Source organism: Coregonus lavaretus (genome assembly GCF_964263955.1).
Source record: "Coregonus lavaretus genome assembly, chromosome: 13".
Classification (NCBI taxonomy): domain Eukaryota; kingdom Metazoa; phylum Chordata; class Actinopteri; order Salmoniformes; family Salmonidae; genus Coregonus; species Coregonus lavaretus.
Genome location: NC_140000.1, coordinates 15,464,926 through 15,533,530, shown reverse-complemented (window position 1 = coordinate 15,533,530; position 68,605 = coordinate 15,464,926). Strand labels below are relative to the sequence as shown.

At 43.1% G+C, this 68,605-nt stretch overlaps 6 protein-coding genes across 11 annotated transcripts; 1 reads left to right on the top strand and 5 right to left on the bottom strand.

Annotated features, from left to right (window-relative positions):
• Positions 1–1,345: 1,345 nt before the first annotated feature.
• On the bottom strand, positions 1,346–2,936 carry LOC311140745 (popeye domain-containing protein 3-like; the record flags this gene model as incomplete). The annotated part of the gene is made up of 3 exons (XM_084175956.1): positions 1,346–1,675; positions 2,236–2,344; positions 2,434–2,936. 3 exons carry the CDS (start codon positions 2,934–2,936, stop codon positions 1,346–1,348), a joined length of 942 nt encoding a protein of 313 aa, XP_084032082.1.
• Positions 2,937–17,622: 14,686 nt separating this feature from the next.
• Positions 17,623–25,705, bottom strand: LOC311139770 (syntaxin-12-like). Of its 3 annotated transcripts, none has more exons than XM_084174718.1 (10): positions 25,623–25,705; positions 24,510–24,664; positions 23,919–23,988; positions 23,646–23,739; positions 20,336–20,473; positions 20,110–20,153; positions 19,843–19,954; positions 19,296–19,368; positions 19,052–19,134; positions 17,623–18,466 (listed from the first exon to the last, which is right to left on the bottom strand). In XM_084174718.1, the coding sequence occupies exons 2-10, from the start codon at positions 24,607–24,609 to the stop codon at positions 18,374–18,376; spliced, it is 807 nt and encodes a 268-aa protein (XP_084030844.1). In that variant the 5' UTR covers positions 24,610–24,664; positions 25,623–25,705; the 3' UTR covers positions 17,623–18,373. The 3 variants fall into 3 exon arrangements, with proteins under 3 accessions (XP_084030844.1, XP_084030842.1, XP_084030843.1); XM_084174716.1 differs by having other exon boundaries at positions 17,624–18,466; positions 20,110–20,156; XM_084174717.1 differs by having other exon boundaries at positions 17,624–18,466; positions 20,110–20,156; positions 24,510–24,646.
• Positions 25,706–28,391: 2,686 nt separating this feature from the next.
• On the bottom strand, positions 28,392–31,652 carry LOC311139647 (tRNA selenocysteine 1-associated protein 1-like). Its single transcript, XM_084174558.1, has 7 exons — positions 31,530–31,652; positions 31,033–31,130; positions 30,754–30,853; positions 30,479–30,531; positions 30,056–30,212; positions 29,858–29,891; positions 28,392–29,641 (listed from the first exon to the last, which is right to left on the bottom strand). The coding sequence occupies exons 1-7, from the start codon at positions 31,551–31,553 to the stop codon at positions 29,496–29,498; spliced, it is 612 nt and encodes a 203-aa protein (XP_084030684.1). The 5' UTR covers positions 31,554–31,652; the 3' UTR covers positions 28,392–29,495.
• Positions 31,653–31,910: 258 nt separating this feature from the next.
• On the top strand, positions 31,911–39,313 carry LOC311139598 (solute carrier family 25 member 32-like). 2 transcript variants are annotated; one of them, XR_014614097.1, is made up of 8 exons: positions 31,916–32,369; positions 32,630–32,780; positions 34,393–34,478; positions 35,052–35,206; positions 37,401–37,514; positions 37,759–37,904; positions 38,189–38,389; positions 38,664–39,313. XR_014614097.1 is itself a non-coding variant. In XM_084174507.1 (7 exons), exons 1-7 carry the CDS (start codon positions 32,177–32,179, stop codon positions 38,310–38,312), a joined length of 969 nt encoding a protein of 322 aa, XP_084030633.1. In that variant the 5' UTR covers positions 31,911–32,176; the 3' UTR covers positions 38,313–39,308. The 2 variants fall into 2 exon arrangements, 1 of the variants encoding a protein (XP_084030633.1); XM_084174507.1 differs by having other exon boundaries at positions 31,911–32,369; positions 38,189–39,308.
• Positions 39,314–39,421: 108 nt separating this feature from the next.
• Positions 39,422–45,565, bottom strand: LOC311139516 (collagen triple helix repeat-containing protein 1-like; the record flags this gene model as incomplete). Of its 2 annotated transcripts, XM_084174404.1 has the most annotated exons (5): positions 39,422–39,919; positions 40,424–40,640; positions 40,947–41,165; positions 44,536–44,619; positions 45,384–45,494. In XM_084174404.1, the coding sequence occupies 5 exons, from the start codon at positions 45,492–45,494 to the stop codon at positions 39,777–39,779; spliced, it is 774 nt and encodes a 257-aa protein (XP_084030530.1). In that variant the 3' UTR covers positions 39,422–39,776. The 2 variants fall into 2 exon arrangements, with proteins under 2 accessions (XP_084030530.1, XP_084030529.1); XM_084174403.1 differs by lacking the exon at positions 44,536–44,619 and having other exon boundaries at positions 39,423–39,919; positions 45,384–45,565.
• Positions 45,566–46,538: 973 nt separating this feature from the next.
• LOC311139474 (frizzled-6-like) lies at positions 46,539–61,509 on the bottom strand. 2 transcript variants are annotated; one of them, XM_084174356.1, is made up of 8 exons: positions 61,378–61,509; positions 59,295–59,697; positions 53,803–53,999; positions 53,097–53,505; positions 50,640–51,242; positions 49,344–49,492; positions 48,674–49,126; positions 46,539–48,555 (listed from the first exon to the last, which is right to left on the bottom strand). In XM_084174356.1, exons 2-8 carry the CDS (start codon positions 59,478–59,480, stop codon positions 48,399–48,401), a joined length of 2,154 nt encoding a protein of 717 aa, XP_084030482.1. In that variant the 5' UTR covers positions 59,481–59,697; positions 61,378–61,509; the 3' UTR covers positions 46,539–48,398. The 2 variants fall into 2 exon arrangements, with proteins under 2 accessions (XP_084030482.1, XP_084030483.1); XM_084174357.1 differs by having other exon boundaries at positions 47,479–48,555; positions 59,295–59,606; positions 61,378–61,505.
• Between the last annotated feature and the right edge of the window lie 7,096 nt (positions 61,510–68,605).

The following is a 68,605-nucleotide window of genomic DNA, read 5'->3' as shown; positions in this document are numbered from 1 at the left end:
ATCATAGAGCACTGGAGTGACATTGAAGGGTTTCACTTTAATGTTGCAGCAACACAAACACATGTGTGGGAAAATACCAAACTCCAGTGGGTTTAGAGCAGATCAGCCGACCAGCGCTCAACAATATTTGATTGCCAGTCCCTCAGATGCAGATTAAGAAATGGAAATGGAAAAAGTGCTAAATGAGTCGGCTACACTACGCTGCTTGCAGAAAATTAGCGGGACCTACCGGTAGACGTCTTAAGAAATAGCCTAATATGTTTGAGCGTTAACTTTCCTTTCACCACTCAGTCAGAGTAAAATAACAGAGAATGGGAGATGTAACTTACCAATCTGACAACAATCGATCAAACGCGTCGCTGGACAGAATAAGGAGAAGAAACAATGGACAAGTATTGAGGAGCTATAAATGTAGGTCCTCACGAGCTGGGGGGCTGCACAATGTGAGTCGCGCATTCCAGCGAGCTGACAGGCATTGACTAAAATGGGCAAGAGGCGAGGGGACAGCAGTCAACACTACCCCGCCGCTGCGCACCTGCAAAGTCCGGGCACGCCAACAGGGGGTGGTAAAACTTCCCTTTTTGAAAACTGAAAATATAGCCTTGCAGCCAGCAACTCCTCGAAAATAATATTATGAAGCCAGTCGAGTGAATCGTGTTATGTGTTTCGAGATTTTGGTTAACCTAATTGAACAGTGGTCCTTCACCCTCCAGAGGTGACATGAGCTGCGTAATGAGGTTGACAAGAGCGGATATGCATGAGATCAGTAACAAGGTCAGCGCCAGGATCAGAGCGAGAAGGTGATTGACACTCACCTGTAGGCTGCTCTACACAAATGCACGCTCCCCGAAGAAAATGTTGTAGGCCAAATGAAAGTTATTCGACATACAAAACGTATAGGGCTACATTGCATTGTTAATTCTTTTTTATTAAACACAAATATTGACAAAAACTCTGTCAGACAATTGAATATACAGTCTCAATTTAAGACAGGCAGGTAGTAAAGTGCACTATAAAACATAAACAGGAATCAGGGGTAACATTTCACTGGTATTTTGATGCAGAGAAAATCTCCTCTCTCACTCTCTCTCTCACACACACATCTCTCTCCTCTCTCACTCTCTCTCTCTCTTTCTCTCAATCTCACATCTCTCTCACACACACGCCTATTGCATGATATCTGGCAAACCAAGTGGAGGGTTACTTCATGTGCTACAATGTAGTCTTTGTTGATGCGTAAATTACATAGCTTATGCCCTATCCATAGCCTAAGCACTTGAGGATAACAAAGAGACAAAAACAACATACATTAATGAAAAACAAACATTCAAAAGTTCCGTTCCAGTCACGAGTCAGTCTCTTCTGGTGCTGTTATAGTTATAGGGACACGGGCACGGTGGCCATGGTCATATTGCGCCGGGACTCGTAGGAACGCATCTGTCCGGTCTAATTCAGGCAACGGAGGCACGTGACAGTAGGTGGGTAACCGGAGATCATATCGGAACCCGCGGCTGTCGAACGCCTTGTCGTTGAGAGAGTACAGCTTGTCCGCGATGTCATTCCGCACCACGAGCGCAAAGACCTTGGCGATGTAGCGGTGCTTGGCGAAGAGTAGGTACAGTTTCTTACGTCTCCATGAAACGTACCTACAGCCATTATCTGCACGCAGGGTCACCTGGGGAAAGAAAACACTAATGCTTATACACTGAGTATACCAAACATTAAGAACACCTTCTTAATATTGAGTTGCACTCCCACAGGGATGCTGGCCAATGTTGATTCCAATGCTTCCCACAGTTGTGTTAAGTTGTCTGGATGTCCTTTGGGTGGTGGACCATTTTTGATACACACGGGAAACTGTTGCATGTGAAAAACCCAGCAGCTTGCAGTTCTTGACACAACCCGGTGCGCCTGGCACCTACTACCAACCCCAGTTCAAAGGCACTCAATATTTTGTCTTGCCCATTCACCCTCTGAATGGCACACTACACAGTCCATGTCTCAATTGTCTCAAGGCTTAAAAATCCTTCTTTAACCGGTCTCCTCCCCTTCACATACACTGATTGAAGTTTAACAAGTGACATCAATAAGGGATCATACAGTAGCTTTCACCTGGATTCACCTGGTCAGTCTATGTCATGGAAAGAGCAAAGACTTCTTAATGTTTTGTATACTCAGTGTATATGCCAGACACATTAGCCAAAATTAGCTTTATTCGATCAGTTTACTATTTACCTGGAAAACTCCCTCCTCTGACGGCCGGAGAGAGTCCCATTCAGGTGAATCGAGAAACTGGAAAGGATAGATGTCATGTAAAAACTCTCCATTTACTGTCACACGAATTCTGTAAGAAAAAGTGTGACATTAGGCTATCTTATATGACATAACATCAAATACAGTTGGATCAAATGTACAAGTGAAGTTGAAATGCACCGGCCGGACAGAAGAACGGACAGCTTATCAATAGCAGTCTTGCCCTCCATGGCATAACAGTGGTCTTTCTCTATGGTGTGGATGTCCCCTTCACAACAGGCGACTATCTTGCCGAAGTGGGTGAGCGACACCCCCAGCTTTTTGAACAGGTAGCTGTACAGATCTTGAAACTCCTTTTCGAAAGTAACGTTCCTCAGCCGGTAGGCGACATGCACAACTTGAACCGCACATACCCCAAAAAGAGCGAAATTCCACAAAAAGGTATCGGTGGTGCACGCGTCAGACCATGACCAAATGGTTGTGCAGAAGAAACCGAGCGTCAGAAAGGTAAACAAGTAGAGGAGCCCATAGAACCCGCTCCCTCCCATGAACCCCAAAACAAGGAAGATACTGGCGAGGTGGAAGATGGCACCCTCGGATCCCCCCTTCCATTCTTCGCATAACGGGTGCACGACAGCCGCCGTCAAGTTTTCAGGAGGTGGGAAAAATTCTGGCGCCTCCATTGTCACGCGTGGGGAGCACGTCACTTTTCCGAAAACTGAGAGGTGGTAAGAGAAAACGAATAAGTGAAACGTCACCGAGACTTCTACCCTAAAATGTAATCGCCCTAAGTTTTGATTATATCACCTCTTAAAATATGACCCGGGTTCGGGACTGGGTGGCGCAGTAGCCTACTGCTCCCCTTGGTCCTGACGTCCTACCGTTTAAAGCTCAGTCGTGCTCAACCAAACCATCTCTTATAATTGCACATGACGTCTAGGATATATCCAATAATTGAAAAGGGATATTGAGATGTATGGACGGATATCAAATTACCCATTCATCAAATTACATCCTAAGCAAATTACATTACACAACACCACCAAGTAGGGCTAGCATGTCTACCTTTCAATGCAAATCTCTGATAATTCTCAAACTCACTAAACATATACTGTGACTATGGTGTTATGAATTTTCCTGATCAAGAGAAGATTGTGATGATGAATGATAAGCTTCCAAGGTCTCTGACAGAAGGTGGTCTCCAACAACTCACTAGGGCTGTAACACTTCCACTACTTGTTTCTTGTTTTCCTATAGGTGTCAAGGTGAGTAGGGTGGACCCTGAAGGATGAAACAGCTCAAATCCAATGAGAGGTTGTGTGTGTGTATGTGTGTGTGTGTGTGTGCATTCATGTGTGTCTTTTCCACTCCTTCATCTCTCTGTTTTCAGACCAGGACATCATAAATCACAGTGGTAGACTAGTAGTAAGGAGGCAGGGAGGGAGGGAGCAGTGATCTATCTGGGCTAAAATAACCCACTGCAGTTTCCCCTGGTGAGCTGCTGCCTACCTGACCAGACAGTCAAGGTGACATTGAGAATCTCAGAGCTGCAGAGGACTGAAAACTCAGTGAAATATTTAGGACATTTTGCAATCACATGCAGAGATCCCCTGGGTCCAAATCATTCAGTGTGTCAGACAGACAGAGCTAGATACATCCTCTGTATTTGTGTGAGTGCTCTCTGTGTTTGTATGAGTGCTTTCTCTCTCTCTCTCTCTCTCTCTCTCTCTCTCTCTCTCTCTCTCTCTCTCTCTCTCTCTCTCTCTCTCTCTCTCTCTCTCTCTCTCTCTCTCTCTCTCTCTCTCTCTCTCTCTCTCTCTCTCTCTCTCTCTCTCTCTCTCTCTCTCTCTCTCTCTCTCTCTCTCTCCTCTCTCTCCTCTCTCTCTCTCTCTCTCTCTCTCTCTCTCTCTCTCTCTCTCTCTCTCTCTCTCTCTCTCTCTCTCTCTCTCTCTCTCTCTCTCTCTCTCTCTCTCTCTCTCTCGCACTCTCTCTCGCACTCTCTCTCTCTCACTCAGTCCCCCCTCTCTCTCTCAGAGGAATTCTTGCCCTCTTTTCAAACTGAAGGTTACCACAGTGGTCTATGGGAGATGGGAAACAGTAAGAGACAGTTTGAAGGTATGTAGTGGTGGAATCGGACCCTGGCTTCAGCTGTTGTGAGTGACTAACTTGATGCTAGGAGTGGTGATCCCCCTTCCTGCACTCCAGTCTAAGGTTAACATTGTGGTTGCACCATGGGCTGCCCAGAACGCTAAACATACACTCTCACCAACACACTACCCTGGTTATCAAATTCAATCTCAGTATAAAAGAGGTGCCACTCATTTTAGGCTTTGGTACTCAATTACATTTTACAGTACCAATGTTCATACTTTAGAGCAAATATTCTAGCAGTGTTTATCCCCCGGGGCACACTCCAGTCTGATATTAATATAACCGGTACTTAAGCAGTACAACATTAGAAGTGCTGGTGTGCACCGGACCAATTCAAGCACTGTGTGTACGTGAGTGTGAGACTATTTAAACACAGGGAGAATGTGATGTAGATTGTGCCAGCTACCAGCAGCCTGCCAGCTATACAAAGACAATCAGAAACCCAACCCATCTATAAATAGGACTACACCCTCCACACCCTAGTGTGTGTGTGTGTGTGTGTGTGTTCAGGTTTGACAAATGGTGGACCTTCTCCCTCATTAATTTAGAGAGGGAGGGTCTTAATTGGGCCATGGCATTAGACAACCTTGGCAGAGAGAGGCGAGAGAAGTATCTATCCCTTAGGTCTTCATCTGTCCAAGAGAGAGAGAAAGAGAGAAAGAGAGAGAGAGACAGGCAGAGACAGATAGAAAGAGAGAGAGATAGAGAGAGACAGGCAGTCAGAGACAGAGACAGAGACAGAGAGAAGGGGAGGGAAGTGAGAGGGAGCAGGTGGGTGGGTATGAAAAATCCCAATAAATATGAGCATGTAGGGATATCTGGATGTCTGGTACTAGCTTTGGTTAGGAGAAAGTATGTCAGACAAATACACACACAGACACACGCAGACACAGAGACAAACGCACACACACACACAACACTGGTGAACTCAAACCGAGGCGTAATGAATCTCTTTCAGAGAATTCTCAGCACTGTCATTACTGTTATTTTTAGAGTCTCCCCAGATAGAGGCCCTGGACCTTGGATTGACTGATGAAACCACACACACACACACTCTACACCGACTCTAATGACTCTACTCATGCAAAGATACACTGATGTACTTTGTCACACACACACACACACACACACACACACACACACACACACACACACACACACACACACACCATGATAGATCAGATAAGTCCGACAAGGGACAGGCTTGTGATAGTGTCCCATTACTCTCCATTAGATGCAGCCATTACAGTTTTTCTCAATTGCTAAAACACAATTTCTGAAACCTTGCTCCATTTTCTGAAAACATTCAACACAAAACCTCCTCTTCAAGCACTATTTACAAAACCTCTGACTCCTCTCGCAAAATGAAACATTCGCCTCAAAACAGTTTTACCTGTGTTCAAAATCAAACACTACTCTCAAATCATAAACAAAGTGATCAAAATGATATACACTCTCAAGCAGTCAGTAAACAATACACCGAAAAATAGAAAACACATTGTTCAAAACATACAGTTCTCAGGGAGAATTTTCTTTTGATGAACGAAAACATGTTCTATCATAGTAGCTCAAAATTGATCAGAAATTACTACTCTGCTTTGCTCTTTGCAATTTTGTTTTTTGTTCTTCCTCCTCCTTGTACCCCTATTTTTACAGTACTGTACCCTGCATCTCACAAACTTGTCCTTTGTCTCTGTGATACTGTAATTCTTGTTCTTTGTTGATATGAACCTGCAACCAGTCAAAATCTATTGAGCAGTCAGTACTGTTAACAAATGGAAAGCACAATGTTCAGAGCCATACAATTTGTCCATTGTACAGTATACAGCCTACAATGCACTGTACTACAGTATACAATACTAAAAGGGACAAAAATCAAAGGAGTAAACATGTGATCAATGCGCTTCTTCTTGGGCTGGGTCAGGCCAGAGCACTTTGTCGACATCACAAGCAATATTGTCCCTCCTGAGGCAATGGGGAAAGAATATAGTGTGCCGTATCCAGCACTGACATGATTCCTCACCTATATCACCACAGGCTAAATCCATGGCTTGCAGCAGAGTTACTCTAGTGTAGGGTTGTCTATCATATACTTTCCATCTCCTCAATCGGATTCAGGAAAAGCGAGTATGGAGGGAGGTACAAGTTCATAAACTGCCCATTGATGTTAAACCATTCCCTTACCTGAGCAGCTCGGTGGAAACGGACATTGTCCCACACTATCACATAGGTGGGAATGGGATTCTCATTTAGCTCTTGAACCTGCTGCTCAAATAAAATATCTCTTAGATTGGCAATACATCTTAGAAGGTGTTGGGTGTTATATGGCCCGAGTGTAACATGGTGATGTAGAACACCATGGTTGCTGATAGCAGCACAGATTGTGACATTGCCACCTCGTTGACCAGGGACTTCAACAATGGCCCTCTGTCCAATCATGTGTCGGCCTCTCCTTCTCCTCTTTGTTAGATTGAAGCCTGCTTCATCGACAAAGATGAACTCATGGGGTCTGTCCAAGGATTCCAAGTCAAATATTGTCTGTGTAGAAATACAATATACTGTATGTAGGATTTTGTAAGTCGTACAGAGACAGTGCTATACTGTAGAGTACAATTAGGCCTACCGTATGCACTTCTGATTCACATACATTGTATGTACTGAAGAGTAATGTCATTCACATAGTATGTGTTAGTACTGTAGACAATCTGGATTACAGTAAATGTTTCTGAATGTACACTTACTTGCACATACTGAGCTCGCAGTTCTTTCACCCTTGGTGAGTTGCGCTCTAAAGGTACTCTGTATACTTGTTTCATTCGCATCCTGTTACGATGGAGGACACGGTCAATTGTGGAAATGCTCACACTGTTGATTCCCTTGAAGTCGTATTGCATTATCTTGAAGGACCATGCCAACTATAACGGCCTCTTGCTCCCGAGTGAATATAGCTGTCCTTCCACCTGTATGTGACAGCCTTGCAATTCTACAAAAAGTAGTTGTGCAGTTACAAAACATATTCATGCAGTACAATACATACAGTGATTAACTTTACAAATGTCTATTGAAACAGCTGCATATAGTGTAGTACAGTAAATTTGCAATTACAAAAATACAGTAGTATACTGTACCTGTTCTCTTCTCTGAATGTCCTTACTATGGTGGACACAGAAAATCGGCTCAAATTGGGTTGCACATTACAGTTTTTTTTGATTGCTTAAGCACGATTTTCAAAACAGGGCCCGTGTTTTCAAAACACTACACACAATTAGCACAACCACACACCCAATTAGCAAAACACTACAGATCCTTTGCAAAATTAAACACTCTTGTAAAAACTATACACTTCTTTTTAAAAACCACACTTTGTTACCATATGAAACACACACGTTTCACATTACTATACTCTGTTTGCACGAGTTACACTCTGCTGTGATAAACCTAAAACACTTTTAGCACTTCTACTTCCCTATGATTAGAGTAGGCTACTCTCAACAAAGTACAAATATAATGTAAATTCACCAAACACTACACAAGACCAATGTTGCAGACTGAAGAAACTCATTTATTTCTCAACACGCCCAAAATGTTGACATGGAGATTCATAATACTGTAACCAAACGTCACTTTACGTATTGTAAGTTCAAAAAAAATATTTAAAAAATAACTAGACATTGTCTCTTCGCCTAGCTGGATCTGGCCAGAGAATTTCATCAACATCGCAGGCAATGTTGTCATTAGCAAGACACCTTGGAAAGAAACGTCTTGAATGACGAATCCATCCTTGCATTGCTGCTACCTCCATCTGGTCACAGGCCTCCTCCATGGCTTGGATGAGGGGTACCTCAGCCTGGAGACGGAGATCATATACCTTCCACTGCCATGCCGAGAAAAACTCTTCTATAGGGTTGAGGAATGGAGAGTATGGTGGAAGATATAGGACGGTGAAATGTGGATGTTGCTGAAACCAGTTCTGAACCAGAGCAGAGCGGTGGAAAGACACATTGTCCCAGACAACAATGTATTGCATATGATCGATTTGATTTGCTGCTGTTATGTTGTGCAATTGGTCCAAGAATGTAAGTATGAGTGCTGTGTTGTAAGGGCCCATATGGGCATGGCGGTGGAGGACCCCATTCTGTGTAATGGCTGCACAGTGTTATATTACCCCCACGTTGCCCTGGGACATTGACTATAGCCCTGTGGCCAATGATGTTTCTTCCCCTCCTTCGTGTTCTCGTCAGGTTGAACCCAGCCTCATCTACGTAAATGAACTCATGCTGGATCTCCTCTCCATCCATTCGTAAAACTCTCTGAAAAACAGTGTCAGGCAAAATTGTGTAGTTCAGTGTAGATCTAGTATACATATTACAGTACAGTAAAAGATTATGAGACAGTATGCAAGATCACACTGCTAAAGTGAATACATACCTCTGCATAATCATGCCGCAGTCGTTTCACCCTTTCGGAATTGCGCTCGAAAGGCACTCGATAAATTTGCTTCATTTGAATATGTTTTTTTTTTAGGATGCGTGCCAGTGTTGATGTTGAGACCTGATGGATATCGTTGAAAATGGCGTGGTTATTGACAATGTTAGCTTGGAGCTGCTTGAGTGTTATAGACTCTTATCTCCCTCAATAACTTTAAGCATCAGTTGTCAGAGCACCTTACCGATCACTGCACCTGTACACAGCCCATCTGAAATTAGCCCACCCAACTACCTCATCCCTATATTGTTATTTATTTTGCTCTTTTACACCCCAGTATCTCTATTTGCACATAATCTCTTGCACATCTAGCATTCCAGTGTTAATACTATTGTAATTATTCTGCACTATAGCCTATTTACTGCCTTACCTCCATAACTTGCTACATTTGCACACACTGTATATATATTTTCTGTTGTATTTCTGACTTTATGTTTTTTTACCCCATATGTAACTCTGTGTTGTTGTTTTTTTTGTTATTGCACTACTATGCTTTATCTTGGCCAGGTCGCAGTTGTAAATGAGAACCTGTTCTCAACTGGCTTACCTGGTTAAATAAAGGTGAAATAAAAAAATAAAAATAAAAAATAGCATTGTTGGCCAAAACCATGTTTACTATCTCCCTCTCTTGCTGTTCTGTGAACATAGGATGCCTTCCCTCTTGTCGTCCCTGACCCTCAATCCTATGTAGAAAAAAAAACAGTATACAATAGTACAGTAATTTCACAGGAAAAGGTAACAGAAGTGCTGATAGTGCATAGAATATAGTACTGTAAGCAGTTACTGAAACCGTGCAGATGTTTTTGATATGATGATATTTTTACAATACCTATTTTCCAGTCGAAATGTTCTCATCACACTTGCCACTGTATATCGGCTTAGATTTGGCTGTACTCGCAGTCCAGCCTCCCTCAGCGTCAGGCCGTGGTTGACAATGTGGTCAACCAGTGTTGCGCGGATCTCATTTGTCAGATTCGGTCCTCTTTGAGCACCTTCTTGTCTTCCTCTTCCTCTTCCTCTTCCTCCCCTTCCTCCTCCTCCTCCTCCTCCTCCTCCTCCTCCTCGTTCTCCTCCTCGTTCTCCTCGTTCTCCTCGTTCTCCTCGTTCTCCTCCTCGTTCTCCTCGTCCTCCTCGTCCTCCTCGTTCTCCTCGTTCTCCTCGTCCTCCTCCTCGTTCTCCTCGTTCTCCTCGTCCTCCTCCTCGTTCTCCTCGTTCTCCTCGTCGTCCTCCTCCTCCTCCTCGTCTTACTCTTTCTCTGACTCTTTCCATTGTGCTTGAAGACCGATGAACTCACCTGCTGCTTTTTATAGTGCTTATACACCTGATTGGTGTGTCTACAATTAAGCAAACGAGTGTTTGCACACCTGATGACTGTGTTGAACCAATTGGTTGGACGGTGTGGTAATTTGACAGTCAGTGCTTTGGTATTGCAAGGACGTGACTTCATGATAGATTTTTGTGTGTAATGTATGTTAAGTGTGTTTAGTGTTTTGCAAATCACTGTGTGTAGAGTTTTGCAACAAGTGTAAGGTTGACAATGTGCTTATAGTTGTGCAAATATGGGCTGATGTTTTGCTTCTTGAGTGTAAGGTTTTGCTAATAGTGTACTACTTTTAATTTTAGTGTGTAAGCAATCCAAAAAAACTGTAAGTCCTGCTTCCCTCATTGTCAGTCCATGGACAAGAACATGGTCTATCAGATATTTCCACTCTTTGTCCTCTTCCTTTTCGTCCTCCTCTTCCTCTTTCTTGCCCTCCTCCTCCTCTTCCTCCTCGTCGCCCACCTCGCATACGCACTCGTCCTCTCACATTGTTTCTTCTTTCCATTCTCAGACTTTCTCCTTCCCACCTTCAACAACCTGTTTTCTCGCTGAACTGGCTTATATTGGTTGTGTCGCATCATTTGAAACAGGTTAAATCAATTTTGAGTGGTTGTGTTCAATCAATGACATGTGTTCTCTATTTGTATTTGACTGTTGCCACTTGTGTTTACCAGTATGGATGACATGTGCATTAGAGTGCAGAATGTGTTTTGAGAATGAGAATGTGTTTAGAGTTTTGCTGAAAAGTCTAAGTGAGATCTGCAAATTGTGTTTTACCATGTGAAATGGTTTAAGGTATTGACAACAGACTGCATAATTAGCTAAATGAGTCCAGGCAACTGAGAACGTTGTTCAGCCAATGGGTTTTAGTGTTTAAGCAATTGAGAAAAACTGTAACTACAAGCCCATAACCATTAACCACACACTATCATACATACCACACTTACTCTGCTGTGTCCCTTCCTTCATCTGGGAGTCTGGACGATGAACACAATTATTTCGTCATTAACTGATAGGCGAGACGGATATTTGCTTTGATTGACCCCTGCTTCCACGGAAGAGGTGAGAGGTGAGAGGGGAGGGATGTAAGGTGTAAGGTGAGGGGTGGGGGTGGGTGTGGGGGTGGGAGGCAGATCAGAGGAAGAAAGTGGTGTGGGTTTGTTTGTCTCTGAAAGCCTTATTTTGCAACGAGGCTATAACAGTATTGGTTTACAATTATATTATGGCACATTTTCTATGAAGGAAGAGAATATTGTGTCTAATTTAAATCATGAACACACACAATAGCACACGCACTCTACACACACGTACATGTGGTCCTCTGTAGCTCAGCTGTTAGAGCACGGCGCTTGTAATGCCAAGGTAGTGGGTTCGATCCCCGGGACCACCCATACACATAAATGTATGCACGCATGGCTGTAAGTTGCTTTGGATAAAAGCGTCTGCTAAATGGCATATTATTATTATTACATTGTAATATTGTTGTAAGGTGGTATTATACATTTTGTATTGTAGATATGTAGTGGTGTAATAATGTTATATGATGTACTGTTTCATCTTTTGTTTTATGTGTGATATAAGTGCCTTAATGTGTTTGGACCCCAGGAAGAGTAGCTGCTGCCTTGGCTAATGGGGATCCCTAATAAATACAAATACTAATGAAGTCATGTAACTACAGGTACCACCAAAATATTGATAGGCTACCAGAGCCAATATTTAACAGGAGGACTGAGATTGTCCTGGGAGTGGAACTAGAGACATTTAATTTGTTATTACCTAAAAAAGAGCCATTTATTAGCCTACTTTGATTTCCTGTTGCAGAGAGAATCTGTTGCATCTCGTAGTGGAGAAGAGAAAACAGGCCATCCTCCTTGTCTTCATCCTGTACGTGTCCATCAGAGCAGCAGATCAGCCTCGCCGATATGTGTCTGGGTCTATAGAACACACACACACACACACATACATACATACATACATACATACATACACACACACACACTACAGGGAAAATGAAAAGGGGACAGGAGAAAAGCGGACTGGCCTCTGATAAAAGAGAATATGGAAAACGAAGTGCCTCTTTTCATTCCTCTCGTATAATGAGAGAGACTCAGACGGGGAATTCTTATCTGGCCTTTTCTCTCTCTGTGCTCCAGAGACGTTCATTTGTTCATTCTTTCTGACGAACAAGAGACTCTTCCGTTTTTTTGGACTTGGATGAAGAAAAGAGAAAAGGTGAGTGGTGTCTTCGAGTATGGCTCCTGTCAAAACTCAGAGTATGGCTCCTACACTCTTAGAAAAAAAGGAGCTACCTAGGATCTAAAAGGGTTATTCCGCTGTCCCCATAGTAGAACCCTTTGAAGAACCCTTTTTGGTTCCAGGTAGAACCCTTTTGGGTTCTACAAAATGGTTCTACATGGAACCAAAAAGGGTTCTCCCTGGAACCTAAAAGGGTTCTCCTATGGGGACAGCCAAAGAACCCTTGTGTAACCTTTTTTTTTTAAAGAGTGTATAAACACACACACAGACAAACACACGCGCACACACACACACTTTCCAGAGTTCAAAGGTCCAGTCACACACATCACTCTGAATATGTCCCCAACATAAAGTACTGGCATTAAAAACACCCCAACTAGCTTCACAGAGTAGGTAGCTAGCTAGAGCCATTAGTTCTGCTTTGCTGCAAGTCTCAGTAAACTCTGCATCTCTCCCACACACACACTCCGTCATAATATGAACACATGTCCAGGAGCAGAGGAGAGAGTCTTCATTTCCTTGTCTTCTTCATTAGTCAGTGTACCTGAAGGTCCCACTCCAGTAATCAGGAAGCTGCTTGCATAGTCACAGCTAGGAGGACCAGGAGGTGTGTGTGTCTATTACAAGAGGACTGACTCACTGGCTCTCTCTCCATTGTCTAAAAGTCTGTCCTCTCCTCGCCTCCTCTCCTTCATTGCACTGATTTGAAAGACCTGACCAGGTGAAAGCCAGCCTAATGATAAGCTTCCACCATATTGTTTACACCTAGCAAGTCTTTCCCAATCAGTATAGATGAAGGGGAGGAGAAGAGGGGAGGGCGGTTTGATAAGCCATTGAGTCATTGTGCCAAAGTGGCCGGTGAAGGAGACAGAGACTGTGGGAGGAATGACAGATAGATAACTTCTTGGTGATGAGGACCACTCATGGCACCTCAACAGCAACACAGCTATCTCCTCCACTGTCTCCACGACAACCACTAGCTACCATCTCAACAGTTGTTGTGACTCGTGGGATGGATGTAACCGGGAGGATCTGGCTGTTTTAATAAAGGGTTGAAAAATAACCACTAGAGCGTAGCTGTGCCATACAGCACCAGGGAATGGAAGAGACCTTAGGGAAGGAGGTCCCCCTAAGTTGGTAAAGTCTGAGCCTAGGAGTTTAGGCACTCTGAAAACATTCAGGGAGCAGATGGAGGAGAGGAGAAGGGCTATCTGAGGTATGTCGAAAGTTTGACCCAAGACTGGAATCTGAGGTGCTCCCTGATGAACCTGTAATAATTGAACAAGCACAGTTAGTAAACGTGTTAATAATAGCCATGGCGGAAGGGAACATAGCTGGGAGTGGCTCCCCATCAGGGAACTGAACCCCTGTCTCCTGCGTGTAGGAAGGGGCTCAGTTTTGGGTGGGTGCAAGAATTGCTGACAGAATGGGGTAAAATAGGCCACCCTCCGAGTCAGTATTAAAACGTTCTGTAGCAGTTTCACTTCCTGTTGAAGGAATAAAATGTGATATAAGCCAAGTGTTGTGGGTGAGGGATGCACTAGAGAGGATAGGAGCCAAGGGGCAAGATGTCGGGTAACCTCACCAACAACAATGAGGGCAATTTCACAGAGAACGAGACAAACCTGAATGAGTCATGGGTGAGTGGGGTAGACTATACCTTACGTACCCTATTATGGTTGGGATACTGTGTACAGGGCTCATGAAGGAGGGTTGGGTAATTAGGATCATTATTTTACTAGGAGGAACCATCAAACTAGGAGGGTGGATATGGTTGGGAGCGCCCTGGAGGTACTAATGCAGTTGGTTTATGGTTTACCTATTGGGGAGATGCCCTATGGAACAAGGCAAGGACAAGTACTGCAAATGAGTCTTGTTGGTGTGGCAAGCTGTGGACGTAGGATTAGAATGGTATGGTACCCTTAGGCCACTAGAAGCACTGATAGTAGTGTACTTAGGAATATATCTGGTGGTGTGTGTGAACATGGGCAGCAAGAATGTGCAGAAACAAGGCAGGTTGGGTACAGTACGTAAGAATGGGGTGTGCTGCAAACAGGAGTGTGTCTGTGGTGACAGATACTACAGGGCCACGTGTAAGATCTCAGGGTGGCTGCTGGTGTTGGGATTGTTCACAGCATTAGACTGGATTGTATAAAAAAATAAACGGACTGACTATGCTGTGTTTAGTAATGTACGGTATCCTCTTTACAGAGCGAGCAAGTCATAGCTCCAACTTTGATCGGGGTGGGGGCCACAAACATTCTGAACTCATCATGAGGGGCCACAGTTGCTTGTGGTTTTATTTGTATGCTAACGATGGCTGTTTGTTTCTGTAGGCCCACTGTGGAACATGCGGGATTGCCCATGTAAGATGCCATTACCTATAGTTGACCCCGGAGGCACCACTATGTACCAACTGTGTGGAGAGGTCTAAAGCGATAGAAGAGGTCAGGGCGATGGCTATGGATTTTCAGGGACCAGTTACCGGAGGTAGATGTGGAAAGGTACAAAAAGCTTGAGGTACAGAGCACACCTCGCTGGTGGGCTCACAAGGAGTGGGGTGTGCCCGAGAGAGCTCGAGGGAGAATATATCCATGAGGTGATGGTGAAGTCGTGGGGAAAGCCGGGTGGGGGCAGAACCTGAACCATTCACCTGGCCAATGGAAAGGTTATCTACCAGGAGCGAGAGTTAATCCATGGAGGGGGTGTTGTGACCAGTGGGATGGATGTAACTCTCACTCCTGCTGAGATACAGTTGATTCTAGGGCGAAGGGAGCATGAGGCCAGAAAAATTTTGATTCGTAGTGGGGGGAGGAAAAACAGTAAGGGGAGAGCTGGGCAGCGTCGCAGTCAGCCGAGGACTGCAGAGTAAACATGGTCATTGCCAACATCAGCACCTTCGCTGCCGACACCAGCATCCATGGGTGGAACTTGGGGAAGAACCAGAAAGGGAGGTCGAAGAAAGGGCAATGGAACATTAACTTCCTCCAACCCCCTCCTTTGACGTCCTTCTGGAGGTCGACAAGTGCAACGAAAAATGGGGCTTGGGGGTGGGTGAGTCCAATATGGACCAGATGTAACCAGTTTTGAGGTAGGAGTTAAGGGGCATGCCACTATAGAAGTCATTGTTTGAGGGATAGAACCCCTTCTCTTTTGGTATATTTTGGTTTTGGAGGAATAGGATTGGGTTCCTCGAGGTTGAGAGTTAGGGCACTTACAGGGTATTAGAATCATTGTAAAGGGCTTTGCTTGAATAAAAACAGGCAGTGGATTTCTCTGACTGGGGAGCCACTGGCCGAAATAGAACCAGAGGGTTTCCTCTTTTTATTACTCTGTGGGTCCATGCTTGGGGTGTCTAATATGTGTTAGGCGGGAAGGCTAACTCTGACATGGTAACTATACCTCTCGTCTCATGGAACAGTAGTTCCATTACAGGGAGTAACTCCAGGATCACAGGTGAAGGGTTTGTGGCGTACACCTGTAGGTGTAAAAATAATTTAAATAATAAAATCAAATACAATGCAAATAGTCCGGGTAGCCATTTGATTAGATGTTCAGGAGTCTTATGGCTTGGGGGTAGAAGCTGTTAAGAAGCCTTTTGGACCTAGACTTGGCGCTCCAGTACCGCTTGCCGTGCGGTAGCAGAGAGAACAGTCTATGACTAGGGTGGCTGGAGTCTTTGACAATTTTGAGGGCCTTCCTCTGACACCGCCTGGTATAGAGGTCCTGGATGGCAGGAAGCTTGGCCCCAGTAATGTACTGGGACGTACACACTACCCTCTGTAGTGTCTTGCGGTCGGAGGCCGAGCAGTTGCCATACCAGGCAGTGATGCAACCAGTCAGGATGCTCTCGATGGTGCAGCTGTAGAACTTTTTGAGGATCTGAGGACCATTGCCAAATATTTTCAGTCTCCTTAGGGGGAATAGGCTTTGTCGTGCCCTCTTCACGACTGTCTTGATGTGTTTGGACCATAATAGTTTGTTGGTGATGTGGACACCAAGGAACTTGAAGCGCTCAACCTTCTCCACTACAGCCCCGTCAATGAGAATGGGAGTGTGCTCGTCATTATTTTCCTGTAGTCCACAATCATCTCCTTTGTCTTGATCACATTGAGGGAGAGGTTGTTATCCTGGCACCTGTTTAAAGGTCTTACTCACATCGGCTACGGAGAGCGTGATCACACAGTCGTCCGAAACAGCTGATGCTCTCATGCATGCTTTATTGTTGCTTGCCTCGAAGCGAGCATAGAAGTAATTTAGCTCGTCTTATAGGCTTGTGTCACTGGGCAGCTCGCGGCTGTGCTTCCCTTTGTAGTCTGTAATAGTTTGCAGGCCCTGCCACATCTGATGAGCGTCGGAGCCGGTGTAGTACGATTCAATCTTAGTCCTGTATTGACGGTTTGTCGGTTTGATGGTTCATCGGAGGGCATAGCGGGATTTCTTATAAGCGTCCGGGTTAGAGTCCCTCTGCTTGAAAGCGGAAGCTCTACCCTTTAGCTCCAGTGCGGATGTTGCCTGTAATCCATGGCTTCTGGTATGTACGTACGGTCACTGTGGAGACGACGTCATCGATGCATCTATTGATGAAGCCAGTGACTGATGTGTTGTACTCCTCAATGCCATCGGAAGAATCCCGGAACATATTCCAGTCTGTGCTAGCAAAACAGTCCAATAGCTTAGCATCTGCGTCATCATAACAGTTGTCGAGTGGAGAAAGTATCTCATAGTTCTAGGAGAGCCTGGTGAACTATTGGTCGCCCTATCCCCTGGGTTAGTTGTCTCGCTGAGTGGTTTTTAATACAGGTTTCCCCCACCCTGGCGGCCGCTGATTGAAAGGCTGGTGCCGCAGCTGGAATCAGCAGGGCACTCGGATCGGGACAAGAGCTGGAAAGGCAACACCTGTAGGTAATAGGCCTGAAGCAGGGGTAAACTAGGCTAGCTCACTAATCACAAGGGAGAGGTGTGAGTCGGGCAAGACACAGTCTCCACAATAACTGTCATCACCGCTTCAAATCACCATGACAGTCCCATGGAAAATGCTCTCTAACCTTGTGCATATTTAGCAGGACAGGGTCTTATAAACATATAGTAAACATGTTTTATTAAGGTACCAATATGTTAAGCAACCTACCACCCATCATCAACACTACTGCAAAATTGCAAGACTACTACACGCTTTAGTATATCTTGACTTGTTTAATAGCTAAATAAAAGCATGGTAGACTACATGGCGCTTGTGCACATTATACAGTCACCTCATAATACTTGCATAACATCGCCATCTTGTGGAAATACATAGGCCTGTGTGACACAGTCGGGACTCTATGCACAGTTGATTTTATTAATGAAAGTCAGCATAATAATAATAATAATAATAATAATAATAATAATAATAATAATAATAATACAAACATTTTGTGTGCTATCAAAGGAATCCTCCATATTTCAACTACATAATCTCCTTGTGATAATACTATGGACTATAAGACATCTGGAAGAGAATCAGACATTCACAACATGAAGAATAAGGAGGCAGAAAATAAACCATATCAAACCGTACCCATGGAATTTATATACATATAAACTTGTGCAACATTGCATTAGATCAGACATATTCTAACACAGTAATGTATGTAATGATGACAGAGATCATTTGCATTTCTGACATGAAAGTAAATGCAGGACTGTGTTAGAACAGTTAGTATTTAATATATACAGATGGGGAAGAGAATTTATACAATCTATTCCTTACGCCTCTGTCTATATCTTTCTCGAAAGCACGCACGCACACACACCCGCTCCCCCCCACACACACATTCACTCACTCAGACGTTCCATTGGAAGCCATTCTAGGTTGTCAGTTCGATGTGCCATTAAAATCCTTCCCTCTGTGCTCTTCCTGTCCTCTCATTTGATGGCCTGCCAGATGATGATAGCCAGGACGGTGACCACCAGAGATACCACCATGCCCAGGATACACATCCTCTTACGGGACTTCCTCTACAGGTGGAGGGAGCACAAAAAGGCAGTGATTGGTGATTTGAAATAATAATTTGTTCTTAACTGACTCGCCTGGTTAAATGAAGGACCCTGATCATCGACAGAGCATTCGGACTTATCTACAAATCAAACACGGCCCATGTTGTGATGGTGTTGTGTTGATACCTGGTAGCAGGGCTGACACAATAATCATATAATTGTGTAACCGACAATTATGGACAATAACCATGAACAAAAAAAAAATATTGTCATAATCGTCTTAATACATTCATTTTAGGAGGGGGGATTCAATTTTATTTTCAAGTAGAAATAGTTTACCCAATAGCAGTTTTTCATTATTAAATGAAGAGGGTAAAGTTATTTTACGAGCATAACGGCACGTTTGGAAGGAAAAGCATCATTTCCAAAAGTTTTAAGCAGTCAAAACCATTCGTTTTTTAGACAGGGGTGTCACCAAAGCTTGTTGTATTCATTAGGTATGCCGTAGCTAATTTTCAAAGATGCATTATAAGCTCAAAACATTTTTCTACAAAAATGACAATTATGACAATAATGGTGGTCATTCCATAATCGTCACAGCGCTACCTGGTAGTAGGCGGCCCTTTGGAGCTGTCCGGTTCCTCTGTCTACATGGACCTCTGCACTCTCCACGTTAGCCTCAATGCTGTCTGTCAAACAGAGAGGAGAGGAGACACACTGAAGGGCAGGGTCACAGGAGCCAGGACTGATACAGTATCAGATGGAATTCTAAACCATCACAGACAGTAACCTTCTGAACCAGCATGTTATCAAACCAGAGAGGGGGAAAATCCATTTCACGTCTACTAACCGATCATCTCTCCCTGGTCGTGGATCATCACTGCCAGGTCCTTAAAGATCTGGTTTACATCCATGATGTCAGACTGGAGGGAGAGGAGAAAGGGAGAAAATCACCACAACGTTAGTTAGGCTGAAGTCCAAATCGTACCCTAGCCCCTAGCCCCTAGCCCAGTCCTGTCAGATCTACAGGAGTGTGGCTATACTCAGGAATAGGGGCTGTTGGGCTGTACTAGGGACAGTGGAGGCTGGTGGGAAACGCTCTAGGAGGACGGGCTCTGTGTAATGGCTGGAATGGAATAAATGGAACGGTATCAAACATGTGGTTTTTATATCTTTGACATGTTTGATACCGTTCCATTATGTCCATTCCAGACACAGAGCCAGTCCTCCTATAGCTCCTCCCACCAGCCTCCACTGACTAGAGAGGAAGGGCTAAGGATTGATTTGGAGTTCAACAGTATGCTAAATTACTAAAATGTAAATGTAATGAGGCTCTGTGATTCCTGTATGGAATGTGAGTGGAGCTGGTAGCTGGTAGCTGGTAGCTGGGTGAATACCTCTAGCTGCCTGATGTTGGTCTCTCTCTCCTTGATGACCTCCAGGTCCTCCTCTGTGACCTCTGGCTCCTCCAGCTGCTGGGTCTGACTCTGACTCCAGTCATCATCATCTCTGCACACACACAGCAAACACACACATGCACAAGCGCACGGACACACACATACAAACACACACCTTTGTTACAACTTAATTAATGTGTCATTACGTTTTTTTTTTATGATTCGAACAGAATATTTGATAGGACTCTACCTCCACTGTGTACCTACTTTTCAAATGTCACAAGTTGTTCATCAACGTTCCCCTCATCTCCCTGCTGAAATAAAAACAAACCCATCATTGAAACGCTCTCATTCACATTTCATTACACTAATCAGTCATCATACTGTAATATGACAATGAAACTGTGTTTTATTTTGCCTATCTAATAATACTATTGGTGAGTGACTATGACAGACGGCTAAATCTAGGCCAATGAGAACGCAGGGTGTTTACTGTGAGGCGGGACCCGGCCCGGGCCCTGGCCACTGATTCCCTCTCCTTCTCGGCCGCCCGTCGCTGGACTGCCTGGAAGTTGTTGAGCGCTGCAGAGAAGTCATTCATCAGTCGGTCCTTCTGGATCTTCTGCTGTCTCTGGAAGGATCAATCACACAATACTGTAAAGTAGATTAGAGTAGAGTAGAGTAGAGTAGAGTAGAGTAAAGTAGAGTAGAATAGAGTAAAGTAGAGTAGAGCAGAGCAGAGTAGTGCAGAGCAGAATAGAATAGATTCAGTAGAATATACTTGTCACGGATTCTGCCGAGGCTGCTCCTCCTCCTTGTTCGGGCAGGCTTCGGCGTTCGTCGTCCCCGGAGTACTAGCTGCCACCGTTGAATGTTTCTATGTTTGATTGCTTTTGTGTGTCTATTACACCTGTGTCCGTTTGTGTCTGATTACGTGTTCTATAAGTTGCCTGTTTAGTATTGGTTAGGTTGTGTGTTGTTTTTCGCCTGTCCGTAGTGCTGCGTGTTTGTCTCTGTTTTGTTGTTTTATTGTATTACGCATAGTTGCGTAATTGCTCGCCTCTGTTTTGTTTTGAGGCCGATATTTGTTTCTTTGCCTTGTGATTTCACAAGTAAACTTTGTTGGACTAAGCTTCGGTGTCCTGCGCCTGACTCCCACACCACATACACCTCAGCCTTGACAGAACAACACACCAGTATGGAGTCAGCAGGAGCAGTGGTGGCACCCAAGTCGCTGGAGGATCGGATCAGCGACCAAGACACCATGATCCGGCAACTTGGGGCCGCCATGAACGAGGTGTCCAACACTCTGCGCCGGTTGGTTACGGGAGAGGTGCCCACGCCTTCTCACACCATCCCATCACCAACGGCCAGTCCTCCCCTCTCAGCACCGGAACCCAGTGGCATTCGGCTCTCGCTCCCGAGGGCATATGATGGTTCCTCCTGCAGGTGGAACTCTACCTGGCCACCATACACCCAGCGCCCTCGGGATACGAGAGCGTCTCCGCCCTCATCTCCTGTCTATCCGGCAAGGCATTGGAGTGGGCCAACGCCGATTGGAGGGGAATAGACGCCGCTACCATCACCTACGCGGAGTTCTCCCGCCGCTTCAGGGCTGTCTTCGATCATCCACCTGAGGGGAAGGCGGCGGGGGAACGTCTGTTCCACCTCCGACAGGGGAAGAGGAGCGCACAGGAGTTCGCCCTGGAGTTCCGGACTCTAGCGGCGGATGCGGGGTGGAATGAGAGGGCCCTCATCGACCATTACCGGTGTAGCCTATGAGAGGACGTTCGTCGTGAGCTGGCCTGCAGGGACACCAACCTATCCTTCGACCAGTTGGTGGACATCTCCATCCGTCTCGACACCCTGCTGGCTACCCGCGGACGTCCCGAGTGGGGGTCGTCCATTCCACCCTCCAGCACCTCCGAGCCGATTCCCATGGAGCTCGGAGGTGCTGGCACTAGAGAGAGGAGGAGAGAGAACCCGAGGGGGGCCATCCCCTGCACCAACTGTGGCCGTGGAGGACACACCGCGGCCAGGTGCTGGGGAGGGTCTCCTGGGAGAGGGGACAACAGGTCACGCACTGGGGAGTCATTTCAGGTGAGTAGGCGCCCCACTTACCCAGAGCTCTCTGTTGGTCACATGTGTATACCTGTGAGATTTCCACAGGTGGCACCTCATTCCCAGCATAAGGCGCTAGTAGATTCAGGCGCAGCTGGGAATTTTGTTGATCGTGCATTTTGTTATAGGTTAGGAATTCCCCTTCGGCCGGTAGAAGCCCCCTTTCCTGTTCATGCCCTAGACAGCCGGCCGTTGGGGTCGGGGTGGATCAGAGAAGTCACAGCACCACTTAAGATGACGACGCAGGGGGGTCATGAGGAGATCATTCAGTTTTATCTGATTGACTCTCCTGCGTATCCCGTGGTGCTGGGGCTTCCCTGGTTAAGCGCCCATGATCCTACCATTGCGTGGCAACAGAGGGCTCTTATGGAGTGATCTGCCCAGTGTGTAGGGAGATGTCTAGGTGTTTCCTTAGGGGCGACCTCGGTAGAGAGTCCGAACCAAGTGCCCGCAATGCGCAGTCCCCCCGAATATGAGGATTTAGCACTTGTGTTCAGCAAAACGAGGGAAACACGGCTACCACCTCATAGACAGGGGGATTGTGCGATAGATCTCCAAACAGGAGCGGCACTTCCGCGGAGCCGTGTGTATCCCCTGTCTCAAGAGGAGACAGCGGCTATGGAGACTTACATAGCCGAGTCCTTGGCACAGGGATACATACGGTCCTCCACTTCCCCGGTTTCCTCGAGTTTCTTCTTTGTGAAGAAGAAGGACGGGGGTTTGCGCCCGTGTATTGATTACCGTAGTCTCAATCAGATCACGGTTAAGTACAGTTACCCTCTTCCACTGATTGCGACTATGACAGAATCATTACGCGGAGCGCGGTTCTTCCAGTATCTCGTGGAGTGGGAGGGGTACGGTCCGGAGGAACGGTGCTGGGTGCCTAGGAGGGACATCCTAGATCCATCCCTCCTGACTGAGTTCCACCGTGGGCATCCCACGCGCCCGGGTCCGCGTCCTCCTGGCCGTCCCCGAGGCCGGGGTCGGCGCACGGCTGGAGCCGCGCGTCAAGGGGGGGGTACTGTCACGGATTCTGCCGAGGCTGCTCCTCCTCCTTGTTCGGGCAGGCTTCGGCGTTCGTCGTCCCCGGAGTACTAGCTGCCACCGTTGAATGTTTCTATGTTTGATTGCTTTTGTCTGTCTATTACACCTGTGTCCGTTTGTGTCTGATTACGTGTTCTATAAGTTGCCTGTTTAGTATTGGTTAGGTTGTGTGTTGTTTTTCGCCTGTCCGTAGTGCTGCGTGTTTGTCTCTGTTTTGTTGTTTTATTGTATTACGCATAGTTGCGTAATTGCTCGCTTCTGTTTTGTTTTGAGGCCGATATTTGTTTCTTTGCCTTGTGATTTCACAAGTAAACTTTGTTGGACTAAGCTTCGGTGTCCTGCGCCTGACTCCCACACCACATACACCTCAGCCTTGACAATACTGTATGGTGAGATGTCCTCAGCAGAGTTATATATGATTTACACATTTGGTTTGTTAGATAAGATGATATACTGTATCAGGAAACAGAACACGAGATTATCGACATACGGTTAGTTGGTTTGAAAATGTTAGGACATTGATGTAGCCTGGTCCCAGATATGCTTACACAAACAGATCTGGGACAAGTCCATAGATGTGGAACTCTTCCATAGAACTATAAAAATATACAGTATCTATGCATAGAACTCCCACTCACCTGTTCTGAGGGAGGGAGAGGCAGGGAGCCCAGCTCTTTCAGGTGTATGTTGGTCTCTTTGGCCAGCTGGTTGGTGTAGTGCTGTACCTGTTGGCTGTGAGTAGCAAACACACACACACACACACACACACATACAGTACGTATATATTTAATTAGTGATGCTCTTGTTGTCCCCATTAGTGGTGGAAAAGGCTAAGTGTTGAAGCAGTCACTTAGTGTCAGTAGTTACTTAGTTACTGAGCAGTAGTCAGCAGTAGTGTCAGTAGTACTCACAGTCTGTCCTGCAGCTCTGGGGTCTCTTGTCTCGTCCCCATCTGGTACAGCATGTTTTTGATCTGCCCAGCTGTATAGCAAAACAAAAACTGTGAGGTGAGCTGAACTAAGAGAAGGGGGATCTGAGAAAGCAGGATAGAACAAAACTTCTCTCTCTTTATCCCAATGGATAGAACAAAACTTCTCTCTCTATATCTCTCTTTTTAAATATAAAATAAAATCAAATGTATCCCTCTTTCTCTCTCTCTCTCTAAATAGAGCACTATACATTATACTATAGGCCTACTCAGGCTGTTCGTGTCTCAGAAGTTCCTCTTTTTGACTTCAGACATCTCTGCCTAATATTAGTTCATTCAAGAGAGGAGATCAGAAGTAGGTGGAAGACACAAATAGACCCAAAACATCAAGCCTCCAAGACTTATTTGTGATACTCAATTGTCCAAAGTGTGGGTGTCTGGTGTTAGGATAGGTTATAGAATAGAATATGCCTACTTTAATATACCATATAGGGAAATGTGCATTGCAACAAGGTGTAACTCGCAGCAGTAGAACACTGGGTTCTGTCACTGTCTTGTTCATTTCACCACTCACTGTTCTGTGTGATTTTCTGGATGTTGACACTGCATGTCTGGGTGAGGTTGCTGAAGTCTCGTGGCTGCGAGTGGTAGCTGTCGGTTCTCCCGTATGACATCCTTGCTCCTGGCGTCTGTCACACTCGGTAGTGGGGACTGAAATGTTGGACACGCCTGCCATACAGTCACATATAGCAGCCTCATATATTCAAACAAGCACCATTATCAGATTGCATATAATATCATCACTTGAAGCTACATAAGACTAAGTAATGATTGAAAGACATAAATAGTTGTGGTTTATCCTCCATCCGACCACATGGGCGGGCTATAATATATCGACTATTTACAGTGCACAATGCCGCATAGGCTAGGCCACATTTCGTCATGAGCGCAGGTTGTTTACAACAGGAGAGCAGGTTCGGCAGGCACACGAGCCGAATGTAGGCTGGCTATCCATTTGCACATAACAAAAATACCAGGCTATTTGGCGCGGTACTTCATTATAATGGCCCAAATAACAGTAGCTTACTGTCGCAAAAAAACATTCCAGAAATTATATTTAGCGGGGCAACCATGACCAAGATCACATAGGTCACATAGTTTCTAATTTCAACTGATTATTAATTAGACAATTCTGTGAGCTGCTTATTTCATGATAGAACATGAATGACAACTTAAGAATAGCCTCGGTCAAACACTATTATTCAACCATAGCATCTGAAATCTCGGCTACAAGCTATAAAGTGACAGCGACAAGCCTGTATAACATGAACCATTTTTTATGTAGCGCCCTCAGTCAGTCTGACATGCTCATATAGGCTATTGGGTTTAATGGGTTGTATAGCCTATAGGCCACTGGGCTAATTAAAATCGAAAGCAATTAAACGTAATTTAAAAAACAGCTACACTTTGCATCGGGTTAGAAACAATTGTAACCAGTTCCATATTATGTGTTGAACGAGTAGATACAATGTAGCCTATCCAATTGAATCACTGACAGTTATAGCCACTGGCAGTCGCATCGTAGCCTACTTTCTGGGTGGTTTTACCAGTGTAGACAATCAAGATAAATCTGTTTTCTACTTACATCTGTAAAATGATTGATTAAATATTATGATAAAATCCTTACTTTTCAATGGGATTGCAGTATAATGCGTTGTTTCCAGTTTCTGTCCCGTATCGAAGACCGAGCACATAATGCGACGTCACACGTTTGCGGTTGGTCACAATAATTCAGCGTGCGCATGTGATTGTGTCAAAGTCGCTACTCTGCTCATATTCTGAGCCAGCAGACAAAAACTCATACGCAGAAACTAAATATTAGATCTATTCTACATAAGTAAAATAGCCACTTCGGGTCAAGTGTATCCCTATCTAAAAGTAACCCATTTTATGAATTCTGATTTGTTTATGTTAGGTTATAGGCTACTTTCTCTGTTGATAATGAGATCTCTGATATGAGGGTTGGATATGATTGGAGTGCAGCTGTCTACAGGTTCATTATTATCAAGCCCCTATGAACAACATCCGTCACTCAGTCCTAAAATCTAGGTCAACATAACTAACGATAGAATAACTAAGCCTTTTGGTTTAATAGAGGCCAGCAGTAGTAGGCTGACCTGTGCCTGTCCCATGACTTTCACACTGCTTCTTATAATGGATCCCAAAGGCTGCTGCACTGAGCTACACTCACATGACCAGCCGGTGTCAGGCTCATTAGTAGGGCAACAGATTGAGTGGGTAGGATGTTGCAACGTGGTCTCAGAGCATTTCGTATTATTCTGTATGTAAATCCGAGATACTCCATTTAGTACAGTAGTCAGCAACCTTTTCTGAGTCAAGATCACTTTCTGAGTCAAAATGCAAGCCGAGATCTACCGCATATTTATTTTAAATCATGAATTAAATAACATAAGCCTATAAAACATTAACCAATTAAAAACAGTTATGTAGCAATGAGGTTTGTGCAGTAGGCTATAGGCCCAATACAATATCACTGCGTATTGGATATGCTCGAATTGCCCTACCAATGTTGTTCTTCTCAGACCATAAAAAAAAAACAAGTATATGATCACACTGGTAATGGATAATTTGTTGTATTACTTGTGAAGCACTGCTAAGTGAGCATAATACACTGCTCAAAAAAATAAAGGGAACACTTAAACAACACAATGTAACTCCAAGTCAATCACTCTTCTGTGAAATCAAACTGTCCACTTAGGAAGCAACGCTGATTGACAATACATTTCACATGCTGTTGTGCAAATGGAATAGACAACAGGTGGAAATTATAGGCAATTAGCAAGACACCCCCAATAAAGAAGTGGTTCTGCAGGTGGTGACCACAGACCACTTCTCAGTCCCTATGCTTCCTGGCTGATGTTTTGGTCACTTTTGAATGCTGGCGGTGCTTTCACTCTAGTGGTAGCATGAGACGGAGTCTACAACCAGGATGGCACATCAATGCGAGCTGTGGCAAGAAGGTTTGCTGTGTCTGTCAGCGTAGTGTCCAGAGCATGGAGGCGCTACCAGGAGACAGGCCAGTACATCAGGAGACGTGGAGGAGGCCATAGGAGGGCAACAACCCAGCAGCAGGACCGCTACCTCCGCCTTTGTGCAAGGAGGAACAGGAGGAGTACTGCCAGAGCCCTGCAAAATGACCTCCAGCAGGCCACAAATGTGCATATGTCTGCTAAAACGGTCAGAAACAGACTCCATGAGGGTGGTATGAGGGCCCGACGTCCACAGGTGGGGGTTGTGCTTACAGCCCAACACCGTGCAGGACGTTTGGCATTTGCCAGAGAACACCAAGATTGGCAAATTCGCCACTGGCGCCCTGTGCTCTTCACAGATGAAAGCAGGTTCACACTGAGCACATGTGACAGACGTGACAGAGTCTGGAGACGCCGTGGAGAACGTTCTGCTGTCTGCAACATCCTCCAGCATGACCGGTTTGGCGGTGGATCAGTCATGGTGTGGGGTGGCATTTCTTTGGGGGGCCGCACAGCCCTCCATGTGCTCGCCAGAGGTAGCCTGACTGCCATTAGGTACCGAGATGAGATCCTCAGACCCCTTGTGAGACCATATGCTGGTGCGGTTGGCCCATATGCTAGACCTCATGTGGCTGGAGTGTGTCAGCAGTTCCTGCAAGAGGAAGGCATTGATGCTATGGACTGGCCCGCCCGTTCCCCAGACCTGAATCCAATTGAGCACATCTGGGACATCATGTCTCGCTCCATCCACCAACGCCACGTTGCACCACAGACTGTCCAGGAGTTGGCGGATGCTTTAGTCCAGGTCTGGGAGGAGATCCCTCAGGAGACCATCCGCCACCTCAGCAGGAGCATGCCCAGGCGTTGTAGGGAGGTCATACAGGCATGTGGAGGCCACACACACTACTGAGCCTCATTTTGACTTGTTTTAAGGACATTACATCGAAGTTGGATCAGCCTGTAGTGTGGTTTTCCACTTTAATTTTGAGGGGGACTCCAAATCCAGACCTCCATGGGTTGATACATTTGATTTCCATTGATAATTTTTGTGTGATTTTGTTGTCAGCACATTCAACTATGTAAAGAAAAAAGTATTTAATAAGATTATTTCATTCATTCAGATCTAGGATGTGTTGTTTAAGTGTTCCCTTTATTTTTTTGAGCAGTGTATATATATTTTACTGGACTGATGACCTACATCTGATGGTCAGTCTGAGGGGTGGGAGGGAGCAGCGGTGAGGCTGCCTCTCACCTGACTCATCGTCCCTCCGCCCTCCTTCTGTCTGCTGAGAAAAGGGGACAGTCTTCCAGCTGATGGCAAAACTCAAGTCGCACCAATTCATGTTATTACTCCTACATCCAGAGAAAGTGAAATACTCCAAATATTCCAAATATCGCACAATTAATTAAATGTATCAAAATTAGCTTTTAATACATGTCGGTCTCTGAGCATCAATGTCACATGTATTTATTTTCAAAAGCAAGACATATGAACACTAGTGATGTGAGCTTGTAGATACTGATATTCTTTGCTGCAGTCAGCATGTGGTCTTGGAGCTATTAACACTGAACCAGCTGATCTGATACTGTATTTCTACTACAGTAATATGAGGTGACCTGTAGACTAACCTTAAAGAATACCATCATATCCTGCTAAACAGGACATCCCATTTGACATTGATGAAACAGTTACACTTTATAATAACTCTCATGAATAAGCATTCATAACCTCTAAGTATTTCATTATATGAAAAAATGTAAAAGCATTAATAATTTATGAAGCATTTATAATTTATTATTCATGTAAGTTATTATAAAGTGTTACTGATTAATTGAGAATGAACACACACCTCCACATTTTCTTCTGTTGACGAATATTTACACAAAGCAGAATCAACAACCCTGCCTGTCCCACAGCTTTCAAATTATAACATGGAGGAGAAAGGTTTAAAACACCTACTACACAGTCTTCCACTCCACAATAAGAAGCAAGTGACCCTAGATAGATAATCAATAGGTTGAATAGGGTGTCGAATAGGGATTATATTTCAATATTATTCTATTTTCCAGTGTGGACAATAAATATGAAAAAGGAAGCTATGTGAGGGAGGGAAAGACAGAGGCTAATACTAGCACCGCGGTCCTTGAAGATATGATTACAAAGACATCAAGCACCGAAACAAGCCTGTTCATTGGGCAATTGGAACCAAACCGGTGTCCAATAACCCAAAAGAAATGAGTGGGGGTGAGTGATAAAAATAATAATTCAATTCAAACATGAGGGGGGCATCCTTTCAGTCACTGGAGCTGGGTTCACACGAATCACACGAATCATACACTGTGGTCTGTTCGCAAGAGTACGAGACACTGAAGACCAGCTACACTTGGCAGGCAGGACGAGATGCCTTTACCCTTTGAACCTTCACACTGGGCTGTTCCAAACAATCCACATCGAGAGGTTGAGAGTCCGACTGTTGCTGTCTTGTCGACCAGGGAGTCTGCTAGCTCTACTATGCCTTGGATGGTGCAGCGGCAGTAGTAGGACCAGGAGGCTCCAGGGCAGGCCAGTGGCAGTCTATGAGGGCATCATACAGCTCCTCACTCTCCTCCATGTACTGCCTGTTGGCTGCCACCACATCCAGTGCCACCATGGGGTCTGCAGGAGGCACACACAAGGCACACAGTAAGATCACACAGTCAGGCACACAGACAAAGGGGCACAGCACGAGAGCCATACATATCAGACAGACTGGACAGTTTGTAGGCTATACTCCAGGCCTGGGTTCAATACATTATGTCAAATAGTGTCAAATATTTAAGCTGCTTTTTTGTATCATGAAGCTAGAGAAATGAAAGAAAACTGAGCACTCACACTCCAGTCCATCATCTTCAGTCTCCCCATAACCCTAAAAGAAAGAGACAGGTCTTTACTCACAATAGCCATGCCATAACCCTGAGAACCATAGTTATTAACCTCTAACATCACATATTCAGTGGTCATTAGAATGGGTACAACTTATGTATAATTAAAGAGCAATACAGTGTGTGTGCGGGACACACACACACACACCTGGTTGCTATAGTCATAGTGGTTGTAGTTGTAACCTCCGTAGCTGCCTGTGTTCTGGTCATAGCCCCAGTTGGAGTAGTGGTCAGGGTACTGTTGGTAGTACTGGTTGTTGTTGTACGAGTACGCCTGATTGTACCTGTTGTCTGAGTAACCACCCCTGTTTTTGACAGAGAAAGAAAATCTTTATGAATAAACATAATATTTATAAAAAATCTATATGCTATTAATAATGAATAATGAATGAAAAGTGTAGATTATTTGGGATATTTCCTACATCCATGATGGGAGAGAACAACTTGAACATACCAAACTAATGGAGTAAAAGTGTCTTCCTTCATCTACACACAACTACCTTCACTACTGTATGAAGGGAGGCTCTGTTAGTCCCTGGACAGAGTAAGTTCAGTGGCATGCAGTACGTACCTGTTCTCTCCTTGTCTTCCGTACGTGGCACGGTTTAGTTTGAACCTCTTCGGCTGTAGAGAAGAGAGTGTTTTGTTCAGAATGGATTATTCCAGACATTATTTATCTCTAATAAAGTTAATGGGTATATCAAGAGTTCACCATATGCCCTATACATATCCAATCCTCTCAGAGTGCCTGAGATAGGGGTAGGAGGTAGGGGCTATGAGTCGATTCGGGATTGGGAAAAAATGTGGAATCATTGAGTGCTGTGTGTGTGTGTGGTGGCACTGTACCGGTGTGGCTCCAGGGAGAGGCTTCCCGTTTACTTTCCTGAGACACCGCTCAGCAGTGGCCTCGTCCGCCAGCTCAACAAAGCAATAGCCTGCCGCACCCCTACACAAGGTGGAGAAGGTCCAAAACACATGCATGTACGTGTCGTGTTTGTGCAATTTCTTCTGTTGGTGAATAGTGATAGTAATATACAGTAGCTACTAGACATCCCCAAAGACAAAAAACAGTCATTATCACTCATAACCCTTCTATTGCATTAGCCTAATGTTCTCCTGTCTTACCAGTTCATTTTGTTCCGGATGATTCTCACCCCCACCACAAGCTCTCCCATGGTGGCAAATGCACGAGAGATGAACTTCTCATCCATATAAGGCTCTAACTACAGGGGATGAGAGAAAAACACTAACTTGAACAGAAAACCTCTACTCTAGCTTGCTACTGTAAGTTACCTACACTCTGTAACTTAGTGTAGCTACATTCAACTGGACATATTCTCAAACTTTCCGGGACACTGACTTAGTGTGGTCTTTCAGACCTGGAAATGACAGGCTTCACTAGACTAGAGGCTCTTTGGGGCTTGTCAGTGAGCAAGAACTAGCTAACGTTTGCCAAATAATGAAAATGCCTGAGGGTGCATCTATTAGCTAACGAGCAAGTTGGTAGCACTGAGAGGTGGTAACACTAGCTATCCTAAAGTGGGAGTAACACAAGAGCTAGGATATGCTAATGATAGTTTTCTATGCATGCAAAGTTGTTAAAGTAACATATCAGGACTTACATTACCCATCCATAAGCAACTCATTTTGTTTACAATTTCAGTTCACCGACGTAAACACAGCTTCATAACATACGCTGCGGTTATTGCAAATCTGGCTCGCAGACTGCCATGGTGGTCGGGGGTGTGCCTTTTACTGTTGCATTGTGGGATAGTAAAGTCCTCCAAATTGCGTCACATTTCCTAAAGTATTGGTGCTTTTGGTGCGTTCAAGACAACTGGGAACTCGGAAAAAACAACGTCAAATGATGGATGCCCGAGTTCCCGACTTGAAAGACAGTTCAAAATATTTTTCAAAGTCGAAGCTCGTTTTTTCAGAGTTCCCAGTTGTCTTGAACGCATTGAAGTCGGAAGTCTGAGATTTCCGAGTTCCGAGATGCAGTTGTTTTGAACTCGGCATATCTGCTTCGAACGAGTCATTGGAAAGGTCGTGCCAGACAGAAATGTAGCTTGTACCGCATGACAAAAACGTGGGTCACTAAAACGTCTTAAAATATGATGTGGTTACTTCAAGTATGTGCCTTTTGGATTCTGGGATTATATTTTAACAGGAGCACGATACCGTGCGCGTTCTGTTGAAAAATATCTGAATAATCAAGTAGCTGACGTTAACTTAATTCTAGCTAAATTCACAGAATAGCAAGGTAAACATGAGTCCTGCTACTTCAAATAAAGAGACAGCTGCAACAGGACCTGGAAGTGGCACACCTTTCTCCATAACTGGACATATCCAGCAAGTCTACAGCCATGTCAAAATAGAGAATTTGGTTGCAGGACTCGGTGGAGGAGTCGTGTCAACACTGGTGCTGCACCCTCTTGACCTAGTCAAAATCAGGTTTGCAGGTAAAGTTATGTATGTCAATGTGTGGCTCTAAAACTCTTACAGTAGCTACAAGGTGTTTATTTGTCCAGCCTAAAAGGGACTGGCAGCAGCTAGCTAATTTCTGCCTTTGACAGGTGTAAGATTGGGAACCTGCAAATGATGCAATCGGCACATGGTAATAACATAGTAGCTAGCTACATGGCTTTAACTTAAATGGACAGTTGATGTTCTGTTGACTCTGACAGTGTATGTTTTCCCCTGCCTTGTCATTTTCCTGCAGTGAGTGATGGACTGGACCTGAGACCTAAATATAATGGCATTATCCATTGTTTGAGAAATGTGTGGCAGCAGGAGGGGGTCCGAGGACTCTACCAAGGAGTCACCCCCAACATCTGGGGTGCTGGGGCATCATGGGGCCTCTACTTCTTCTTGTAAGTATAACCAGAAGACGTAAAACCGTTCTACTTTCTCTGGGATAATATCTTTACAATATGACACTGGATGACATGACAGCATGCATGCATCAGCCGACATTTATTGGAATTTCCAGGTACTTCCGCCCAGGAAAACTGGCGACAAAAAAATTAAGAAAGTCTTGTCTTATCATCAGGTGAATGGTAAAGGCAAGTAGGAGTAATCAACATTTGAAAATGAATAGATTTGGTAGACGGTTTCATTATTTTCACCTACCCACAGTTCATTGGAAGAGGGAGTGTAAACTCTTAACATTATTAGCTCGAAAGGTACAGTATCTCGGCTGCGTAGAGAGAATTTTGCTGTTGTAAAGCACATTTTCTGCAACTCTACAGATTTATCTATTGAGCTGACAGAAAATGTTACTGTTTTGAAGCTAATTTCCAGCAATTCTATACAGTTTGGCATGGAGCTGAGAGACAATTCTGCAGTTTTAAAGCTAATTTCCAGCAATTCTATGCATTTTGCCATGGCTAATGCTGTGTTCCTCTGCTCAGACATTATAACAAAATGCAAATAGTCTGGGTAGCCATTTGATTAGATGTTCTGGAGTCTTATGGCTTGGGGGTAGAAGCTGTTTAGAAGCCTCTTGGACCTAGACTTGGAGCTCCGGTACCACTTGCCGTGCAGTAGCAGAGAGAACAGTCTATGACTAGGGTGGCTGGAGTCTTTGACCATTTTTAGGGCCTTCCTCTGACACCGCCTGGTATAGAGGTCCTGGATGGCAGGAAGCTTGGCCCCAGTGATGTACTGGGCCGTACGCACTACCCTCTGTAGTGCCTTGCGGTCGGAGGCCGAGCAGTTGCCATACCAGGCATTGATGCAACCAGTCAGGATGCTCTCGATGGTCCAGCTGTAGAACCTTTTGAGGATCTGAGGACCCATGCCAAATCTTTTCAGTCTCCTTAGGGGGAATAGGTTTTGTCGTGCCCTCTTCACGACTGTCTTGGTGTGCTTGGACCATGTTAGTTTGTTGGTGATGTGGACACCAAGGAACTTGAAGCTCTCAACCTGCTCCACTACAGCCCCGTCGATGAGAATGGGGGCGTGCTCGGTCCTCTTCTTTTTCCTGTAGTCCACAATCATCTCCTCCATATTAAAGGGGTAGTTCGAGATTTTGGCAATGAAGCCATTTATCTACTTCTCCAGAGTCGGAAGAACAGGAACAGCTAGCATGCTAACTGTTCCTGTAGACTTCAAGTCATTGCACTAACGCTAGTTGGCATGGGCTTGTGAAACTACCTCTAACTTCCTTCATTCTGGACACAGAGACATAAACATTGTATCCACAATGGTATTCTGTTGCAGCTAGCGTTATTCCTAAAATAATTATTTTTCACGTTAAAAAACCCTCCCAAAAATTGCCCCCAAAAATTGCCGGACCCACTGCAGCCCAGTTTGAAAACCCCTGGTCTATCCAATCAACTATGAACTCATCACTTAACATGACTGTTGATAATATTTCTACATTGTACTCTAGCACTTTTAAATAGCAATGGTAGCGTCAGGATTTGTCTATTGAAGTGTCCAATGAATTTTCTGTTCTGTCTGTGTTAACTTCCCCCACAGTTACAATGCCATTAAGGCGTACACTAAGGAAAGCCGTCAGTCTGAACTGAGTGCCACAGAACACCTGCTGTCAGCCGCCCAAGCAGGTTAGTACTGCCTCTGTCTAGACCCCAGGGACACACACACTGGTGGTGGCGTGTGGTCAATACCACAACTTCGAAGGTCAACACTGTTTGATCAAACAGTTAACATCACACATCTAAATAAACATATCATAGACTGCTCCACAAGTCCAGACTTTGATTAGTTGAATCAGGCGTGTGACTGACTAGTTGGAACAAAATATTTGACTCCTCTGACTAAGGCAAAATTACATATGTATACAGTTATTGGTCAATTTGCTGAACTTTTATTATTTTTCTGGCTGTATACGGTCATGTGATTTGATTGACCCTAGCCTAATCATGTTAGAGAGTTTAGTGGAATAAACTAATGCCCTGCACTCACTGACAGACAATGGAAAAGGAAAGAAAGACACTGGCTGCCCTGTGTCATGTGACTTTAATAAACCTTAATGAGATAGGGGTCTTCACCAGCTCCATGCTTCACAGGCTCCATGTAGTGTAGCGTAGAGCTTGTAGTTTGGTTTAATTCATGTTGTACACTTATGCAGCTGTGTGTGTGTGTCAGAAACTCACCTCTGTTTCCTCCGTCTCCAGGTGTATTGACTCTCACCCTAACCAACCCTATCTGGGTGACTAAGACTCGCCTGGTGCTGCAGTATAACACTGATCCCACCAGGAAACAGTATAAAGGGATGATAGATGCACTGGTGAAGATCTACCGGCATGAGGGGATACCTGGACTGTACAGGGTGAGGCTCAGTATAACCCAGGGTTTGTCATCTGTATGTATGATGGCTGTATCCTGAATAGAGCTTATTAGGACTTTCTTGTCTGCTTACAAGTCAGGTCCAGGTCCAGTGAATGTGCAGGACATGTGAATGGTGTCATATGTAAACATGTTTTCTCCTTATGATCCCTCACAGCCTAAAATTAGGCAATGTACCGTAAAATCTTCAATTAAACGCTGAGTCTCAAATAGCCACCTGTCCTTTTTAATAGCTGGGCATCTGCAAACATTTCAGCAAATAAACGGCTGTTTCAAATAAAGGCTGTTTCAAATAAACGGCTGTTTCAAATAAACGGCTGTTTCAGATAAACGCTGGGTCTAAATGAGGTTACCATGGACACAGCTCTTATATTCCCACAGTCACATTTTTTAAATTTCATTATTGCTAGCCATGGTGCCACCAAAAAGAAAACACGAGAGCAAATGGAGCTCTTTATTGTGCTGATGCGCGAAATCGGGGTGTATGATAGGCAGCCTAGTCTTTGCAAGTCTGATCTACAATGGATTTGTTATTATAATGCTGGTGATTATGCTGGTCATACTGGTCACAATAAACAGTGTGGGAGTCTTTTCAACTTTTTATTGAGCAAAAGCTGTGTGCAATAAGGAAATAGTCGCCTGGCTCAAATAGAAACCTGTCTCTAATAAGCACCGATTGTGTTCAGTGATTGAAGCAAATAGCCTAATTTCATTTTACAAGGAAGTATAGTGTAGAGAATCATTGTACCATCTAAACCGCTGTGAAATAGCTTTTCCATACCCCAAAATATTACATTTTCAACAGTTTGAAGCTGGTACTAAATTACTAAAATGTAAATGTGTTCAAAACCGAAAGTAAAAGACTCAAAAATGAAACGTAAGAACGAGAAGCATAGAAATAGCCTCGTAGAACAGAGCTACCACTTCTTAGACTTGCTTTCAATGAGTGACATACCTATACCTCATATTTCTGTGTGAATTTGGTCGGGTTGCCCAAAAAGTTACATATTGCAGCTTTAATTGAAGTTTTACAGAATGTACTGTAGTTGCATAAGATTTTAATGCATGTTTTATAGACTACCACTAGGGGGGTAGTACCCCATTTTACATTTTAGCAATTTAGCACACTCTTGTCCAGAGGGATATTTACATTTTAGTCATTTAGCAGACGCTCTTATCCAGAGCGACTTACAGTTAGTGAGTGCATATATTTTCATACTGGACCCCCGTGGGAATCGAACCCACAACCCTGGCGTTGCAAATGCCATTCTCTACCAACTGAGCTACACGGGACATATATACATTTAGTGCATTAATCCTAAAATAGCTAGGTGAGACAACCACATTTCACAGTCTGTGGTGGAAAAAGTACCCAATTGTCATACTTCAGTAAAAGTAAAGATACATACCACTCAAGTAAAAGTGAAAGTCACCCAGTAAAATACTACTTGAGTAAAAGTCTTAAGTATCTGGTTTCAAATATACTTAAGTATCAAAAGTAAATGTAATTGCTAAAATATACTTAAGTATCAAAAGTAAAAGTATAAATCATTTCAAATTCCTTATATTAAGCAAACCAGACGGCACCATTTTCTTTTTTTTTTTAACATTATTTTCTTTAGGAATGTATTAAAGTAAAAGTTGTCCAAAATATAAATAGTAAAGTACAGATACCCCAAAAAACGACTTAAGTAGTACTTTAAAGTCTTTTTACTTAACTACTTTACACAGCTGTTCACAGTCATAGTAATAAGTACATTTTTCCTCAAGTTATCAGCAAAGTCAGTGTTAGTAGAGGTAGGTAGATCATGCACAGGGCAGAGCTGTTCAATGTCAGTCCTGGAGGGCTAAAACACTTCTGGTTGTCATCCTCTCCTTCTAATAAGGGACTAATTCAGACCCGGGCCACCAGTTGAGTGCAATTAAATACCAGGTAGAAACAAAAACAGAAGTGTTTCAGACCTCCAGGACCAGAATTGAACAGCCTGGGTAGTCAATATGATAACTTGTCTTTCAAGATATTAGTGTCTTTTATATCAGCTATAAGTATTTTTCAATATTATAAATACCATGATCATATCAATTGGATTTGGAAGATAATGTATAACCTTTAATTGGCGCTAAAACAAAGTTTATTTGTCAGGTACAGATAATGACCCCAGTGTTTAATCCTCCAGGGGTATGTTCCTGGTTTATTTGGCACGTCACACGGGGCATTGCAGTTCATGGCCTATGAGGAGCTGAAGAGAGACTACAACAAATACAAGAAAATGCCTTCAGAAGCTAAACTGGTGAGTGCAGCCTGCAGAGTGAGGAAACATTAAGACTTCTATAACCACGCCTAATGTAAATGTGTTCATAGTTTTAATCACTCAACCATATGGGTAATAAACCTTTAAATTACTCATAAAGAAAAACACTTCTAAGTGTTGCAGGATTTCTGGAAGAATGACCGTAATGCTTGTGAAGTAAGTGACTCACAGGCATCACTCCTCCAACCTCTCTCTCTCTCCCACTCTCTCTCGGTCTGACCAGAATCCATTGGAATATATCACAATGGCAGCTCTATCCAAAATATTTGCTGTGGCTACTACATACCCTTACCAGGTGGTGCGGGCTCGCCTGCAGGACCAGCATAATAAGTACAATGGAGTCCTGGATGTGGTCAGGAGGACATGGAGGTAGGCCAAGACCACACTGTTGGTTTACAGTACATACACGAAAAACAGCTAGTTTTAGGTTAACTAGCCAAAACTTGCTATAATTTACTGTTAAGTGGGCATATAACCATGTTCATGGGGTTTGGTAACATAACAGTGTGAAGCAACTAAGATCCGCAGCTTCAAACTCTAACCCTACAGAGAGCCATGAGAAAGCTTGCTAACGCCCATTCCAATGCTGACATTTCAGTCTGGTGTTTTTCCACATAGTGACTACTGTGTTTATTTTGGTCCCTCCTCCACAGGAATGAGGGAGCTGTAGGGTTCTATAAAGGCATGGTGCCCAACCTGATCCGTGTCACCCCAGCCTGCTGTATCACCTTCGTGGTCTATGAGAACGTGTCTCGCTTCCTGATGGGCCAGAAGTGAGGAGGACTAAGGAGACAGCCATGGCAGGACCACAAAGAGGAAGGGACACTCAGACAATGTATGTGGTGCTAGATAAGGTAAGCCATGAACTGAAGTCTCCAGAACTGTCACAGCAGGTAACTGGACAACTGGAGTGGACATATCACCTGGATGCACCTCTGGCAGCAGAGTCAAAACAACCATAAAGCAACTCCAAAAGCATGTGGTGGAATTAGATCTTATTATCACTATGAAAAACCAGGACTTTCATCTATAGTATGCATTCGAGGTTTGGCATTCTCAGAGAGATGATGTTGACAATGCTGGTAATTAAAGACTGGTCTCTCTGTCTCTTCCTTGGTTGCATCACAGAAGAACAGACCTCACTGGAGGTACTGTACAGGATGTGGGGGTGAAACATCAAAGCAAAAAGAAACCATTCTTTCAAGGCTGCTGGCTGCTGACTGTGATGTGAATACCGTATGTGTGTGTGTGTGTGTGTGTGTGTGTAATATAAGTCTGATTGAAACGTCGACATTAAAAGAGCATACCTGCTATTTTCAGGGTATAATGTACACCCAATTTGTTTTTATTTAACTTATTGGCATCATGCTGTAGTGCATGTAAACCCTCATGTGAATGATGTCATAGGAAATGATCGCAGAAGACTGATTGCACTGTTCAACATCTTTGAAATAATGTTAATTTCAGAAGTCTTAATCTGAAATATCAGTGTTGAGTTGGCATTAGTCCATTTATTTTCAGGTAAAATGTTCTATTAAAGTTTCAAGCTTTATGTTCCTTTTGTATTTGTTAGCTTTTTGTTTCAGATAACATTTTACAGCTGTTCTGTGTTCACTTGTCATTTCAAAACGATATGAACACATGCATTTTTTATGAATTCACCTGGTCATGCATAAATCAATGTTCAAAGAATGTTCTTCTCTGATAGGAAAACATTTGGTAGCTTTTTTTAGCTTCAGATTAAATTTAACAGCTGTGCTGTGTTCACTTGTCACTTGAAAAATATATCAACACATGCATTTCTTTATGAATTCACCAATTTTCACAAAAATGTATTATCTGATAGGAAAACATATTATAGTGTAATGAGTAACACAATGCTTGATTCATACAAAAGATTACTTTATTGACAGTAATTCATTTAAAAATGTAAGACTTCAGCAGATTACAAGCTCAGACAAAATCTTGCTTTATTAAACAGAAATGGGACTAATGAGGAATAAATCTAATTTCAGGTGTTCAATATACTAGACCCTACCTTCTGTAGTACAAAACATTCAAGTGAACATCAGTGATACTGTATTTAGCCACAACTGAAGTTGTCTGATTGGCCAGAGGACATTGTCATAGACTAGGAACCCATCCAGAAACAAAACTGATATGTAGTCAAAGGCTTCAGAAGGATTGTTAGGGGTTCTTTCTCTATTTTGCCTGGTCCCATCACTTAATAAAGACGGCCTCTCATTTGGGCAGCTCCTCTATGAAGACCCTGGATACGGAGTTCCACCCTGTAGATGCGTCTCCTCGGGGGTAGTCAGCACAGGTCCCCACCCAGATAGCCACGTCCACCAGGCCTGCCCGGATCCCCTCACACAACCCTTCAACTGGGACAAGACAAGAAAATAAGTTACTCTAACGACTGTTAACACAGTGTTGTTTCGACAGTCATTAATGCATAGTTAAATACAGTAGGTATAAGGGCAACTTAAGTTAAAGTGTCACTGCGAAAAATACTAAGGTCATTGAGGTTCATTTACAAGACAACTTCCTGAGTTACATTGTACACCCACACTACCGTATGTGTGCCAAGACGAGGGCTTTTAATTGCTTTGTTTTGGTCTTTCTACACTGGTGAACTTGGCAGCTTAAGAAAGAAAAAAAACAGCATGAAGTGGGTATGCATATGCCAAATGTCTTGCTTCACAGTAGAACTTAAACAGCAATAGTAGAGATATTATTACTATTTCAAGGCTACAATAGATTTCGCATTTGAGATATATAAGCAAAATAACACCACAAACAAATGGCTCTCACTAGCTACACTAGCTCAGTTCAGCTCCGTTCCGCTTACCGGATGAGCTGTGCGTGTTGGTGGTATAATTTCTTACCAGATGAGGTTCTGTGTATGTTGATGGTGGAGTTGAGCTCAGGGCTGCCTTGGTCTAGGTAGATGATGAACTCGATGGGCAGAGGTCCTGTACACTCAGCTCCGTTGAAGGTGAAGTACCAACGCTGGCAGCAGGCTGTCTTACACTTCAGCCTCAGGGAGCCGCTGAAGAGCACACGCAGGGCACTGTCTGAACGCAGCTTGGTGAATGTACAGTCCTACAGGGGAGACACAAGAGGTGGAGAGGAAATCCTAACAATAGCATCCAATGATAGCATCTTCAATGTTTTATGTTTTGTATTCATGTCTCATTTCAATTCAGTGTGAATAATACAATGTTGTTACTAGTAATTACACTGTTAGTACACAGGCTTAAGAGCAAATTAAAATAACATGTTAACGAATACTTTTCTCTAAAGAACACAATCAACCTTATTATGGATGATCAATATAGTAATAATGCTGATGTAACCATATTACTCAGTGCCCCAGATCCTGTCTGGTGAGCATTGCCAGCCACTTACAGCTATCTTGCCCAAGTCGATCCCATAGTTGAGTGAGTTCCAGGCACACTGCTTGTAGTTGGGTTTCCAGGGCTCCTCAAACACCTCACTCACACACTCTCCTTTCTCCCCCTTGATGCCATCGCGCCCCGGGATGCCAGGGGTCCCAGGGATGCCATTGGTGCCAGGATTACCCTCCCTGCCCGGGGTGCCAGCCGGACCCTGGGGGCAGCTGTTGTACTGGAGAATGAGAGGGAGAGGGGGAGAGGAAGAGATGGAGGGAGAGAGAGAGACACTGTTATAATGGGGAACACGAGGGAGAGACAGACTGTTCTAGTAACCACACTAATAACATACCACCTAGAGTTAAGAAATACCAGGTTGTCATCTAAGCATCATATGGACTACATCAAATGTATGTGTCCAATTCATTACAATGGACATCCAGACCTGTAATGGATAATGGTGGACACAAAAGTCAGTTCAACGTCTAGTTTTCATTTACAATTGATTGAGTTGTGAATTCAACCTGAAATCAACAAAAATGTGAACCTTGTCATTGGGTTTAGTTTAAAAGTTGGGTGAAAAAAATATAAACATTTCCGAAACTCCTTTACGTTGATGACTTTTTGCAAATGCAATCAGTTTTCCACATTGATGTAACTTCATCACATTGATTTTTTTTTTCTTCAATTATTTGGAAACAACGTTGATTCAACCAGTTTGTGCCCAAGGGGACTTGACTCCCAATCACAAAAGTGCAAAAGATGATGTCAGATGTCTGGGCCATTTGTGGCCAAATGAAGTGAATGAGAGAGATAGAGTGAATGCATCAGGAATTCAGAGTGTAAATCTGTGCTCCAGTGTTTGTGGTCAGTCAGTCACTTGAGACAGACAGACAGACCAGCTTGATTTAATGTCCAGTTCTGTTTTGTTTAAACGGATGCTCCCTCTTACTCACAATGACTCAAACATTTACATTTACGTCATTTAGCAGACGCTCTTATCCAGAGCGACTTACATTATAATTTTTTTTTGGGTCTCCCGGTCACAGCCGGCTACGACAGAGCCTGGATTCGAACCAGGATCTCTAGTGGCACAGCTAGCACTGCGATGCAGTGCCTTAGACCACTGCGCCACTCAGGAGACGACATACAGACAGACAGGCTGGCTGGCCAAAGTAACCATACCACACACTGAGAGAAACCATGCTTCTCCAACATGACTGCTTATCACAAGACTCTCATACTTAGATATACTTGGTGAATCTGCAACTGAGTAGATGTAAATGGAGGGAAATCAGTCTGATGTACTAGGCCTATAGACCAATATTTAACATACAAACTTGTGATACTCTTAGTTAAGCACATTGTATCAGAATAAATCATGTAGCCTTGTTCTCAGATCAAGAAGATTCACTCAAAGGATAAAAAAGGACAAAGGAAAAAGTTAGCCAGTGCTCAATGGAGTCATTAGTGACGGTTGAGAATCGGCTAGGAAAATGTAATGCAGCTGTGCCGTGCAAAGCCTGAGTCTTCTATAACAAAAAAGAAACCAAAGACAACTTCAGCTTATATTACAATGAACTGGTTATTTCAAGAACGTGTTCTAACTTGAGCTGATATTGTTCATATTACATCTTTTAGACAATGATCATTTCAGGAATGCCAAAATCAAATATAAAATGGGGTAGGCTACGGAATTACATGCAGTATTTAAATTCCAGCTGTCGAGACACAAATGGTATACTGAGCAACATACCAGGCCTGAGGAGCCCTGGGCCCGGTTTCCCAAAATCATCTTAAGGCTAAGTTCATCGTTAGAACCTTCGTAGGAGCGTCGTTAAATGTCCGAGCTGTTTCCCAAAACCATCGTTATTAAAGTTGCACTTGAAAACGCTCGAAATCTAACGCCTGCCTCAGACCACTCGTAGAACAGCTAAGTGCGTCGTTAGATGCTTTTTTGCCCTCCCATGTCACTTTATACACAGAAGATCTCCGCTAAACATAGAATCACATCTGTCTCTGTGAGCATGATAACTTCAGAACAAAGTTAATAATAATAATAATAATATGCCATTTAGCAGACGCTTTTATCCAAAGCGACTTACAGTCATGCATGCATACTAGAAATACAAAGTTGCCAATGTCTTTGCAGTTGATACAAACAAGCTAGTATAAAAATATGTTTAAAATGAGAGATGACCGCATTCAAATATAAACAGTAAGCTATAGGCCTATTTCAATCATATTGAAATACATTTCATGTTCAATCAATTGAGTTCTATTTTGTTACTTGTAGGCAACTGTCTTTAATTTGTCTCAACATATTTTATGATATGATGTGTAGCCTAACATGTGCACAATGATGTGCCAAATCTGTGATTTAGTGCAATTTTATCATTACAATAAGCCACCTTAATATTTGCAGCCATAGGTGGTAATATCACTCTAGGAGCTGATCCGTCGTCAGTATTGTGAAATAATTATAATGTTAAGGAAAGATTTGTATGGAGAAAACTGATCCGAGAGCAGCACTTGCTTTCTTTCGATCCTATCAGTATCAACACATGCTTCAACGATGCACTTAGCAACCGTTCTCTCTGCATGGTGTTTTGGAAAAACGCATATTACATTTCGGCCTTTGTAGGAAAGATGCATCATTAAAACATTCGCAGGCCTACGTTCCATCGCTGTCAGAAAACCGGGCCCTGGTCTGTTTTTGCCATTAAGTGACTATGGTGGAACCACCTAGGGGTCAGCTCTGACTGGGGTAGTGATGTATCAGGGTCCCTCAGCTTACCAAACAAAGTACCAGGGTCATGCTGTTGAAATGACAGATTGTATTCTCCTATAAAATCACTTAAGCACATGCTTGGGATTTGGGATACATAATACAGTAGCCTATAAGTAACAATATGTAAATGCCTCTGAGACTATACATAGATTTGAATGTGGTTATTATCCTTTACTAATATATGCCATTTAGCAGACACTTTTATCCATACATTTTTACATATGGGTGGTCCCGGGACTCCAACCCACAATCCTGGCATTACAAGCGCAATGCTCTATCAACTGAGCCATTCAGGACTGGATCCAACATCATTATAAGACCACAGTTGAGGGAATGAATGTCTCAGACGTTTATTAGGGTTTGATTTGTTTCTGGAGAGAATTGAAAAGCCATGAAAGGAACCTCTGTTCTGCTCAGCTACACAGCTGACTTTCATATTAACTAATCTGAAACGTACTGAACAAACTGCAGTAGCCAACTGTATAATATACAGTGTTTATACTTTACACAGACAAACATACTACTGCTGTGATAACAGAGAAAGTGACTGTTATTGCAACTATGGATCAACATTGAGAAATCCCCAACACACCATACATTAAGCTTCGACTCAACGAGGTTTTACACAGATCAAAACTTTTCACAGGAGCTGGACAAGAAGAAGACTCAATATAGAGAAAAAAAAGTGATGTCCTCTCAGCAAACAGTGAGCAGACTTCAAGCCAGGGTGAGAGCATGCTGCTAAAGACATACAGAATACACAGTACAGTGGCAAGCAAAAAGCTATATGCTCTGGAAAGGATTATATTATTACCATGTTGTTCAAATAAGAGGATCTTGAATCGGATTCAGCAGAGATTCTGGTGCAGTTTGGTTTGTCTGCATCGTTTCCAGTACACTAGACAGATAATAACAAGATGCTGTTCATCATATCACATTACTCAGTTATTACCATGCAGTCCTATACTGCTGGTCAGATGTATACACTAGGCCTACACCAAAGCAACAAAAACGAGTTGAAACAGCGTTTCACGTCATTTCAACCCCCCAAAATCTATGTGATGAGTTGAATCAACGTGGAAAACTAATTGGATTTGCAAAAAGTTATCAACATAAGGGCATTTCGTCTTTTTTTCACCCATTTTTTAACCTAAATCAAATGACATGGTGCCATTTTTTGTTGAATTCACGTTAGTTGACAACTCAACCAAATGTCAATCAAAACTAGACGTTGAACAGACGTCTGTGCCCAGTGAACAAACAATGAACCAGCCAGACCCCTCATGACTTCTGTCTGGGTCTTTGTTATTCTTCTGCATGCTGGACCTTTGCCAACTTCTTGTTTGCATCAGTTATGCCCAATATGCTATATAATATTGAAAGAACATTTGCGAGTGGCCACTGGTCAACGTGGCACCGATCATCCATAGCCCATTCAAAATGATGGTAGTAGGTATAGAACTGAAAATCACTCAAAAGCAAACATCTTTTAAAAAAACGTTTTGATATTTTAAAGGGGGAAATAATGAAAAGAAATTGCAACAATTAAAGGCTTAAACATTGGTTAAATGTTAAATGAATCAGGATGAGATTCGCTAGTTTTCGGCGGTTTGAGGACTGTGCAGCTTTACCGAAAATAATCTATTTGAGATAGTTTTTTACCTTTTCGTATTCAACATCCTTCCTGTCAAGTCCCTTTCTCAATTTCTCTGCTCCATGGAAAGGTAGAATCACGCATGTGAGGAGCAGCAGACGAGTTAGAGGTGATACCATCTTTTATTTTCCCAAAAGATCGAGAGAGACCACAGCACTGCCCTGCTGCTCTGCTGCGCCGTATTTCAAGTGAGTGGGAATGAGGGGAAGTTTACAGCGCGCCTATGCTCTGTCTACAAATTTGTTCTCACATAGCCTATGATTTATGGGTTTTTGCCACTAAAGTTTGTTCAAATGTCTGGACCTACTCAGAAGTTATCATGGGCAGGAAATAACATTTTATTTGAAAATATAAATTATCTTAATGTGAGCCTACTGCGTGTCAATAGGTCTGGAACTGGCACATTTGTTAACCACATGGTCACTTGTTCAAGACCCGTTTTAGGCTATTTGTTCCCCCTCAATCGCTTCACTATAACAAAGGGTTCTATTCAATCTGCATCGCAGAAGTTTAGCTTTACAGAGTGATTGAACTTTTACTGTTGAAAAGCAATATGTCAAATATAAATACAGTAAAGTACACACACTAAAGGTTACAAAACAAACTTTTGAGCAAAATTGTGTTTTTAGACACAAGTGCAAACATCAAGGCGTTGGGCATTCAAGGAGGCGATCTGATGGGAATCGGTGATGTCATCGGCCTCCTACCTTGCTTGAGGAACAATAGAGGAGCAATAAAGAACAAAAGAGGAAATGTCCAGTCCCGTCTTCCCTATGTATTTTCCCTGTAGGCTAGCTGATGATGATTATGTTGATGATGACAAACAATTATAGGTTATGTCTATTGGTGCTTTCAAGACAACTGGGAACTTTGAAAAAAACGAGGTCAAATCATGACGTCAATGATTTTTAGGTCGGAGCTCTAGAAAGACACCCGAGTTTCCGACTTGGAATTCCGAGTTGGATGAACGTTCAAAAATATTTTTCCCAGTCGGAGCTAGTTTTTTCTCTTCATGAACGCACTGAAGTCGGAGTTTTCCGAGTTCCCAGTTGTTTTGAACACGGCATATAACACAAACATGACAACCTGGTTCACTGTCTGTATGGGCGATACAAAACCAGGCATTCATTCATGAGACAAATTACATTTCAGTTTATTTTATTCAATAATATTTTATTAAAAGGAAATATAATTGATACAAAATATATATCAAATAGTACATACAACATAACACTACAAAATCTCACAAAAATGTATAGGGAATTTAAAATAAAATAAAAATGTTCTATAGCCTAAACAAGTCCATATGCCATCAAGGATGAGTAGTGGTTATACTGTTAATGTGTGAAGGAGTGGAAGCAAGATAACAAATTCCCTTTAGCTGTAACCTTTGTCTTCAGATAGCCACATAATACTATAGATTTGGGTGAAGATCAAGGACAGGGTCAAAATAAAGACAATAAAACAATACAGAATGGAGGGATTAAAATACTAATCAAAGTATTGTGAATATGTATGGATGGATAAATGGTTTTCACTAATACAGTGTGCAAGACTTATTCCCAACAGGCCTTTCGGGAAAATGCTTGCAAGAAAAATGTGTAGAGTCAAACACAATTAAAGGATTACCGGTAAGAATCATGCCAATTGAAATACTGAACAAAACCCACACATTTGTCAAAAAAAATCCACTCAACTAGGTACATGCTTTGGATTGGATTTCATCTCAGATTTTTCAACTAGAGTTTTCATATTGGATCATCAGTTATTATGTTAGGCATACATACTACTATATTTGGTTGAAACAAAACAAAACAAACATTATATATCTGTACAAATTGTACATTATCACTCAGTCTTTGCACTGGGTTAATCTATAAGTGGTAACTCCTCTAGTGTAGTGAGATGTCCAACCACAACAACTTCCATAAGGTCAAGAGCCAGAAATAAGCATGGTTACTTTGTCCACATATTTCACTGGAGATGAATACACACATGGAATGACTATGTCACACATGTAAAGCATCTGAAGACCATGATTTAGTTCATGAGGCACATTCTTCTAGAAACTGTAGTATAAAAGCATATGCTCCACACAGATTTACAGGAAATGAAGTTTATGAGGAGAGTCAGCAAAATTGAAAATTGCTTATGTAACTATTTATAGATATACTGAAATAAACATTGTAATGGAAATGGAATGAAAAGTCGAGTAGCATACTGAGTGTATTGGTAGTGAGACCCTCCTGTCTAATGCAATTACTTTAACTACAGAACTGCTATGCTTGCTACTCATTCTTTCATGATGGAATTGTCTACATGCAAATGACATTAACCATTTGAATACAACAATAAAATAAACATAGTTAACCTCTACAGCTAGATATCCTTGAAGTTCTGATTGTTTGGTGAAACATTCGTGATTTTCAGATTTTCAAGCGCTTAAACTCAGTGTAAAGACTAGTCCAGTGATAGAAAATAAAATAGTTTACATAAATATTGCCAGTGTATATTCTACACACTTTACATATCAAATCTACTAACAGAAAAGTATAGCTTTCATAAGTAAATAAACAATACGTCAACCTAAGTGACTGTTTTACAGCAGGGAAATGCAACCGTTGGTCTGAAGAGCTGCATGATTCTCTAACCTCATTCACCTTGATGTGGCCAGTGATCCAGTAAAGCTGACTGACGTACAGTAGCTACACCTGTTGGGTCGGTCAGTGAATGGAGCTCTCTAGGACCCTGGTGACCCACCTAGTCTCTTCCTTCCTGTCTCTGTGGTTTGAAGGAAAACTCCTGTTTTCTGCTGGTTTTCTCTTCTCTCTCTGGTACTTAATCGATCCACTAATATCACTGATTGATCTGAGAGTGTACACATCTGGTATGGTATGACAGGCTAAATCAGTTGCTCATTTGAATGGAAGAACAAAAACCAGCAGAAATTCAGTCCAGCCCCTGAGGACCAGAGTTGCTCATCTCTGCTGGTGTTAAGTATCTTAGGAGCCTGCTGGTTGGGCTCAGCCGCTGTTGTCCTTGTCCTTCTTCTCCTCTGGTACCTGGCGAACCAGGTGAGGGACGGAGCCTTTCGCGCTGCCGCTGTGAGAGTGGCTTAAAGCCAGGTCCTGTCCACTGGGCATCTGTCTCGTCTCTGATAGGTCACTCCTGGGAGTCATCCTACAAGACAAGTTTGCAAAAAACAACCTGTTAACGGTGGAGCGAACAAAACCTTTTGAAGTACGTATGTATAGATCAGAAAGTACTTGGGAAAAAGGGTGAAAGTATCTGTCTTTACCTTCCCTCTGCGACTCTGTGGAAGCTCTCTGAGCGGCTGCTAACCTTGCTGGAGCTGCCCTTCTTACTGCGTCTCTCTGCCCCCTCTCTCCCCTCTCTCCCCCCAGACAGGGCCTGTCCGCTGGGCTGCCTCTCCCTCTCCCTGTCCCTCTCCCCCAGCCTGGAGCCACGGGTGGAGCTGCCCCTTTCCAGCTGCTCCCTGGCGGAGGCCTCAGACGAGCCCCTGGCCTCAGAGAGAGAAGCCTGGCCCCGGACGGCCTCATGGTTGCCCACTGCTGAGGTGCCGTGGTTGCCGGTGGCTGAGGCACCGGTGCTGGTGCCCATGGACTTGGAGATTACCTTAAGTTTGTGGGAGCCGGGGTTATAGTGGTTCTTCTTGTGCTGGACACGGCTGTTGTGTTTGAGGAAGAACTCACAGGACTCCTGAAGAACTCTGCGGCTCTCACTAATGGGGCTGGATAGAGAAATAGAATTAGAACACAGTATAATTATATCTATTTGCAATCTGTAAATGTTGCATACTGTAAAAACCCAAGTTGCTTCCCAAATGGCACCCTATTCCTTATATAATGCACTACTTTTGCACTAGGGTGCCATTTGGGATACAATCCATGTAGAAAATATGATTTGTTTCAGCAGTTGAGAGACAGGCATTAGTGAAGTGTTCATACTCTTTCTTCCTGGTCCTGTTGAAGAAGAAGGCCCATTCTGAGCAGGTCTTCTTGCTGCTGACCCAGAACACAGCTGAGATCCCAACCACCAGGGTCATCAGGTATTTAATCAGGAATAGGGACAGGTCCGGACGATCAGACTCTGTAGTCTGAAACACAACATTGTATTATAAACCGGGTTGTTTGAGCCCTGAATGCTGATTGGCTGAAAGCTGTGTTTTTTTTTACAGTTCTAATTACGTTGGTAACCAGTTTATAATAGTAATAAGGCACCTCTGGGGTTTGTGGTAAATGGCCAAACCCTTAGCCGTGGAATAATAACCATATACATTTACATTTGAGTCATTTAGCAGATGCTCTTATCCAGAGTGACTTACATTCATCTTAAGATAGTTGGTGGGACAACCACATATCACAGGCATAGTAAGTACACATTCCCTCAATAAAGTAGCTATCAGCAAAGCTAGAAAGAGGGTGGTGGGGGGAGGTGTCAAGGGAAATTGTGTTGTTTCAGGAATATTTTATTATTATCCTTTTTTTTTTTTTTGGGGGGGGGGGATTATTTAAGATACTCTTTGAAGAGGTAGGTTTTCAGGTGTTTTCGGTAGATGGGAAGGGACTTTGCTGTCCTAGCTTCAGGGGGAAGCTGGTTCAAACATTGGGGTTCCAGGACAAAGAAGAGCTTGGACTGGGCTGAGCAGAAGCTGCCCTTCCGTAGGGGTGGGAGAGCCAAGAGACCAGAGGTGGCAGAACAGAGTGCTCGGGTTGGGGTGTAGGGCCTTGAGCATAGGTAGGGAGAGGCAGTGCGCCGTAGGCAAGCACCATGGTCTTGTAGTGGATGCAAGCTTCGACTGGAAGCCAGTGGAGTGTGCTGAGGAGCGGGTTGACATGGGAGAACTTGGGAAGGTTGAAAACCAGGTGGGCTGCAGCGTTCTGAATAAATTGCAGGGGTTTGATGGCACAAGTGGGTAGCCCAGTCAACAGCGAGTTGCAGTAGTCCAGATGGGAGAGGACAAGTGCCTGGATTAGGACATGCGCCGCTTCGTGTGTGAGGTAGGGTCGTCCTCTACAGATGTTGTATAGTACCACACCCCCTTGTGCCTTATTGCTTAATTAGACCATTTCCACTTAAACATCTGCCAAATATCATCGTACATTCTACTGTGGCTGAAAGAAGGCATAAGAACAGCACTGATTTTTAACATCTATTAATGTTTGATGAATTTTGCAGTGGCATATCTTCATAGAGATATCAAATTATTATGAAAATGTTCTAGTGCTAAGCGTGTGTGTTACCTTGTGTGAGCAGGGAATGCTGTACTCCTGGCAGCGGTCATTGATCCAGGTTTTTTCCCAAGTGGAGCGCTGGCTCTGTTCATAGATGTAACACCCCTGCAGAGTGACCAGGGGCACCAGGTACAGACCACTGAACACCCCGATACGGATCATAAACTTCTTCAGCTTCTCCTGGTTCCTCTCATCGTGCTGGATCACCTGACGCACGTTATTGAGCGACACGATCCCAGCCAGCAGCAGAGACAGCCCCACCACCACCCCGATACACATCGGCGCCAGCACAAAGTACCGCAGCGCGTCCAGATCATAGAGCCCCACGAAGCACACGCCGCTGATGTTATCTCCCTCCACCTTGTTGAGAGCCAGTAGCATGACGGTTAGTGCTCCGGGGATCCCCCAGGCGACAGAGTGGAACCACACCGCCTTCTTCTCGATGGCCTCACAGCTCCACTTGGGCCCGGCGGCCAGGAACCAGGTGATGGTGAGGATGACCCACCAGACGATGCCGGCCATGGAGAAGAAGTAGAGCAGCATGAAGAGTAACGTACAGCCTTTACTCTGGGAGCCGAGCACCACCGTGTCCATGGCAGCCAGGTGCACCGCCTGGGATGAATGAATGAATAAATTGATTAACGAATGAATGACTACTTTTATGTCCCATAGAGAAGTTTGCTAGGAAAATAAAAGGTATACCTGGCATACATATAAAACATCACAATACATAGCTACATAACTTCATCCCAGGACATACACTACCAGTCAAAAGTTTGGACACACCTACTCATTCAAGGGTTTTTCTTTATTTTTAAAATTTTTTACATTATAGAATAATAGTGAAGACATCAACACTATGAAATAACACATATGGAATCATGTAGTAACCAAAAAAGTGTTAAACAAATCAAAATATATTTTATATTTGAGATTCTTCAAATAGCCACCTTTTGCCTTGATGACAGCTTTGCACACTCTTGGCATTCTCTCAACCAGGTTCACCTGGAATGCTTTTCCAACAGTCTTGCTGAGCACTTGTTGGCTGCTTTTCCTTCACTCTGCGGTCCGACTCATCCCAAACCATCTCAATTGGGTTGAGGTCGGGGGATTGTGGAGGCCAGGTCATCTGATGCAACATTCCATCACTCTCCTTCTTGGTAAAATAGCCCTTACACAGCCTGGAGGTGTGTTGGGTCATTGTCCTGTTGAAAAACAAATGATAGTCCCACTAAGCCCAAACCAGATGGGATTGTGTATCGCTGTAGAATGCTGTGGTAGCCATGCTGGTTAAGTGTGCCTTGAATTCTAAATAAATCACAAAGAGTGTCACCAAAGCACCCCCACACCATAACACCTCCTCCTCCATGCTTTACGGTGGGAAATACACATGCGGAGATAATCCGTTCACCCACACCACGTCTCACAAAGACACGGCGGTTGGAACCCAAAATCTCCAATTTGGACTCCAGACCAAAGGACACATTTCCACCGGTCTAATGTCCATTGCTCGTGTTTCTTGGCCCAAGCAAGTCTCTTCTTATTATTGGTGTCCTTTAGTAGTGGTTTCTTTGCAGCAATTCAACCATGAAGGGCTGTATCACACAGTCCCCTTTGAACAGTTGATGTTGAGATGTGTCTGTTACTTTAACTCTGTGAAGCATTTATTTGGGCTGCAATTTCTGAAGCTGGTAACTCTAATGAACTTATCCTCTGCAGCAGAGGTAACTCTGTGTCTTCCATTCCTGTGGCGGTCCTCATGAGAGCCAGTTTCATCATAGCGCTTGATGGTTTTTGCGACTGCACTTGAAGAAACGTTCAAAGTTCTTGAAATGTTCCATATTGACTGACCTTCATGTCTTAAAGTATTGATGGACTGTCGTTTCCCTTTGCTTATTTTAGCTGTTCTTGCCATAATATGGACTTGGTCTTTTACCAAATAGGGCTATCTTCTGTATACCCCCCTACCTTGTCACAACACAACTGATTGGCTCAAACGCATTAAGAAGGAAATAAATTCCACAAATTAACTCTTAAGAAGGCACACCTGTTAATTGAAATGCATTCCAGGTGACTACCTCATGAAGCTGGTTGAGAGAATGCCAATCGTATGCAAAGCTGTCATCAAGGCAAAGGGTGGCTATTTGAAGAATCTCACATATAAAATATATTTTGATTTGTTTAACACTTTTTTGGTTACTACATGATTTCATAGTTTTTATGTCTTCACTATTATTCTACAATGTAGAAAATAGTAAAAATAAAGAAAATCCCTGGAATGAGTAGGTGTGTCCAAACTTTTGACTGGTACTGTACATCACAAGACATGGGATGTATCCCAAATAGCACCCTATTCCCTACATAGTACAATAATTTAGACCAGGGCCCATAGAGATCTGGGGGCTCTGGTCAAAAGTAGTGTACAATATAGATTGGGTGCCATTTCAGACACAGATATAAACAGACCTTGTTGCAGGATGCATTGTTCCCAAGCAGGAAGCCAATGAAGTAGATGAGCGACACGAAGCTGTAGCACACGGCATAGAAGATGATTGGCCGTTCGGGGTAGCGGAAGCGTTTGACGTCGATGAGGAAGGTGAGAAAAGTGAAGAGCGTGGCGCAGAGGCAGACGATGGAGCACACCCCGATGAAGGTCTTGGCGAACTCGATCTCATGGGGCTTGAAGTACATGTTGGAGCAAGGGGGAGCACAGTCCCCGGCACCCAGGAACGTGGATCCCTGGCCGGGTCGGGTCTTCAGCTGAAGGGGGCACCAGAAGCCCATGTCCCTCTTGGCAGACAGAGAGGTCTTGGGTGTGGTCAGTCTGGTTGGTGGCAGAGCTGAGCCATCTGGAGAGTAGAGGCAATCCTCCAATCTAGAGGAGAAAAGTTGGGTAAAGAGTCAAGACCATAACTAAATTAATACCATTTCAAAACTTAGTGCTGATAAATGTAATAACTGGTCAACTAGCAGTTAGCAAGCAGTTTATAAACGCTTACTATTTGGTCATCTGAAAAAAGTCATGCATGTGCCTTTTCATCTATAAATCTTGGCACGGTACAACACGCCTATGTATGTAACAGATGTTGTGGTTCAGTGAACCACGCACACGTGATGAGTAACCTTGCCTGAGACCTGGAGAATTGCGTTCAACCCAGTCAGTCACATCTACCTGTCACAGTGCAGCTCCGGAGGCCAGGTAATGCCGAAGGTGCTGATGTCCTTCCTGCAGTCTGACCTCACTGTTTCACACAGGTCACGACATGGCCGGATCACCTTGGTGTCCTCAGTGCATGCTGGGATAAAGGCCTGACACAGGAAGTGATGTACGTCTGGAGAGCAGCGCAGGTTGACCAGCGGCATGAAGGGCTACAGAGGTAGGGAAGGGGAGAGAGCGAGAGAGCGAGAGAGAAAGGGAGAGAGAGAAAGGGAGAGAAAGAGGGAGAAAGGGAGAGAGAGAGAGAGAAAGAGGGAGAAAGGGAGAGAGAGAGAAAGGGAGAGAGAGAGAAAGGGAGAGAGAGCGAGAGAGAGAAAGAGAGAGAGAGAATGACCGAGAGAGAGAGAGATACATTCAGATTTTTATGGTTCAAGAACATACTGTAAATACTAGGGTTGCAAAATTCCGGTATCTTTCCCTAAATTCAAAGGTTTTCCAGAAGTCCTGGTTGGAGTTTCTGGATTTCTGGTTTATTCAAACCTAATTCCAGCAATCTTTCAACCAGGATTTTGGGAAAACCTGGGAAAGTTACCGGAATTTTGCTACCCTACTAAATACTAGTACTGTGCTCCTGTACCTGTAAGGGTGGAGCTGAACAAATGGTCAGACATGTTTTTAATCCAACAACCAATATTTAGTTCAACTAGATTCATTTAGACATCACAACAGTTTGTAATTAAAAAGTCAGTCAACGTGAGGTTAATTCTTTCAATCAAGGCCACAATACAGTACATGAAGGTCCCTTGCCATGGGCAAATCCATAAATAGAATCGTTTTATTTTCCTGTACACGTGACTTGGTTGGAAAAGCTAAAAAGGCTACTCTACATTAGAGGCTGTAATGCACTGTATTATGGTGCCACACAAAGGATTCCTTTCAGAGGCTGTCTCATATTCTTCCGTTTCAACAGATTTTAGTATATGGGGGTGGGCATCAGGAAATGACTCTGGGACTGGTTGGAAACCAGGAGTCAAGAGGGATGTTGACTGGAATGGACAGAACTGTTGGGCTTCTGCTCAGTATCCATTCCATCACACTAAAGCTGCTGCTCTGCTCTAACAACCATTAATGAGTTCACAGTGATTTCTACCAAAGTATGAAAACATATCTTTCCAAAGCATGAATGGTTATTTTTGGCATTGTTTTGTCACGCTAAACAGAGTTTATCCAAATAAACAGATCTTGTCGAAGTAATGACCATATCACAAAAGCTTAAGATACCATCAGTAACGACTGCCACAAATCATTCCCAAAACAATTATAACTGTATCCTTCAAAGATTACAGACTGTATCATGTGGCCATCTTAATCTAAGGGCCACTTGCTTTGGATCAGATACACCATGTTATCAAACATTCCTGTTCAGCTTACAAATGCAGTTATGCAGAAAGAACTATGACTGCTGGCGGCAGTAAATCCAGCCGATGTTTACAGCATATAAGCCACATTTCCCCCTCAATCCCACCACCAACACAGGGCCAACCTAACAACCCCACTATTCAACGTTCTCTCCCTGACTGTTTCCCCAGCTCCAGGCTGGCAGCAGCCCAGATCTAGATGGGGCCTGGGGAACTGGCTCTCCGACTGTATGGCTCCTTGTTTCACTTCTTTGGAGGTCCCAAACTCCATCTCAAAAAGCTCTTCTTATTCTACAATCTGCCGTTTCGTGTATTTGTCTGTGGAGCCACTGTAAATTGGAATACATTTGGAGTGTATTGGAATTGGGGCTGTCTGTCCTCATTCAAAAGCATGATCCCTCTACTGATTCCTCTAGTGTAGATTTCCACCCAAGGTCCCTCGACTATGGATAATAATGACTCAATTAATACTGCAGTGGGCTAAATCAGGGTCACACAGAGTGTTTCTTGGTAGTCTTAAACAAATCTACTTTGAAACAAAAGTATACACCTCACACACATGGTTATGGACTTTACAAAAAAGAAAATACCTGTACCATGTCAGATATCGAGTTGAAATGAATTCAATGTTGAGTTTGCATCCCAACATTACACTTTATATACATCACAGAAGACTGAAATATAACAAAACCGTTTGACACAGAAACACCAGATTTTCTGCAGTTTTTTTTCTTCTTTTTTCTGTTTATTAATTATTACATTATGAAAATATTAATAACATTTCACTCATGAGGCCACTAGACGGCGATTTGGTCATTTGACAGCAAGAAAGGGCTACGCAATATAGCATCCTAACTTAAAAATGCATTGGTTGAGTTTGAAATGTATACTAAAAACATATGCTAGTTCTTCACTTACTGCTATTTTGGTCAGTTTCCTTACAGGTGCCTGAAGTGTTACTTTTAAGCTGCCAAACACTAGTAGAATATTGTCACATTGACATGGTAACAGGAACAATGCCCCTAAAGGAAAGGGCTAGTCCTCCATCCGGAAAATCATATTGAATAACACTGAACAGATGAGCAACAGGAAAATCAACTTCATAACAATACCTAGATCCCCATCATGGCACACTTTCCAACAGGCCATTTGGTCAGATTGACTGTCAGCAGTAGGTACTGTATGCATCTATTACTATAGATACCTAACACTGACACTTTGAAGTGAAGTGAAGGAGTGAGAGACAAAGAAAGGAAGAGAGGGGGGAGAGGTAGAAACAGAGAGAGAGAGAGAGAGAGAGAGAGAGAGAGAGAAAGGGAGAGAGAGCGAGAGAGAGAAAGAGAGAGAGAGAGAGAGAGAGAGAGAGAGAGAGAGAGAGAGAGAGAGAGAGAGAGAGAGAGAGAGAGAGAGAGAGTACAGTGTGGAAGGAATGCTGGCTAGTCTTTGTGTGAGGCTGGGTGTGTCTCCCTCCCCTTCCTCTCCTAAATCAAAGGCCGCCCCACACAACAAAGTACCCAGAGTTTTCTGTGGCTCCCTGAGGTTGTCCTGAAATAAGAGGAGAACCTCAGCTCAGCCTGATAGATAGACACCACACAAAGAGTACAGCATATCTCTGTCTGCTCCACACTCATTTCAATCGAGTACAGGCTTTACTGAATGAACCATAAAGATGGAATGCAATATGACATTTTATTAAATGTCGACATAACCTGAAAGGCCGCTCAGCAAGGAAGAAGCCAATGCTCCAAAACCGCCATAAAAAAGCCAGACTACGGTTTGCAACTGCACATGGGGACAAAGATCGTACTTTTTGGAGAAATGTCCTCTGGTCTGATGAAACAAAAATAGAACTGTTTCGCCATAATGACCATCGTTATGTTTGGAGGAAAAAGGGGGAAGCTTGCAAGCCGAAGAACACCATCCCAACCATGACGCACGGGGTGGCAGCATCATGCTGTGGGGGTGCTTTGCTGCAGGAGGGACTGGTGCACTTCACAAAATAGATGGCATCATGAGGAAGGAAAATTATGTGGATATATTGAAGCAACATCTCAAGACATCAGTCAGGAAGTCAAAGCTTGGTCGCAAATGGGTCTTCCAAATGGACAATGACCCCAAGCATACTTCCAAAGTTGTGGCAAAATGGCTTAAGGACAACAAAGTCAAGGTATTGGAGTGGCCATCACAAAGCCCTGACCTCAATCCTATAGAAAATGTGTGGGCAGAACTAAAAAAGTGTGTGCGAGCAAGGAGGCCTACAAACCTGACTCAGTTACACCAGCTCTGTCAGGAGGAGTGGGCCAAAATTCACCCAACTTATTGTGGGAAGCTTGTGGAAGGCTACCCGAAACGTTTGACCCAAGTTAAACAATTTAAAGGCAATGCTACCAAATACTAATTGAGTGTATGTAAACTTCTGACCCACTGGGAATGTGATGAAATAAATAAAAGCTGAAATAAATCATTCTCTCTACTATTATTCTGACATTTCACATTCTTAAAATAAAGTGGTGATCCTAACTGACCTAAGACAGGGAATTTTTACTAGGACTAAATGTGAGGAATTGTGAAAAACTGAGTTTAAATGTATTTGTCTAAGTTGTATGTAAACTTCCGACTTCAACTGTACATCCCAAGATTTACACCCATTGGTTGAGATAGAGGAAGGTGAAAATTGAAAAAGTGAACCCATAGGTTAAACAGCAAGCGTGAGGAATGTGCATTATTGTGCCATGCTTATATAGGCTATAAGGTATTTGGTATTTGGTATTTTATTAGGATCCCCATTAGCTGTTGGAAAAGCAGCAGCTACTCTTGCTGGGGTCCACACAAAACATGAAACATGACATAATACGTTAATAGACAAGAACAGCTCAAGGACAGAACTACATACATTTTTTTTAAAGGCACACGTAGCCTACATATCAATACATACACACAAACTATCTAGGTCAAATAGGGGAGAGGCGTTGTGCCGTGAGGTGTTGCTTTATCTGTTTTTTGAAACCAGGTTTGCTGTTTATTTGAGCAATTTGAGATGGAACAGAGTTCCATGCAATAATGGCTCTATGTAATACTGTATGCTTTCTTGAATTTGTTCTGGATTTGGGGACTGTGAAAAGACCCCTGGTGGCATGTCTGGTGGGGTAAGTGTGTGTGTCAGAGCTGTGTGTAAGTTGACTATGCAAACAATTTGGGATTTTCAACACATTAATATTTCTTATAAAAAGAAGATGTAATGCAGTCAGTCTCTCCTCAACTCTTAGCCAAGAGAGACTGCCATGCATAGTATTTACATCAGCCCTCTGATATAAATAGGTGAATGACATTCCACACATGGCTAACAGGAAAGAGGAGAAGAAACAAGACGCTATGCTGACGATGATACATTTGTATTCACTCCCAGTATTCCCGTAGAATAGGAAACAAAAGCGAATTATGTTATGCTTACTGGTTGAAGTTAAACGAGCATTCAGCCATCTGATTGAACTTTCGTAAACTACATTACGTGTAACTAAACACTGTAGCTACAGCGAGAGGGGATGGAAGACCTTCGAGAATACTAAGACACACAAGATACAATACTCAGCTGTCCATTAAAAAGACTGCATTTCCTCTACATCTTAGCATGTTCATAGAGAATGGTTTGAAAAATAGTTATTTTAATACACAATTAATCCTTTTGCACCTGTTGGATTCATGGCAAACATATGGGGAAAAAATGATATTACATATGTAGGATCTTAATTTGATCACCCTGTTGCAGGAGAACTTCCCTGTAATGCAGCTAATATAAAATGCGTTGTGTATTTGAAGTTTAAAAAGGCTTCTGCAGTTTGTAATTTCCACTTTGAAATTTTAGACTTGATTTTCCCCTTACGAAAAATGTATCAACCCCTACAAAAATGTCCATTAATTATAAGCCACATAATAATTATAATTTCCTGTTGCTGCAGGATTATTTTCCTGCTGTAGCAAACTGGCTCAAATTAAGATCCTACATCTGTAACAAACTGCAAGGTGTTTTTTCCTCTATGCTCCAAGTCTGATGGGAAATCTTAGGGTTTTATCACAGTGAGAAACACTCACCTCCATCCTGCTGGTTGCTATGTCCTGGTCATAGTGCTCCATCATGTTGGGGAAGAAGGTCATGTTGTAGGGCATCCCCAGGCAGCGATGCACCTTGATGGGTTCACAGGTGAACAGACTGTGGGCGTGGCAGCTCCTCACCCCTATCAGTGCCAGGCACACCCAGACCAGCCCGGGTATCATCATGGTGGCAGCCAGGTACTAGGCTAAACTATTTGTGTATAAACAGCACTATTTGGTTCAGTGGAAGGATATCTTTATGTTGGAGGCCGGATAACTCTTCATCCACATTTCTCTAGGCCTGCTGGGGTCCTATCCATGGAGACAAAAGGAGTAATGACAGGTAAAACATTCCCATCAGCCACCACGGCATCAGCACGGTGGCACGTTCGGAAGTCCCAAGCTTTAAAAAAGAACAGAGTATTATTTATCTGGTGTGTTTTGAAAGGTAAGTATGGGGTTTGGTTCCAAAGCAATATAGGTCCAACGCAGCAGTTTGTATCTCAATATCAAATAATTTCTGGGTAACAGTTAAGTACCTTAATGTGATTGTTTTCAATTAAAGTGGTAAAAAAAAAAAAAATTGCTTCTTAGCAAAGATATTTGCTAGGACTGTCTGGGAGTGGTCTCAGTGGGGAGGGGAAAACTGAAACTAGCTGTTATTGGCAGAGAGGTTTGGAACTCTCTTTCTTATTGGTCTATTAAACTAATTTACCGCATCACCAGGCAGGCTAAAACTCCATCTCACCAAAACAGGCTGAAATTTCAGGTGGTGTTTTCAAACAGCTCTTACACTAAAAGGACATTATCATCATTTTCACAATTTCACAGTATTATTCCCACCTCAAAGTGTGGAAATATGTATAAAACACAGGAAAATCACGTTTTGACTGCACTGGGCCTTTAGCATCAATATTTGTAACATAAACATTTACATTTACATTTTAGTCATTTAGCAGACGCTCTTATCCAGAGCGACTTACAGTTAGTGAATACATATATATATATATATATATATATATATATATATATATATATATATATATATATATATATATATACTACCTTACTGATAAACTTGCTTTAGATCATTCATATTGATCTGAGTGGATTATTGCTAGTGAGAAATACATCTGTCCAGTCTCTTCTGCAGTGGTGAATAGATTATGTGGTGGAATTGCACACTGAATTGCAGACTAATTCAATATAAGCATCAGCTTGTTGATACAGGCTTGAAGCTTTAAGTGTCTTGTGAAGTCTGGTATGTAACAATGTCTGATTGGAGCATGCCACGCCATCTAATCTCACACAGGTAATCATTCACAGAAAGCACTGTCTGTAATGCATGCCGTTTGCATTCAATAAGTCTATGATTTGCTGTACTGCAGAACATAAATCACTTTTTCATTTGCTGCAATAGTCCTATGCAGTATTGTATGGTTGGTTATTTGTTGTTGTGTTTATGTTTACATGTATGTGTGTGTTTGAGCTGTGGAGAGAATGGCTTTAACAATAGACAAATCAATCAAAACTGATTTAATGTTTATTATTATGATTTCACCAAACAATCTAATGTTTTGCTACTGTATCGATTGGCATTTAGCGAACCATACGAACCACTTCATGACTGTTTCTATCATGTACAGTAGCTTGGAATAGTTTAGCCAACAAAAACCATATTCGATTTCCAAATATCACTGAGAAAAGGCCACTGAATAGTCAAATGTTTTGACTTGGTCACAAATCACACACACTCCAGTCAAATTAAATGAAAAAACATAGATTTTTCATTTTTAAAGTAAAAAATAACTACTTCAGAATACACCCTATTGTCAAAGGTTGAAGAAAATTACACTGCAGTTACATGGAATACTTAGAAAGAATAGGAATATAAATGTCCTTCCTTCGTGTTTTCCCCAAATGGGCATTCGGAAACTCCAATTGTTCCTCATGTCTGGCAGCCAACTTCGGGAAGTGGGACTAGTAAATATCCCTGTCTCCGTGCCTTGGAAAGGGCCTCGATAAGTTTCAAATGTAACATTTATTTAGACAAGGACAGAAAAGTCACATCAATTACACTTACCCTTTGGTTGTTAGTTTTTCCTAAATAAAGGGCATCATTCCATAGCAATCGTTTCGGATTTAGCGAAAGAAATTCCAGCGACTTTCAACTATTCTCCGCCTTCTTTCTTTCAGCTCCACATCCTGTCTGTCTGCGTGTTCGATACAACACCCCCATACAGTTACAATCCGGGGAAACACTGGCCGTTGTCATTTGCAGGTGCTATTATCAAGTGCAGACAGTGTAGCCACACACATTATGTATTTTATAATGGTACTATTCAAAATAGATGGATAGTCCTCGATCTCAGATAATACACGCATCATAACGCTGTAACAACTTTGTGCAATTAAATTATGACTTATTGTATTTTTCACTGTAAGGGGAGAATTAAAGTTGTACATTAAAGATACAAAATTGACGTAAAAGGGTTGCAGATGAGCTGTTGCGGCTGTGCACTGGCTTTTAGAAATGTCACAAAGAATTGCTGATCATGGTTGTATTATGTGATTGACTGGATTCACCAGCAGATGGCAGGAATGGTTCTACGAAGCACAGGCCTACAGTGTATCATATTGTAGCCAACTTTGGGGCCAAAAATTGGTTACAAAATTCTAAATGTCATGCATAGGACTCCTCAGCCATCATCTTAATCTTGATGTCTGGAGACATCTTGACACATAAAGTTGAGAAGTCTTGAGTTGAGACTTTGAGTTTAGCCACTAGACAGTAGGCCTATCAGGTTATAAAAACAAATGAGAGGCAGTGCACTACAGTAACTGAAGTCGTGTTTAGGGGGGGTCACATGTTATCAACATGTTATTAACACAATAATAGCCTGCAATCTCGGCTGCATTCTATACCTTTTAATTTTGGTCAAAAGTGCTGCCCATTCACTTTTTTCTCAACTGGGGGGATTGGGTCTGGAAGCATAGCACTTGACTTGCCTTTGGCAAAGAAAGATTTACTAGAAAACCTTTTACTTGAAAAACACTTATATTCACTCTGTCCCATCAGCTGCTGTTTCTTTCACACAAGTAGTCTGCATCATGTACCCCTATGTGCGCGAACACTGCAACCTGATTATACAACATTAAAGTTGCCTGGCTACCCAAACTCCTTGCTCTGGCGAAAAGCTACGCCACGCCCATTGACGTTAGTTTGTAGGAACTATAGAGCAAACATTAAAGTGATGCTCCAGAACTTTTGGATAATTTCAGCCGGTAGTTTTGAATGTGGTGCGCACAAGCCAAAACGGGTCCATGTTTTTTGTGTACTATGTAATCCAATGGTGTACTTCGTCATCCATTTCTTATTATATGTTACATTTTTGCAATTCGTATGATATGTTATGAATCCAATTAGTACAATGTGTTACAAATTTGTTGTGCTTAAGATCCCGGACTGCATCTTTAACTTAATCACACATGTATTTCACTCTTCTGATTATCCCACTGGATCTTGTCTTGGACTATGTCCTGTTTTCTCTGTCTATGTACACCAACCCTATCATGTTTCCTCACCATTCAGACCTAAATTAAATGTCTTAATCAGCGATATCAGACACTTAAAGAGTGTAAGTCATGTCAGAAGCTAGCAGATTCATTACTTACCAACAACAGCTGCAAATTCCAATAAAACAACATCACGTTTCGAAGTTTACTTTCCTTGCTTTGTCTAACAACACTATCATGAATCTAGCAAATCATTTTTGTGGGTCAGATTGTAGTATTTATTTTGTTTCATAGCACAAATGTTTATTAGCATGTTTCTCACATTGGCTTTAGCCACGAAGGGAGCAACCCACCTGCCCGGCAAGTGCAGGGGGTATGTCCAGCAACACATGCCTCGGGGGGAGTCAACGTCTGCATAGCACAATAAATTCCCATGATTTGTGAATCAGTTTGAATCAGTTCAAACCGAACAGCTAGTCCCACAGCCGACAGCTAAAATGGCTTTGGAAAAATACGATTTCTGCTAATAGGATGAAGTATCTAACAAAATAACTATATTATGGCTTTCACTAATCATAAACTATTTACATATAATATAAAAGTCAGTACATTTGTGGACAAAATTCTTACTTAGCCTACTCAACCTTTAATTAGTCTTGATACCATACCTGGAGGGTGATGCATCATATTTTATATGTTATAAAGCATTATCCGAGGAAAGGAAACAGACAAAAAGTATTTTAGGTTAAATCAGAAGTAACATTATGCTCTGTTGTTGTTGTTGTTGTTTGAAATCAACCTTTGCTCGTTTACTTTCAGTGCCATTATAACTCTGCGTCATAAATATTTTCCTCAGGAACTGATGGATTCAACAGAACAGGCTGTTCTCATTGGGATGAACCCAAGATGCCAGTCATTGCCCAATACCAGCTTACTGAGTTTCAGCCTCAGGGCTAGAGGGTAATGCCAAAGAACCCACGCCATAGCCCGTGTCAGCTTGTTCATTACATTTTCCATGCGAAGTTAGGCTGAAGAATTGCTGATGTATTTGAGGTACTAAGCTTTGTGACACCAATGTAGCTTCCTGGAGCAATGCATGATAACAGCTGCAGCACCTGTTGCTGACAATGGCATGTGGCACTAAATTATGACATAATCAACTTTGACTGTGCTGTTCCTGAATCATCTACAGTACATTTTCAAAGCTGGAAAGAGGGAAAGTTGGTATGAGGTATGCAGAGAATGTCAGTTCAGGGAGGCATCTTCAATCTTCCATCACTGCATCAATCATTGCTCACATGCCTACCCACTGAACTCATCGCATGAAGCTGTTTCATGTCATAGTGTCCTTTTCAGTGGGACAGAAAGTGGCTGGCGCAGGGGCTGGCTGGGACATAGCTTCAGAAAGCGGCTGGGGCTGGGGCATAGCTGCCTAGGTTGACAGCCAGGGTGTCTGTTTCTGAGGCTGTTGATCTGGCAATGACTCTGAAACCTGACCATGCTCCTTACAGAATGATCCAAAATAATTTCCCCAGCGGGCGCTTGACGTTCCTCAATCTTAAAGAGGCCGTCATACTGTCTCATACACCCATCAGCCATGATTTATCAATGTATACTGAGCAAAAATATAAACGCAACATGTAAAGTGTTGGTCCCATATTTCATGAGCTGAAATCAAAAATATGAACAAAAAGCTTATTTCTCTCAAATTCTGTGCACAAATTTGTTTACATCCCTGTCATTTCTCTACCATAAGCCGCCTCCAACGTTGGTTTAGAAAATGTGGCAGTACTTCCAACCAGCCTCACAACCGCAGACCACGTGTAACCACGCCAGCCCAGGACCTCCACATCCGGTTTCTTCTGAGAGGGGGAGTATTTCTGTTTCTGTCTGAAATAAAGCCCTTTTGTGGGGAAAAACTCATTCTGATTGGCTGAGCCTGGCTCCCCAGTGGGTGGGCCTATGCCCTATTTTAATTGACTGATTTCCTTATATGAACTGTAACTCAGTAAAATCTTTGCAATTGTTGCATGTTGCGTTTATAATTTTGTTCAGTGTAGTTTGATTGGTGTTTGGATTCCTCCCTAAAACTCTGATTAGAAGGAAATGATCACATCTAAATAGTCAGTTCTTAGTTTCGATGATTAATCTACCATGTTGTTATTAAAATGGTGTTAAGCAAAGATAAAAAAAATTTAACAGAAAGGAAATAAACTCAGCAAAAAAATTAACGTCCCTTTTTCAGGACCCTGTCTTTCAAAGATAATTTGTAAAAATCCAAATAACTTCACAGATCTTAATTGTAAAGGGTTTAAACATGTCACGATCGTTCATTAACGAGAAGGACCAAGGCGCAGCGTGATATGCATTCATATTTATTGACGTACTGAACACACGAGTCCAAGGTAGACTAATAACATACCTTTACGGAACAAGATCCTACAACTGACTGGTGCCAAACGGCTGCCTAAGTATGGTCCCCAATCAGAGACAACGAGCTACAGCTGCCTCTGATTGGGAACCACCCTGGCCAACATACAGTGGGGAAAAAAAGTATTTAGTCAGCCACCAATTGTGCAAGTTCTCCCACTTAAAAAGATGAGAGAGGCCTGTAATTTTCATCATAGGTACACGTCAACTATGACAGACAAATTGAGGGAAAAAAATCCAGAAAATCACATTGTAGGATTTTTAATTAATTAATTTGCAAATTATGGTGGAAAATAAGTATTTGGTCACCTACAAACAAGCAAGATTTCTGGCTCTCACAGACCTGTAACTTCTTATTTAAGAGGCTCCTCTGTCCTCCACTCGTTACCTGTATTAATGGCACCTGTTTGAACTTGTTATCAGTATAAAAGACACCTGTCCACAACCTCAAACAGTCACACTCCAAACTCCACTATGGCCAAGACCAAAGAGCTGTCAAAGGACACCAGAAACAAAATTGTAGACCTGCACCAGGCTGGGAAGACTGAATCTGCAATAGGTAAGCAGCTTGGTTTGAAGAAATCAACTGTGGGAGCAATTATTAGGAAATGGAAGACATACAAGACCACTGATAATCTCTCTCGATCTGGGGCTCCACGCAAGATCTCACCCCGTGGGGTCAAAATGATCACAAGAACGGTGAGCAAAAATCCCAGAACCACACGGGGGGACCTAGTGAATGACCTGCAGAGAGCTGGGACCAAAGTAACAAAGCCTACCATCAGTAACACACTACGCCGCCAGGGACTCAAATCCTGCAGTGCCAGACGTGTCCCCCTGCTTAAGCCAGTACATGTCCAGGCCCGTCTGAAGTTTGCTAGAGTGCATTTGGATGATCCAGAAGAGAATTGGGAGAATGTCATATGGTCAGATGAAACCAAATTAGAACGTTTTGGTAAAAACTCAACTCGTCGTGTTTGGAGGACAAAGAATGCTGAGTTGCATCCAAAGAACACCATACCTACTGTGAAGCATGGGGGTGAAAACATCATGCTTTGGGTTTGTTTTTCTGCAAAGGGACCAGGACGACTGATCCGTGTAAAGGAAAGAATGAATGGGGCCATGTATCGTGAGATTTTGAGTGAAAACCTCCTTCCATCAGCAAGGGCATTGAAGATGAAACGTGGCTGGGTCTTTCAGCATGACAATGATCCCAAACACACCGCCCGGGCAACGAATGAGTGACTTCTTAAGAAGCATTTCAAGGTCCTGGAGTGGCCTAGCCAGTCTCCAGATCTCAACCCCATAGAAAATATTTGGAGGGAGTTGAAAGTCCGTGTTGCCCAGCGACAGCCCCAAAACATCACCGCTCTAGAGGAGATCTGCATGGAGGAATGGGCCAAAATACCAGCAACAGTGTGTGAAAACCTTGTGAAGACTTACAGAAAACGTTTGACCTGTGTCATTGCCAACAAAGGGTATATAACAAAGTATTGAGAAACTTTTGTTATTGACTAAATACTTATTTTCCACCATAATTTGCAAATAAATTCATTAAAAATCCTACAATGTGATTTTCTGGATTTTTTTTTCTCATTTTGTCTGTCATAGTTGACGTGTACCTATGATGAAAATTACAGGCCTCTCTCATCTTTTTAAGTGGGAGAACTTGCACAATTGGAGGCTGACTAAATACTTTTTTTCCCCACTGTAGATCTAAACGATCTAGAAACTAAACATAGAAATAAACACAACACGAAATATACACACCCTGACTCAACAAATAACCGTCCCCTGAGTCAGGGCGTGACAAAACACTGTTTCTCATGCTTGTTCAATTAATCATAAACAATTAATGAACATGCACCTGTGGAACGGTTGTTAAGACACTAACAGCTTACAGACGGTTGGCAATTAAGGTCACAGTTATGAAAACTTAGGACACTAAAGAGACCATTCAACTGATCTGAAAAACACCAAAAGAAAGATGCCCAGGGTCCCTGCTCATCTGCATGAACGTGCCTTAGGCATGCTGCAAGGAGGCATGAGGACTGCAGATGTGGCCAGGGCAATAAATTCCAATGTCCGTACTGTGAGACGCCTAAGACAGTGCTACAGGGAGACAGGACGGACAGCTGATCGTCCTCGCAGTGGCAGACCATGTGTAACAACACCTGCACAGGATCGTACATCCAAACAGCACACCTGCGGGACAGGTACAGGATGACAACAACAACTGCCCGAGTTACACCAGGAACGCACAATCCCTCCATCAGTGCTCAGACTGTCCGCAATATGCTGAGAGAGGCTGGACTGAGGGCTTGTAGGCCTGTTGTAAGGCAGGTCCTCACCAGACATCACCGGCAACAACGTCGCCTATGGGCACAAACCCACCGTCGCTGGACCAGACAGGACTGGCAACACGTGCTCTTCACTGACGAGTCGCGGTTTTGTCTCACCATTGGTAATGGTCGGATTCGCGTTTATCGTCGTAGGAATGAGCGTTACACCGAGGCCTGTACTCTGGAGCGGGATCGATTTGGAGGTGGAGGGTCCATCATGGTCTGGGGCGGTGTGTCACAGCATCATCGGACTGAGCTTGTTGTCATTGCAGGCAATCTCAACGCTGTGCATTACAGGGACGACATCCTCCTCCCTCATGTGGTACCCTTCCTGCAGGCTCATCCTGACATGACCCTCCAGCATGACAATGCCACCAGCCATACTGCTCGTTCTGTGCATGATTTCCTGCAAGACAGGAATGTCAGTGTTCTGCCATGGCCAGCGAAGAGCCCGGATCTCAATCCCATTGAGCACATCTGGGACCTGTTGGATCAGAGGGTGAGGGCTAGGGCCATTCCCCCCAGAAATGTCCGGGAACTTGCAGGTGCCTTAGTGGAAGAGTGGGGTAACATCTTACAGCAAGAACTGGCAAATCTGGTGCAGTCCATGAGGAGGAGATGCACTGCAGTACTTAATGCAGCTGGTGGCCACACCAGATACTGACTGTTACTTTTGATTTTGAACACCCCTTTGTTCAGGGACACATTATTCAATTTCTGTTAGTCACATGTCTGTGGATCTTGTTCAGTTTATGTCTCAGTTGTTTAATCTTGTTATGTTCATAAACATATTTACACATGTTAAGTTTGCTGAAAATAAATGCAGTTGACAGTGAGAGGACGTTTCTTTTTTTGCTGAGTTTATATACACAACAACTTGCTTGTGAGACCCATAGTTGGTCTATAACAAATGTGGCATAAAATATTGTTTGTCCAAAGTGATGATTGGTGATCAATAAAGACACACAAAAACTTGTACAATTCTCTATTTTCTTTAGAAAATGGTCTAGATAACATGTATGG

Coding starts and splice junctions, on each gene's coding strand:
- LOC311139770 (XM_084174716.1), bottom strand. CDS start 24,609: ATGTCATACGGGAGAACCGACAGCTACCACTCGCAGCCACGAGACTTC. Junction 23,740..23,918: donor CCAGAGCTGCAGGACAGACT/GTGAGTACTACT, acceptor TGCTACTCACAG/CCAACAGGTACAGCACTACA. Junction 18,467..19,051: donor AAAGGGCCGCCTACTACCAG/GTAGCGCTGTGA, acceptor CTCCACCTGTAG/AGGAAGTCCCGTAAGAGGAT.
- LOC311139647 (XM_084174558.1), bottom strand. CDS start 31,553: ATGAGTTGCTTATGGATGGGTAAT. Junction 30,532..30,753: donor CTCTCCCTGGAGCCACACCG/GTACAGTGCCAC, acceptor TCTTCTCTACAG/CCGAAGAGGTTCAAACTAAA. Junction 29,642..29,857: donor TGAAGATGATGGACTGGAGT/GTGAGTGCTCAG, acceptor TGCCTCCTGCAG/ACCCCATGGTGGCACTGGAT.
- LOC311139598 (XM_084174507.1), top strand. CDS start 32,177: ATGAGTCCTGCTACTTCAAATAAAGAGACAGCTGCAACAGGACCTGGA. Junction 32,370..32,629: donor AGTCAAAATCAGGTTTGCAG/GTAAAGTTATGT, acceptor ATTTTCCTGCAG/TGAGTGATGGACTGGACCTG. Junction 32,781..34,392: donor TGGGGCCTCTACTTCTTCTT/GTAAGTATAACC, acceptor CTTCCCCCACAG/TTACAATGCCATTAAGGCGT.
- LOC311139474 (XM_084174356.1), bottom strand. CDS start 59,480: ATGATGATACCCGGGCTGGTCTGGGTGTGCCTGGCACTGATAGGGGTG. Junction 51,243..53,096: donor ACAATGCATCCTGCAACAAG/GTCTGTTTATAT, acceptor CATTCATCCCAG/GCGGTGCACCTGGCTGCCAT. Junction 49,493..50,639: donor GCATTCCCTGCTCACACAAG/GTAACACACACG, acceptor GTTGTGTTTCAG/ACTACAGAGTCTGATCGTCC.